Source organism: Perca fluviatilis, chromosome 14 (assembly GCF_010015445.1).
Source record: "Perca fluviatilis chromosome 14, GENO_Pfluv_1.0, whole genome shotgun sequence".
In the NCBI taxonomy this organism is placed as follows: Eukaryota; Metazoa; Chordata; class Actinopteri; order Perciformes; family Percidae; genus Perca; species Perca fluviatilis.
The window spans coordinates 30842450-30909327 of NC_053125.1; the positions used below are offsets into that span (position 1 = coordinate 30842450).

A 66878-nucleotide genomic window follows, 5' to 3' on the forward strand; every position below is an offset into this window, starting at 1 on the left:
TTGTTTCTGTTCATTTATGTTTTCTATATTGTTGTAAAATGTTGTTGTTTGTGACTTTAAAAAGGGGATTTGTGAATTCCTAAAAAGTATTTTTTTATTCATTCAGATGGTTCGAAGGCTCAAATGTTGAGCCCATCATGGAAATGGACTGTTTTAGTTTTTTACGGTTTTCTGACCTGACATGTTTTGTCGGATTGCTTATCATTGTTGTCTTATACTTTGGTAGTTTCCAGAGAAAGAAGCTTTTGGTTTCTGTTATACATGATTGTACTTAAGTACTGCTGAATGCTGCACATGTTTTGTCAAATAAATGAAGACATTTTCTTAATTTGCTAGTGTTTTGTCTATTTGCGTGTGTCTCATTGAGTTGCAGGGCGTTTGCCACTGTCTGCTACCGTAAATATCTTCAAAAAAACTTTGGTTATGAACCTCTTTGCACCGGTAAAATGTGCACTGTTAAATAAAACTGTAACAGTAGTTCTGGATGACAACAGTGGCATGTGTTACTTTTCCAGGGACGAAAGGATCCAAATGCAGAGAGACGCAGGCAGCAAGGAGAAGGTTGGCGTTAAGGATTTATTTCGTACAAAAAAACCCGGCAGCACAGAGACTGGAAAACACAGGGGAAAACTCACTGGGAAAAACTTACTGGAACAAAAGAACACAGGGAAGATTCCAAACAAGGCACATGGCTGAGACACACTGACAGGGAAAAAAAACACAACACAATCTGATACAAGACAAAGGATACACAGGGGCTAAGTAATGAGCAAACACGGGACAGGTGACACCAGGACTGGGGAACATGTGGAGCACATTTGACAAACAGGCGGGAAAATACAGGAAGTAAAATCAGATAAGACAAGACCGAAAACCAGACTATCAAAATAAAACAGGAAAAGCAGAAACACACAATGAATAGGGAAATAAGGAAACAGAAATATACACAACAGAGAACAGAAATATACAGAATAAATATACAAAACAGGAAACGGCAACAGAAATATACAAATAGGCAACAGAAACATCCAACAACCACAACAGCACAGGCTTCAATACATCTGTATTTATTAAGCAACAATTTAAATATGACAATGAACACAATTACAAAGAAATGCAAAAAAAACCTTCAAAGTAATAAAATACAATTCACAACTCAACAAATTATGAAAATGATTAAACAAATTTGTGTTTTATGACACGATGCTGTAAACACAATTTGAAAGTAGATCAGACGAGTCAGGACGGTTGTTGGTGATCTCTGGAGTGATTCACAGAAAAAAAACAGACGGGTTTTAGTAATAGACTATAAATATTAACGGACAGCGCATGTGTGACATCACCCATTGGTTTGTGGATTGTAGAGTCGTCCAGTTTGCCGTTATGGGCGCAGCCATCCTGGTTGCGGATGTGAGGATTTTAGAAGAGAGGGAGGAGGTGCTTACACTCTTTTACTTTGCTTTCACTGGCAATCACATCATAGCCACGCCCTAAAACACCCCCTGCTTTATTGCCGATTTTAAAATCAACCAGACCATAATTCAAAAATGCAACATCATTCTGTGTTGCAGAAGACTTAAAACTAGCGATTGAGACCATGAGCTCATTATGAAAATGTTTACTGAGGTAATAAATCAAGTGGGTCACTTTCTCATAGACTTCTCCAGAAACAGACCTCCTTTTGCAACAACACGTGTCGCCCCCTGCTGGAATTCAGACAGAATGCAGGTTTAAGGCACTTCCGCATTTGCAGCACTTCGCCGAACAGGATACGTTGTCGATTAATAACTACAGTCATTGGTTTTAGTTCAGTGGCTTCGACTCAAAAGTTATTCTGTAGAAAACTGACTATTAAGCAGATGAGGTAGGAAGAGTTCAGGTACAACAGGAGAGGAAGCCGCAGCCATCTTTACTGAGCAATTTGATTGTTCAAATTTAATTCCAGTACTTCTTTCCCCCTCTGCACCACTATTTGCATTCTTGCTAAGACACTTTGTTGTTGTTTTTTTACTTTTGATATAGGCCCATGCAGTTATTTTTGGGTTCATACTACTTAAATGTGTATGTAAATCTCTCTGTGCACAGCTTTATGTCTGGTTCTGTCTTCCTGTAGACTGTGTGTAACATATTGATTCTGACCGCTGATTAAAAATAATTATAACAATAGTAAAAGCATCCAGTCGTCTCCTTCATGACTTCGGATCTCTCTCTCTCTCTCTCTCTCTCTCTCTCTCTCTCTCTCTCTCTCTCTCTCTCTCTCTCTCTCTCTCTCTCTCTCTCTCTCTCTCTCTCTCTCTCTCTCTCTCTCTCTCTCTCTCTCTCTCTCTCTCTCTCTCTCTCTCTCTCTCTCTCTCTCTCTCTCTCTCTCATCATCTTTATTTCTTTATTATAACACTGGAGACTTCCTTTCAAGGATATGTATGTATGTATGTATGTATGTATGTATGTATGTATGTATGTATGTATGTATGTATGTATGTATGTGTGTGTGTGTGTGTGTTTGTGTGTGTGTGTGTGTGTGTGTGTGAGAGAGTGTGTATGTGTTTTACTTTTGCATAACCGTCTTGTGGGTGGAACTCCGTTTTAGCTTCATGGGCGTGTCTTTCCCAGAAGAACTGTGAACTAACATGTTTTGTGTTCAGATCAAATGACATGTTGGAACTAATCCCCTCTAACGTTTCATAATCTTGTTTACTTGCAGACAAACTGCTTAGGGCTGCACAACGAAGACAGCTATGTAGAGTCATGCCTGAGTATTCTGTCTCATGAAGGTGTCTCTCTTTATAACCTAATAATGTAATAATAAATTATATTTTCAGGACATAACACTGTAAAGATTAACATTGTGCAGATAGTTTAACGGGTAAAAGTTAGCTGTTTAATTGTGACATCTAAATGAACTTTAAAAAACAACTTACATACGCCTATATATTATCACGATTGATAATATTGCAGCAGTCAGTAGATAAAGTACAGGAAACTGCATGCAGAAGACTTTATCAAATACCATATGTTGTCTTGATATTTCAACGGCGTAGCAGCAATGGACTCATATAGACTTAATAGCCGCTTTCCGACTGTAGGGATTCTTGCAGTTCCTCTTACCGCAGTTCCTGTAACTCTTTCAGCTCCTACTTTAGGGCAGGGTCTTTTCACTCCTCCCTTTTCAGCATAGGGACTTAGGTCAACAAGGGTTGGGTTTCCGGTACAGACAGACCAACAATGGGACAATTTTAACAATTATCGCCATCTCATTCATCACAAAATTCACTTCTGACAACGTTTTAGGTGAGAAATGAACTGTTTAGATTTCTAATATAACCAGTCTTGCGAAAATTGATGCCAAATTTGCTTCATAGTTTTCGGAGTTGAGAAACTCCATGAAGTGACGAGGCAGCCAGCTATTGCCTGCCCCGGCCGCTAGCTCGTCACTCAGCCAGTCGTGCTCGGAGACCCCGCTGTAAGCTGGAGGTCTCTCAGACCGTTCTCGTAAATAAGAGGCATTTATTTCGCCGTTGACAGTTCCTTTCTTTAAATATCACAACACATGTCGTGTTATTTGATTAATAACAAGGATGATTCACTTTTATCTAGCGTAATCTCTTCGAGTAGCCGCATTCACCTCAGTCCGTTCCCCAAACATGTCCGCCCTCCTACAACTCCCATTAAAAGGTTCCTACCCATATAACATGCCACATTTCCCCTTTCTAAAGAACAAAGTGTAGACTGCCTTTGTCTCGCCAGACCTCAGAAGATTATTCTGCCTCTGCTTTGAAAGGTCTGTCCCTGCCTGCATCTTTCAGGGTGAACAGTGAAAATGTAGACATTAGAGTCATTTCTACAAGTATTGTGAACTTCTGAATTACTCTGTATTACGTGTTCAAAACTGAAATCTCATAAACAAGAACATAAGTCAACTCTTTTGTTTTCTACTCTTTGTTTTGTTTTATAGTTCACAGGTTGAGTCGTCCAGGTGGAACTATGGCTCTACCAGATCTAGTTCTGAGTGTGGGAGTTCCTGCAGGTGAAAGTTGAGGTGTCCCAGTAGGTGTCAAGGGGACCTGCTCAGGATTTGGCTCTGACACTCGTTGTGTTAGAGAACCTCTGTCACGTGTAGGTGTGTGTAAAGGTATCAGGTGATGGCGATTTAGATTGCGTCTCACCACTCACCACCTGATGTAGATCCACTAAGTAGGACCTTGGCGTTGAGTGTTTCTGAAGAACAGTTCCCGGTGTCTTTGTGTGAGTTACCCATACTCGTTCTCCAGGCACTGAGAGCTTTGCCACGATGACGCCTGTTGTAGTTTTCAGTATCTGACCTCCTCTCCTCTCTCTCACCCGAAGCGACAGCTTTGCCGTCAGGCAGCACAGGGTCCAGCTGAGAGGGAAGGATCGGCAGTTTGGTGCAAAGATGTCGCCCCATAAGAAGCTGAGCAGAGCTGTATCCACTCTGTAGGGGTCCTTCATGCAGTTTGGATAACACGTTGTTCTGCATTGCAGCAGGTATAACGAGCCGTGTGTATTTCAGAAGTAAGCCGTCTTTCACTGTAAGTGTAGCTCGCTCTGGCCAGTAGCTTTTTAGCACAGGTTCCGGTTTTGCATGTGCTGGCCATCCTTCCGTGCACAGCGTCATGACACGTGAACAGACACTGTCGTCTGTCGTCGGCTGTTGCCTGATCCACACCCCAGACCCAGCAGTTTTTTTTTTTTTTTTTTTTTTAGAAAGGAGATCACGGAGTGGCTTGTCTTTTTCTGCCAGCTGGGGAATGAACTTTCCCAGCTGATTGACCATGCCGAGAAAACTCCTCAACTTGCCGATGTTCCCGGGCTCCTTCATCTCCATGATGGCCTCAGTCTTCCTTGGGCCAGGGCAAATGTGATAATGTGAACCAAGAAGACCACCTCACTCGTGGAGAGTACACATTTGTCCACATTCAGGGTTATACTTGCTTTCTCCAGCCTCCGTAGCACAGCATGGGGTCGGGCATCATGCTTTTCCTGGTCCTGCCCCCACACCAGTATGTCATAGATGTGGCAGACCACTCCAGCCCTTCAGTAACCTCAGCCATCATGCGCTGGAAGTGTTCAGGCGATACCGAAAGGAAGGCGGTTTAAAAAGGAACCTTCCGAAGGGTGTAATGAATGTGGTGTATTTGGCTGATTCTTCCGTGAGCGTGATCTGCCAGAACCCAATGTTGGCATCCAGTTCGCTGAACTTTTTCACTCTGGCGAGCAAGGCTCTTTTCTACCGATGGCAGAATGTACTTTTCACGGCACACGTAGACATTCAAGCCAGCCAGGTCCACTCACAATTGTACAGACTCCCTGTTCTTCTTGGGCACGACCACCATGTCGGCACACCAATCAGTTGGCTCCTCGACACGGCTTATAACGCCCAGTCTTTCTATAAGCTCGAGCTCTTCTTTGACTTTCCCTACCAATGCTAGAGGAATCCTCCTGGGGGTTTTCACAGAAAATGGCACCGCCCCTGGTTTAAGCTTGATGGCATACAGTTGCTGTATCACACCCAGACCACTGTGAAGTTTAGGGTAGCATGCCTTTATGTTCTCCATCCCTATGTTGTCCACACGGATGAGTAAACCAAAGGCTACAATGGCTGGCTTCCCAAGCAAGGGAGTGCACAGATGTTTGACCACATAGACTTCCTCCATAGTCTGCTTGGCTTCTCTCCTTAGCTGCAGTTTGGCAAACCCTGACACATCCAGTGGATTCTGTCCTGGACCATACAGAGGTTTCTCTGCTTTCTGGATAACAGGCTGTTGTGCGTCAGAAAAAATGTCATTAAAAATCAGTCTGTGAAACAGTGACATCTGCACCGGAGTCAAGTTTGAATGTGATAATCTTGTTCATTATGCCTATATCAACCATCCATGGATCATTATGCGATGACACAGAACTGAGAAAGAAGCCTTCTTCCTCTTCAATACTATGCACAGTTTTACCTGCAAGGCACACACGCTGGTAGTGACCCATTTTCCCACAGGAACGGCACTTAGCATTGTTAGCAGGACACTCCTGCTTGGAGTGAGCAGTACCTCCACATTTGTAGCACTAACAGTGTTTTGGGGTTTTGCTGTGACCGTTGTGTGGCATTGCTCCAAAGCTTTTGGTTTTGAATTTAGCCATTTCCTTGTGCTGTCTGCCTTTAAACACTCCTTCCACAGAGCTGGCATCTGTCTGATTTACACCACTGACTTCACTCCTCAGTGTGTTTTGTTGCTTTTTGATCTCCTCGGATTGTCTTGCCATGCCAACGGCTTTTTCCAGGTCAAGGTCTTTTTCTATCTGCATATGTTCAGAGTGCCACATATCCGCTAACCTGACCACTATCCTAGCTCATCATACAGTATCCCATAATTGCAGTGCTCTGCTAAAGCATACAGGGCAGTAACAAATGCATTTACAGTCTAAAAATAGTCTACGAAACTAGCACGTTTCCTGACTATTAGAGACGGTCTGAAGACCGTTCCGGGTTTTGCAAGGTTTGCCGAAGAAAAGAACTAAGCCTCATTAACTTCCAAATTCATTAGCAAAGATTTAACATTTAACAGAATTATAATATTTTTAACTTTGTACTATACTCTTGTATCTTATCTTTTTACTTTCTCAAACTGAAACATTATTTTAGGACAAACACATTTACCACAGAATCAATTAAGTCAATGCTGTTCCTTAACCACTTTACATAGCAGTTAATCATACCTCAAACATATTAAGCAGCATTTTAAACACCCTGTAATAAAGTAAAACATTTCACTGACCATTGGTGCCTTTGGACTGAACATACCAGTGAACTTGGAGCATCTTCTCTCTGAAGTTTTTTTGTCTGAATGACCTGTTTTAACAGGTGATCCAAATCAGTGATAATGACTGATCAGGTGGCAAGCAGCAGGTTTGCTGCTGCTGGTGCACTCTGGGACGTGTAGTTCTTGAGGCTCATTTCTGGGATTCACCTCAACACCCCTCCTATAGTTCCTATGGCCACCTGGCCAGTGCGCATGCAAATGGAAAAAACGGTTTTGGGGAAGAGTAGTTAGTAGATCTGCTTAGAAGTGGACTTTTCCTAGAACTACATTCCTGTACCTACTTGGTCGGAAACATTACATTAGTTATGGCATTAAATATCTGCAACACGATGCGTTGTTTTTGTTTTTTGCCATGGGGAACGTTATAATATTGCCGAATGTCTGAGCAAGATTGTATAGTTTTTATTTCATTTGTAAGGATATTTTTTTTTGCTTAATCAACTACTGAATATTTATTTTTCTCTGGTGATTTACCCATGCCAGCTCTAAAAGAAGCTTCTATAAAACATAGCTTATATCACTATGTTATTAATCTGTTTGACATTTACTTGCTTAGAAAATGCGGTTTATTTCCTTCAAACCGTAACGTTACCACTTTAAATGATGTTTTATATACTAATAGAACAGCGATTAGAAAACTGTTAGAATTTATTTCACTCTGATGAAGCTCAGCGCAAAAAACAGGAAGACTTCTAATCACTGCAATCACCACTATCTCTCGCTACATCTTTTCAGCTGTTAAGAAGTGTTCGGTCTTCAGTAAACCAATCAGAATTGGCCAGAAATTCAGGATCCAATCACAGAATGACATCCTGTTTCAAATGTCTCTCTCCTTGCTATCAGCTTGCTTCTCAGGCAAATGTACAACCCTCCTCCTCCTTTTCCACCTCCGGCGTCATCATCCACCACAACCGGAGTCCCTTTCCGGGGGACGGGTCCTTCGTTCGGCCTCCTGGTTCCCCCTCCGCCATCACCAGTGTCTAGGCTCCATCCGGGGGAATATGTCTGTTTCTCTACCCCTTTCAATATTTTAATGATGGAGTCTAATCACCAAAGATTTTGTACAATTCATGTGCATTTCATATTATGCTTATCTACAATAAATATTTGCATATCTGCAACGAAGTCTCTCCTGATTGAAATGATTTCAACGTCTCATTTTGGGAGTGTCAGACTTAAATACATCTCTTGAGTTCAACATTTAAATCTGCTGCATCAGTTCAAAGTACGTTAGAGCTGTAGAATGAGCAGCTGTTACCTTAGAAAACCCTGTACAACACATTAACTCATGAAATTACAGAATAACAATTTTTTCCGGGATTCCTCTTGCCTTGTGTTCACGAACAGTGTTGCTTTTTGCTGTAATGTTTAAAAATAAAATATTCTCTATACACGGAAGTAGGCAGCCCACGATGCGCCCATTTTATGCGGTAGAAAAGTCAAAATACGCTGCTTTCAATAACGGAGAAGAGCTGCAGTGCCGTCTCGGTTCAGAGGTTAGGCGACATTTAAAACCCTCGGTTACACAAGTTAGGGCAAAGAAACACTGGTAATGTGCTACAGCCTTCTAATCTGAGAGGAAACTGATGCACTCAAACTTATAAATGAACTGTTTCCACGTCTTGATGATGAATATGTTGTTTGCTGGACCTAAGGGCTGTAGGCTATGAAGCAACAGGGTTTCTTTGTCATGTGCGTGTCTGTGAAAATCAAACACACCTGCTGCTTTGTCACCAACAGCTGCATGCTGGTTGTGGCTAACATGCTAAATGCTAACATGCTGATGGATGATCCTCAACATTCACACTGGTGAGTTCAACAGCACGCTCTCTGTGATGGAAGGTACTGTTCAGAGGAAGGTTGCTAGGAAACGTAGCATTGTGTGTGCCCATGTGCATTAAGAACAAAGGTGTATGTGTGTGTGTGTGTGTGTGTGTGTGTGTGTGTATGTGTGCTTTGTTGGTCATTTCAGTTTAACTGTCTGAGTTTTGTCTCTGTTGTGTTTTCTGCTGCTGAGTGTTTCTGAAATGTATTAACTGTTGGTTTGGACACTGGTGTGATATTATGTGTGTGTTGACATGTTAATGAACCTCATTTTCTCGGCACTGCACAACACAGCAAAGTTACTGTAACATAGTGACAGTTAAATTAAAAAATGCAGAGCCTAAATGAAAGAGCAAGCCAATACAGTGAACTCTGAGCTGAACTGAGCATGTGTAAAGAAAGAGAAGGTGCTGTGCTGCCACCTGCTGGCTGTCTGACTCAACTGATATGATGCTTTCATCCAAACACGTTTACAATGAGCATCTCATTCCCACTCACATCCCCACTTGTTTTTAAGGCCCTGGTGTATTTCGCTGAGATTTGAACAGGCTGTTGCTATCATCCAAGCAACTTCTTTTAGAAGTCCCAGCATAGAGGTAGAAACTGTGGGCTGATCTGCCCCGAGACTTAACAAACTGGAAGGAGTTACCCCTGAATATGCTGTTAATTAAAGACAAATCCTCTTTTAAAAAAAGTACATGCAGAGGCATCTATGAGGCATACAGATGAAAGATTGAATACTGCAAAGTAACTGTATAAGTATTGTATGATTCTTACACCGTTCAAAACGTTCCTATTGTGTTTTATGAATATTTGTATTATTTGTATTAGATTTATCTCTTGTTTAAGGGGTGTGTGTATATGTGTGTGTGTGTGTGTGTGTGTATACATGCATGTGTATATACATGGTGCCAGTGTATTGCATATTGATGTCATTTTACATATATTATCGTAATGTGATTTAATGGGTATATATTGTGTGGACCATAGGAAGAGGAGCTGACTGCTGTGGAATCAGCTAATGGGGATCCTTTTAATAAACAACAGACAATATACAAACAGGTTTCCACCTGACATTCACAATATTAAAGACATACTGTAGCTATTTTCAAATCTAACCTCAAAATGTCTTTATTTAGAATGGCTTTTAACACATAGCGCTGTGACATTGTTCTTTCTTTCCCTTTTATATCTTCTGATTTTACTGTATGTAATGTTTTATTCATGGTCCTTGATGTGAAGTACTTTGGATACCTGCTGGTTGCTGTAAAGGGCTATAAAAATACATGTTTGATCAATGATTTGATTTCAACAGTTCTGAAGCTAGAGGAGGTTATGTAGTTTGTCATGTTGTAAACACACCAAAGTTATATTTCTGTGTTTCCAGAAAGAAATGAAATAGTCTCTACGTAGTTCTTCTGGCTCATTAAGCAGAGCTTTGACGGTTTACTTAAATTTGTTAAGCTGTAAACACCTGTTGTGACAGGACGTTTCTAGACATACCTAAATTCTAATGGGTCATACATTTTGACTGCTTCTTATAAGATGCAATACATGTAGTATATATCTGAAGCTAACATGATGCATTCAGGGGTAAATAGATTAGCAGTTGTCTATCTGTGGTGACCCGTAGGATTTGGATTTGGACACTCTTTTGGACACTGTTCTCCAACAGTAAGTGAAGGAGGAAGTACTCGCATATTTTGTTGAGAGAGAAACATGTATTAATTCTCTGTATGAATCAGCCTTTTATTGGTCTTTGACCATTTAGACTCATGTCGACTGACAGTCATGTGAAAAATTAGTCTGTTGTTCTGCATTTGCAAAGCATTGTGGGAGCATGTTCAGTGTGGAGCTGTTGGAGACAAATCATCAACACCAGACTGGTAGAGAGAGAGTGATTAATTGTTGAGTGTTTGTAAGGTCAGTGATTCAGAGTGTTTCCTGTGAGGACAGTGGAGATGCAGTACTGACAGAACACCACCAGGTGGTAGACCAGACCAGTCTCAACACAAGGTGGAGGGGGTCTGAGGTTGGGGGGCGTAGAGGTTGTATATAAACCTCCATTTCCTCTGTGTAGGGTGGTGTAGCAGCCACGTGGTTTCTCCTCCTGCAGACCTTATAGATGTTAGCTTGTTTGTTTGAACATATGATGCAGGGAAAATGGTCAAGGTCAAGGTCAAGGAGTCTTTATTATCCCCGAGGGGCAATTCGTTTTGCAGCAAATAAAATGCAACATAAACAACACATAAGCCATACAGACAACAGACACTATCGATGCAGGACACAAATAAATACATACTACACAGAAGTCCACATCTCACATGAATTATTAACTAAACCTATAGCAGCAGGAACAAAGGACTTTTTGTGTCTGTTTGTCCTGCATTTAGGCAGACAGAATCTGCGGCCAGACGGCAACAACATGAAGTAGCTGCTGGAGGGGGGGGGTCTTATATCAGCCAGGACTGACTGGGCTTTCTTCAGGGTATTTGTCTCGTATAGAGATTTTAAGTCAGTCAGAGAGTTCTGGGAAATTTTTCCACACACTTTAGTAATGTATTGCAGCCTGTTTTTGTTTTTAAGAGTGAGGGACCCAAACCAGCTCACAAAGGCAAAGGAAAGAATAGTTTCAATAAAACAGCAATAAAAAAACATCCTCATAAAGGCCTTATCGACATTAAAATTGCAAAGTTTACGATAAAAAAAACATACGCTGGTGTGTTTTTTTACAGACAGCGTCAACCTGAGGCTCGAAGGTGAGTTTGTCATCTACGATAATACCGAGGTATTTTTATTGCCTCACTACTTCGATAGCTTGATCATTAATAAGGGTCGGAGCGAGGGTGGGGGGATTCTTCCTAAAGTCGATCAGCATTTCTTTAGTTTTTGCCACGTTAAAGTTCATAAAAGATGACTTGCACCACTCTTTAAAATCATTTAAGGTAGCGCCATACTCGGGGTCGTTGTGCGTCAGCAGTGACACTATTAACGAGTCGTCAGCGCACTTAATGATATGACGCCTGGCGTGCTGGCTTTGGCATGCATTTGTATATGAAATAAATAAGATCGCGGAGAGGACGCAGCCCTGGGGGGAACCAGTGGAGGAAAAGAGAACATCGGATAAGATGCTATTCACTCTCGCATTGTGACCTGTCGTCCATCAGCCAACAAATAAGACTATGATCAATATTAAAAGTATTCTTTAAGATCCCTGCCAAAATATGTGGTTGAATGCAATTAAAGGCTGAAGAAAAATTAATAAAAAGCAGCCGCACAAAGCTCTTTGCACCCTCAAGATGGGTATACATCAAGTTAAAAAGAGTACATGCTGCATCTTCCACTCCCCGTTTTGGTCTGTAGGCGAATTGAAGCGGGTCTAGTAGATCCTGTACAGAGTTCAATAGTTCATCTTTCACGATCTTCTCTAACGTCTTAATAACGAGGGATGTGAGTGCCACAGGCCTAAAGTCATTAAAAGACTCTGGAGTCTTATTTTTAGGCACCGGAACAATAATTGAGTCTTTCCAAACATTAGGAACGGTGTGGAGAAGTAAGGACATTTTGAAAATAAAACAAAAAATGTCTGCCAGCTGTTCAGCACAGTTCTTCAGTATGCGGCCTCCAATGGCGTCAGGTCCAGGACTTTTCCTTTCCTTAATACTTCTGAAGAGTGTCGTGAATCAACATAAAATGTTAATATAGTTGTTGAGGCTATCCTAAGCCTCGGTATGGATGGCATGGTGTTCTCATCGCGTAGCAAAAGATCTTGAGTCCAGCCATTGATTGTCTTTGGGTGGTGTTCCCGTTTATTATAGAAGTAGAAAAGGAGGTATTTCACATAAAATAGTACTTCACCCAGCGTGGTTAATTAATAAAGTGCGTGACTTGCTTTCAGTGGAGTGGGTCACGGCTACGGTAAGAACCGTGTGTTCCCCGCCATCCACACTTTCCCTGATTGCCACACCTGCAGATATATCCAATTCAGAGTGACATACCACACCCAATGCAATACTCCCCCAAGGGGCTAAAATAAATATAAACTAAATTAACCTAACCAAAAAAGGTGATTATAAATGGCTCCTACACACCGGCCCCAAAATTGTGAATATTTACTTTAACCACAATTACCCAAATTACCTCATTTAAATTAAAGGAGCCATTTGTGCAAAGTTAATCTGAATAAAATCATCTTCTTGAGCCTAGGAGATCTGTAATCAAGTCATCTAATCAGGTCATCTATAGCACTTCAGCTTCCATCAAAAGGCAGATCTTTGTTACAGGCCGGTCCAGCTGACCCGTTTTTGTCTTCAGCTGAACTGAGCGGACAAAGCCTTTCTTATCAGGGTACGTCTGTATAATTCTTCCCATCAGCCAAGACCCTCGTGGAGCAACAGGATCCATTACGACCACAATGTCTCCCATGGAAAAGTTTCTTTTTGGTCTCGTCCACTTCTGTCTCTCCTGTAGCAGTGGTAAGTATTCCCTCACCCAGCGCTTCCAAAAGAGATCAGATAAGAAGTGCACTTGCCTCCATCTTCTCTTCATGTACAGGTCATCCTTACAAAAGAGCCCAGGAGGAAGGTGTGGCTTTGACTATAAGAGCAGGATATGTTTGGGTGTAAGCGCTTCGAGGTCATTCACATCATCAGAGGCCTTTGTGATGGGACGACTATTGAGAATGGCTTCGACTTCACAAAGAATGATGTGAAAACCTTCTTCGTCCAGTGTTTGGAGTCTAAGCGTGGAAAAGAGAATCCTTTTCACAAGGCGAATAAGACGCTCCCAAACTCCCCCATGGTGAGACCCGGCTGGAGGGATAAAGGACCATGTTAGACCATTCTGCAGCAAAACATGTTGAATCTTCTGGTGGTCTAACTCAGCGAAGGCTTCCCTTAACTCCCTCTCAGCTCCTATGAAGTTGGTGCCATTGTCTGATGTCAGGTGTATCACCTGACCTCTACGACACATAAAACGGCGAATGGCATTTATGCATGAGTCAGTGTCTAAAGCATACGCAACTTCGAGATGAACTGCCCTACTCGCCATGCAGGTAAAGAGGACGCCGTAGCGCTTCACTCTGCCTCGACCTTTCTTCACCTCCACTGGCGTAAAGTAGTCAACGCCCAAATTTGTGAAGGCAGGTAAGTCAGGTGAGTTATCCAGTATTGCTTCCTGAGAGAAGAGAGCATGTGATTTCTACCTGCATGACCCAGCTGTTGGTGGATATGCTTCAAGAGGAGTTTTGACACATGTTGCTCTTTGGAAAGAATGACAGGCTGTTTTTCCACTTCAGGCATGGCGGCCCTACTAAGCCTTCCCCCCACCCGCAACAATCCGTCCTCCAACACTGGGTCCAGCTTGTAGAGGTCGCCGTTTCGTTTGACAGATCCTCCGTCTTTCAAAACAGCAATCTCATCAGAAAACCTCTCTTGTTGGGAAAAACAGATGATGGCACCTTCTGACCTCTCGTCGTTTCTTCGGCTTCCATTGTCATGGCCAATACTTTCAGAGACTTCAAGAACCTTTCTCCTTTGGAACAAGGTTAGAAGCACGTCTTTAAATCTAAGCATCCATGCCACAGACGTTCTCAGCTTCTTAAAATCTGAAAAGTGGCTTAAAAGCACCTTTGTAGCATTCACTGGACTGTGGGAGACAAAGGCATTCACCAGTAGATTTTTCTTAACCTCTGGGTCATCCAAAGGAATCAGAGATTGTTCAGTGATGGTCTTAGGCCATTCAACTTCCCCCCTCAGGAGAAATTCTGGTCCCTTCAGCCACTGCTTGCATGCAAGGAATTCTTCAGCACTTAGACCCTAGAGGCCTCATCTGCTGGATTCAGTCTTGTACCAATGTGTCTCCACTGTGCAACATCTGTTTCGTCTCTTATTACAGCCACCCTATTGGCCACAAATGTATGAAACCTCCTGGTCTCATTTCCAATATACTTTAAAACAGTTGTGCTGTCTGTCCAAAATATTGATGGGTGTAAATCCAGCTGCAATTCCCTCTTCAGCATCTTGTCCACCCGGACAGCCAGGACAGCAGCAGTTAGCTCAACAAGAGGAATTGGTGTTTGCTTTAAAGGTCCCATGACATGGTGCTCTTTGGATGCTTTTCTATAGACCTTAGTGGTCCCCTGATACTGTATCTGAAGTCTCTTTCCCGAAATTCAGCCTTGGAGCAGAATTACAGCCACTAGAGCCAGTCCCACAATGAGCTTTCCTTAGGATGTGCCATTTTTGTGTCTCTAGCTATTGAGGAGGAGAGAGGGCGGGGCAAGGTGGAGGGTGGGGGTGTGGCCTTGACCAACTGCCACTTTTCTCGTTTGAAAGCCATGATGTCTCTCTCCCATGGGTTGGCCAAATTCTCTGGGCGGGCAAAGCAGAGAAGGGGGGGTAACCTTGCTTGTTATGACCTCATAACAAGCAAGATTCCAGAATGGCTCATCTGAGCTTTCATTTTCTCAAAGGCAGAGTAGGATACCCAGGGCTCGGTTTACACCTATCACCATTTCAAGCCAATTGGGGACCATAGGCAGGCTGGGGAAATGCATATTAATGTTAAAAAACCTCATAAAGTGAAATTTTCATGCCATGGGACCTTTAAAGGAGCGACCCTGGCCTTGCCCAAGATAAAAGCAATACTGACATGGTTTCTCTCATTCTCCATCCTGAGGTATGATGCAGTTCCGTAGCCATATTCACTGGCATCAGAGAAGTGATCAAGTCGGACACAAATCTAACCGGCATGCATTGGGCGGCGATCGCAGGTGATCGATTCTGCACAGACCTGGCTCATCTCGAACGAGCCTAATATAACGATGAGAAGACAGGGCACTGGAGGCTGGCTTTAGACGGCCCGCCCAATCAGAAAAAAGAAATAGTACTGGTGTTTTCTGTGCTATTTTTTCTGAAAACATTTTCTTAACTTTTGATTCTTTCCAGTACTGTTCATTGTAAACTTGTTGATGCACCAAAGGCTCACTTTTTGATAATTTAAAAATCTAGATTAATAGTTTGTGGATGACATTCTGAAGATTCAGTGGAGCCGTATTGGGGTCATGTGAGCAGTTAGAATTATTTGATTTTACAGTTTCTGAGAAAAACAGTGACAGACTTCAAAATTCCTGTGAGCTCAAAGCATCTGAACATTACTGCTCAATTGGGCCTTCATTTTTGGTAAAAGTTGCAATGTGCAGCATCTAGGACTGCGTTGTTATGAATTTTCAAAGTAGACCGCTGCTGTAACACTACCATCAGAACCATTAGCCCACAAAACAGCTGATGAATTTGTGAATGTGCTTCCTTATTGCCTTCATATTATAAATTATATTATGAAAATAAACTGCCTACAATAAAATGTATTACTGACTTTTGCTTGCTACTTTTCTCAGACCCACAAGAGTTGATAGTGAAGCCTGGACAGGACGTCACTCTTCAGTGTCAGGCTCCCAGAGATGCTGACATCAGTAGGTTGACTTGGAGCAGACCTGACCTGGGGTCAGATTATGTCTTCTTCTTCAGAAATGGCCGCCCGAATGTAAACTACCAGCATCCATCATATCGTGGTCGAGTGCAGCTGAGTGTTCCCGTAGGGTGGGAAGGTTTTTTTTTTTTAACGAGTAGCCAAACGACATCTGGGACATACCAGTGTCGAATTTTAATCAGTGGGGGAAACGGACCTGAACTCATCAACACCAACACCCTGAATGTCACAGACTCAGGTCAGTTTGTAGAGTTGAGCCTGTGTGTTAATGTCAAGTTGGAGCTATTCTTCTCCTGACAGCTGATTCCTCACAACTCGTTCTGCTCTGCAGGTCACACAGATGGACGCACCGGGGTAGGAAGAGACACTGATGGAGGAGACAAGGATGGAGGAAGCAAGAATGGAGGAAGCAAGGATTTAAGACTTGCAAATGATCTGGAATTTTGTTTTTTTGCTGTTTTATTGTTGTTTCCTGCTCCCCCAGAGACCGGGAAGTAACGAATGCTCTTCAGATTTCTGTAATCCAGTGATGAATTAATTAAAAAGTTAAGATGAAAAACACATAATTTAAAGACTGAGCCAACTTAGAGTGAACTGTGAGCTGAACTGAGCATGTGTAAAGAAAGAGAAGGAGCTGTGCTGCCACCTGCTGGCTGTCTGACTGAACTGATATGATGCTTTCATCCAAACACATTTTTACAATGAGCGTCTCATTCCCACTCTCAGCAGAGATAGGGAGCTGACATTAAAGGCACTGACTGAACTGAAAAACATACACGCCTGTATTAGTTCTGAAGACATTTCTTACCTTCGTTCTGAGGATAGTTCAAAATGTCCTCGCATTCAAAATGTTGTTTTCCAAAATAACAACTACATCCCATATCTAAACACTAACATCACCAGAAACCAAGTTTTAATCCTGAAATGCTTAACATTGTTGGAACTCGACTCACATTTGGGTTTGAGTCCCAACAATGTGAGTGTGTGACATTTACCAATGAGAAATGTGAGAAACGTAAGGGCACAAGCTGAGTGAAGTTTCAAAGCTCAGTTTGATTGTGGTCAATTGTTTTCTGTAGAAATACTGAGTTTTGAGGCCCAGTATGATTGCGGTGACCTAGTTTTCTGTAGACACACACACATGACAAAGACCAGCAGAGGATGTCTCACTCTGTGAGCCACAACCTAACCACAACAAGCAGCACTACTTTTTATCTGACTAGAAAGACACAGACATCATCACAACATCAATCTGACTCCAGAACAGCAGAGACTACAGGAAAAACTACGGAAAAAAACTTTATTGAAAATATTCCGGAATACAGAGATGGCTGTGGCTGGCAGTAAAGGAGCAATTCAAACTTAAAGCAATGATTTCATATTGAATGTTAAAATCATAATCATATCAACATCCTGATGACGTAAAGTGTGTGTTCCTGTCGGAGATCCTGAATTCAACTCCAACTAGAACATGTGGAGGTCCACAGGGAAGTGTTCTGGGTCCTCCAATGTATCTGATCTACGTTGGACTCGAAACATTTGAGCTTATTTACAGATCAGTTCAGAAGTGATGCTCTGTGGTGACGGTGGTGATGACGTCATCATCCAGTCCCTCCTCAGCCTGCGTGGGCGGGGCCATCACCGCGGAGACGGGCAGGTCATTTCCTGCAGTCAGAGCAAGTTAGAAAAATGAGTCTCTCTAAATCTCTAAATTCTGTTAGCTACAACTGTCAATCATGAACACCAGATAGGTAGTGCAAGATTGTGATTGATTGATTGATTGAAAAGTCAGTGAAAGATTCAGGGTACAACGTATTCTTAGGAAAGGGTTTGTATGATATGCTACGGAATTAGGAGACAGGTGGCTGGACACGTGAGGTTGAAGTGATCTTTACAGTTAAAGTTAGCTGAGAAAAATTGACTGTCCTTTCAGAGGCCGTTACAATTGACAAAAAGTGAGCTTCTTGCTGCAAAGACATTTAAGTTTAGACACCAAAACGACAAGTTAAGATTATAAAAAAGACTGTGGTTTGGATTAAAACACTGGTAAAGTGTTATGTTTTCCCTGGGACACGAACTTCTCGAAGCCCTGTGTTTTATGATCAACCCATTCATCCAGACCTCCCCCCTACAGAGACCTGAGCAACACATCAGCAGTTACTGTGGTGCATGTACCTATAAATAGTCGAATACATACAGATTACTTTACTTTTCATAGCTATACTGTATGTATGAATAAATACAGTATATTTTAAATATAGACACAAACAAAAGATTTTTGAAAAGTATAAAGAAGAAGAAAGTATTTGCGATTAAGAGTATTTCTACCATGATCGGATATTGGCCCTTTTTAAATATAAACACAAACAAAAGATTTTTAAAAGGTATAAAGAAGAAGAAATGATTAGCCATTATGAGTATTTCCACCATGATTAGATATTGGAAGTGTATATAACCCATTTTTGTTCTGTTTTGTATTTGTTTTGATTGTTATATTGTTTGTTTGATGTTGTTTCATTGTGTTGTTTTGCACCATGTTTTTTTGTACTATTGTGAAATGAGAAATATTATTGTATTATTTTGTGGGGGGGCGCTTATAAGCTCTATTGCTACTGCCCACTCCCTTTTAGCAGAATGGTTACTGCTCAAATAAACAAATAAACTAAACTAAAACTAAACTAAAACTAAATGGTTCATGAGAACAGCCTGTGTTTTTAAATGAGTGTTACCTGTGGTCCTGTCTCTATATAGAGACACCATGATGAAAGTAGAGATACAGTACGGACAAAACACCACCAGGTGGACAACCACTCTGAATACAAGGTGGAGGTTGTCTGAGGCCGGTAGCGGGTCTGTGGTTGTGTCAGGGGGCGGAGCCGTGGTTGAGGCGGGGATCAGCGGCGGCGTTTTTGGTGGCGGGCTCGTCGTAGGTTTCTCTGTAGAGAGAATCAGCTGTCAGGTGAATATCTGGATGAATGAACTCCTGAAATCAAAGGTAACCTCCTCACCTGTGACAGAGACCCAGCTGGGTGGAGACTCTCCAACACTGCTGATGGTGCACTTGTAGAGGCCTTCATCAGACCTGGAAACATGGTGGATGGTCATGTGACCTGCAGGCTCAGTCCTGATGAAGGAGTCATCTTTATAGAAACCAGCTGGGAGGTTGGAGGACCTCTTTGTTTTACAGGTCAGAGTGAGGTCTTCTCCCTCCATCACAGGGAGGACAGGACTCTGCAGGATCACTGGTCCACCTCAACACAGAGACAAACTACAGCATGTCATCCATTCACACACAGCTTCATCAATACTGACTCCACAGTCTGATCTTACCAGTGACAGTGATGTTGATGCTTTTACTGGTTGCTCCCTCTCTGGACTCACACCAGTAAACTCCACTGTCCCATGGAACAGTCAGACCGATGATACAGGATGAACCGGCAGGATTTCCCCAGCCTGCTCCACACTGAGACATCTTTCGTCTAGTTGTGTTCCTCCTCAGAGTCCATTCAGCAGAGGTGTCGTCCTCCTCACAGCTCAGAGAGACAGATTTATCTTCAAACAGCTGAGAGCTGCTGGGACTCACAGTCAGAGAGGCTGGAGGGAGGAGGAAGTTAAAAAAAAATTATTTGAAATAAACCATTTTAAGTTTTGGAGGGGGGGCCATCTTCTTATCTGGATCAAGGCTTTGAGGACAGAGGGTGCTGTATTCTACAGAACTCTACAGGATCCAAAACCTTGTGTGGCAATTTTGTGCATATGGGAGTATGGAATAAAATAAACTTGACTTGGCGCCCTTCTACCCTTCCAGACTTTATGGTTACATGTCTGTAAAATATGCAAGGAAGATGTTTCTTAAAACCAACCGGCTGCTGTTTGCAGGAAGCTGCTCACAACACCTTAGACCATGAAAGTGTTAGACATAACACCCACACTTTAGTCTTTTGGTGTTTAGACTGGAAAGATGAATACAAACTACAAGTTGGAACAGAGGATGCTTTTGATTTGTTTTTGTTGTGCATGGTGAATAAAACAAACACGCTGGACCGGATGGAGGTGTTCGTGGCGACGCAGGAGGAGTCAGTCATGTTTCAGACTGTGATAGAAGGAGTGCACTAACCTGTGTTTGTTGTGCGGCTCAGCATTGCGGTCAGAACTGAAGAGAAATGAAACTCAGGGTTGGTTAGTGGTTTAGCATGCAACTAAACATCAGAGAAAAGCAACTATTTATCTTTACAAAATGGCAACATCCCATGAACAACGTAATCCCAGTTTATAGAAAACATTTTGTCATTTCCTACAAGTTCTCACAATGATCTACATGTAGAATACTTAGTGAGTAGTAATTGTGTCAAAAAACGCCCCTGCAGTAATCTTTCTGTTGGATACATTTTATTTGTGTTAGTGGGACATTATTTAGAGCCGAGGTTCACCAATGGCTTGTGACATCATTTTCTACTTGCAACTGGCTTCATATGTATGTATGTATATATATGTATGTATATATGTATGTTCTGACTGCAGTGTTATGTACTTAATGGTCTGATGCACAGATACCTGCTGTTGTTTAAGCAACATCTCTTATAAAGTTGTATTAAAACATTGTTATTTTGTAAAGAGCGTTAAGACAAGGGCCTGGAATTAACACACAAGCATGCAAATGCAAATGCAGGTGAATTTAGCTAATGGCGGGTGAAACTGTCAATCTACATGCCATGTAGATGGGAACTGAGAGTTGGGTTCTTTTGCCACATTTCAACCAAGTCTGCCATTTCCTTGGATTTGAGCTAAAAAATAATCCAAAGAACAGTAAAGGAATATGGTTTAATACCAAGTTACCTTTTGCAATCGGGACTACAAAAATAAAATTAGAACCAATTATACATTGATTTTGTTAATAACTTGGCCAAAAGATTTAAAGGGGTGATAGAATGATAATATAGGGTATTTCAGACTGTTCCTTATGGTCTCCTAATGGGGTATGTAACATTGGTTGGGCTGAAAATGGCCTGGTTGATATTTTATTGGCCCTTATGCATCCCTGTGTTTTGGCCCTATTTGTAACAAGAGCTTTTCTTCCAAATATGGTATGGTCATGAATATTTAGATGAGCTGCACGCTGCTTGGTTGAGCCTTAGCCCCGTACACACACGTAGAGACGCGCGCCGATTGGTTGAGCGAATCGCCAATACACACACATTAGAAACGCGACAGAATCAAATATGGGCCATTTTACGAAAATGGATGGCTAATAGCAAATTTGGTAAAACTGTGTGTCGGAGTTCAGCTGCTTGTGTTGCTGCCTCGCCGCCCGGCCTGACTTCCTCCACAGACCCCAGCCTGCTGTGAGCTCGATTGAGCTCCGGCACGGCTGGCAGCCGACAGCACCTCATACCCGCGCAAAGTCACCATTTGGGCTAATGTGTGTGAGAGTGAAAGCGCGGTCAGCGAGTTTGTTACACCAGCAATCTCTTACCACATGTTACACACATGTCACGCCACTTAGCTAGCTATACAACATATCTAAAGGTCTTATAAAGCTAACAACGGTGTCCGATTTCAAGTTAATTAATATTTGTGAGCTGTAAGGGTTGCGACTGTCCCTTCAATCCTATGTGTACAGATTGCGGCTAGTTAGCTTCATTTTGGTCGTAATTCAAGTATATTTACAGTTTGAATTTTGTCACGCCACTTATACAACATCTAACTAAATGTTTTATTAAGCTAACAACAGTGTCCGATTTCAAGTTAATGAATATTTGTGAACTGTAAGGGTTTCGTTAGCTGCGACTGTCCCTTCAATCCTAGCTGTATATAGCTACAAATCATGGATAGTTAGCTTCATTTTGGGTCGTAATTCGAGTATATTTACAGTTTGAATTTCGTCACGCCACTTATACAACATCTAACTAAATGTTTTATTAAGCTAACAACGGTGTCCAATTTCAAGTTAATGAATATTTTTGAGCTGTAAGGGTTTCGTTAGCTGCGACTGGCCCTTCAATCCTATGTGTACAGATTGCGGCTAGTTAGCTTCATTTTTGGTCGTAATTTGAGTATATTTACAGTTTGAATTTCGTCACGCCACGTATACATCTAACTAAATATCTTATAAAGCTAACAACGGTGTCCGATTTCAAGTTAATGATTTTTTTGTGAATTTCAGAGGAATTCTAAGAGGAGGCTAGCTAGCTCTCATTGATAGAGCTCCATCCAGCTGCAGGCTCTATCAATGAGACTCACGGAAAAGTGGCGTTTATTTCCCCAATCGTTTGTTTAAATAACTTGACACATTATAATTACACACATTAAAAGAGTAACTACAACCTGTGATAAGAGAATGCTGGCGTAACAATCTCGCTGACCACGCTTTCACTCACAGACATTTAGCTAGCAGGAAGAGGGGAGTTGCAGGCCCTGGAGCTCTGTCAGAGCAGCGGCGTTTTGTAGGTCATTAGCCCAAAATGGTGACTTTGCGCGGGTATGAAGTGCCGTGGGCTGCCAGCCGTAACAGCCTCCATTCGAGCTAAAGCAGGCTTTCGTAAGTGAAAGCGGCCCCAGCAGCAGCAACACAGGCACCGGCCGCTGAACTCTGACACACAGTCGGACAAAATTTGCAATTAGACATAAATTTTCATAAAAAACGGCCCATATTTCACCTCTACATAGTTGATTTCTCGCATAAAAAAGTCTCAGAAGTGAATTTAATGGTAAAATAGCTGTAAATGTATTACGAATTTCTGAGATCTGCACGACCTTGATTCAGAAGACTAACTGATCTCAGGTCAGTTGTGTAGCCTATGCAAATGTTGGGGCGTGACAAAGAGAAAGACTAGAGCCAAATGAGGAGGAGCCGCAATAGTTGACTTCAACTATGGGGCTCGTTGAGATTCGCCCATTTTCAGAGGCAGTTTCAAATAGTGAGATTTGCAGAGAAAAGAGGTGTCAATGGGATTTAGAGGTTCTATGTATGTCCTAGTTACCCACTAAACTGTCATTATTCAAACTAGTGCAGTGCCCGTGTGGAACGGGCGATTGCTTGGTCTGTGGTATTGCTGCTTGTAGCCTAGAATTCATAAAAACCATTGTACCCCAAATTGTACCCCAAAATGACTTACAGAAGGACCACAAACCACTTAATGTGTAACTCCACTGTATAGCCTACTGACTTACAGTGTAGGGTACTTCTACATCAGAGGAAGACATTGTACTACTACATTTACCTGAGAGAGAACGCTGCAGATTCAGAATGTAATCACAAAATATCCATAGACAGTATAAAAATATCAGACAGTAATCAGACATTAACATCATGGACTCATGGCAGTGCGCTATTCAGCACCTTTCTGCGTTAATCAACCACCACAACCAGACCGCAGGCAGAGAGAGAGAGAGAGAGAGAGAGAGAGAGAGAGAGAGAGAGAGAGAGAGAGAGAGAAACAGAGAGAGAGAGAGAGAGAGAGAGAGAGAGAGAGAGAGAGAGAGAGAGACAGAGAGAGAGAGAGAGAGAGAGAGAGAGAGAGAGAGAGAGAGAGAGAGAGAGAGAGAGAGAGAGAGACGGTGTTGTCTTGTGTTTCGGATCGTTAAGGAATTAAAAATTTCAGCAGTTCATTTCCATACAGGTTTAGTGGCTTGACGGTTAACGGTGAAGTAGGGGATTTGATTCGCTGAGTTATTTTGGCGACTTAATAAACCCGACTCAGGGTGAGTCCGATGAAAACGGATGTATCTGCCTGGTTCAGCTCTGAGATTTTCTCACATTGCACCGCTATGTGAAGGAATAATCTCCAAGATTAGGCTACGTTATGTTCTGCCAGCTCACAGCAATTTAATACAATAGCAGGAAAGAGTCCCCCAGCTGTTCTAAAGCGTTCTGAATGTGGCGTCTGCTGATGTGCAGATTACATTCCCCCCAAACACGGACATCTTGCTTTATAAAATAGAAAGCCTGCCTATAAGTGGGATCACGCTCTGTCTGCACTTGTTGTCTGGTTGTGCCTTGCATGTGTGGGATTCTGATACATCCTTAAATTCGGGAATTGTCGTTTGTTTATTTAAAGTCAAAGAAGTCCAAAGTAGTGCTACTTCGCACACATTTTAGCTCTGCTGCTCTCTTTCTCTCTCTGCTCCTGCTCACTCAGTGTGAGAGGGGGAGGGGCCAGCGGCTAGAGCGGCAAAAGCCAATGTGTGCTTCTTTTACCTATATATTTAACGATATCTTTTGCATTTCTAATCCAAACAACGTCAAACTTGGCACCTGTCAAGTTTGAAATCCATCGGACCAACGGTTCGAGAGATATGCGCTTAACACCCAGACAGACAGACAGACAGACAGACAAACAGACGTTCTGACAAGGTAAAATCAGTTTTGCATTTATATCACCCCTTTAACTTCAGGCCCTGGTTGGATTAGAAGAGTCACAGTTTTAAGAGGTGGAGACTTTTAGTCTTGAGCATGTGTCAAACTCCAAAAACACTGAATACTATATTTCCCATAATGCATTTTACAACTGTTTTCATAATTGTGAACGAACACATGGGACATAGCTTTTAAAAAAATGTTATAAAAAAAAATTGCTGCCAGTATCAGATCGTCATAAAGTACCATTCTCATTAATGCCATGTTGTGTTCAGGGAAGAATGTTCTGTGTTCAGAAACTGCAACACACAGGCATGAAAGTGATCTAAAAGTCAAACTGTACATTGAATAAGATGACAGTACCCTATATTGCGAAATTTCAGCCCAGACAGAAACCCACCCAGAGTTTACTCACAGAGCAGCCACAGTAGCGGTGTTTCCTCCATCCTAATAGTTGGTGAAATGATGTCTATAGTAGTTTGTTCACTTCATAGTCGCATCAAGTAAAACCCTCCCCTTTCCTCTGTGACTGGCAGTGGTTTAGTTGGGAGGAAGTGAATGGGGGGGGGGGATTTTGTACCTGCGTCTCTTACAGCTCGACTCTGTTTAACCACTGGCATGTGGTCAGAAAGAGACACCGTACGGCTGCACGCTATCAGTCCGCAGAGCAAGGTGTGATGTTTCCACTGGCTTCGTTAAAAGTGTGCAAGGTGGATGTTGATTAGATCCTGACTTTGACTGGATGTAAATGTTGTTTTAGGGTTCAGAGTGATTCAACTTTACCTCTGTGTAGCTGAACACCCTCCTGCTTATTACAAGAAGTCTCCGTCATACACAGTAGGACATTTTTTACACATTTTCACACATTGTCCATATTTGTCAAAGTCATTTCCTGTCATTTTGAACATGGTGAATTAACATGTAATGATGCTGACATTTCAGTTGTGTTTTTAATTTATTTTGCCTTCATTTTCATGCCCGGGCGATTCCAGGATTTTTTAAGTGGGGGTAGCACTGAGGGCAGTGATGGACTGGTAATCTGGCAGAAGCCAGAGGGGCCGCGGGCCATCATGGGCCGTTTGGGCCGCCCGGCCAATCAGAGAGCCGCATGAGTGTCACTTACTTAATTGTAAACAGCGGCCCATATAATTTCTCTCGGCCCCCTTTCAAGCATCAATAGTTAAAGTTATTTTGCCTAACGACAGCCAAATGCATCCAAATCCTTCACACCTATTAGACATGTAATCTGATTTGTATTTATATCACATATGAGTCTCTCGATATCATAGTCAGGGTTACCCTCTACAGTCACAAACTTTTACATCAGTCTGTATTGTTTGGTAGCAAAATTATTTATTCAGATCAGATGTTCAAAAACGTAAACATGCATGGTTTGAAATAAAACAAATCTACCTGCATTTTTTTTATTGGAATATTTGTTTGCAAAAGTTAAAATGAAGCAATGCCTTCTGGGAATTTCAAGACAGAATCAAGTACCGTAGACCCAAGTAGACCGTGTCTGCGTCTTTATGTGTCTATGGTCTGCGTCAGCGACAGCGTGGTGGTTGGAAGTTGAAAATTGAAAGTTGTAAGCTACGGTTGGAAGTTGTTGACAAAAGAATTAATCGAGGCATCAAGCGACACAAGTGGGGTGGGTGGGGGGGGGGAGAAAAAGAGAGAGAGACATATAAGAGAGCACTGTTGGCTGACGTTGAAAAATGCTGCAAACTGACTGATTTGTTTTTAAACTCAAGTGCAGCTTCAGCTAGCATTAGCGCTAACACAGCTAGCATGTTGGCGACACAGCAGAGCCAGCACACTAGGGAGAAAGATAGGACAGTGAGGAATATGAGGAAGAACAAAACGAGCAAGAGGAGGATGAAGAGATAACAAATCTATGGAACTAACCAACACAGAAAAACAAGCCTGCCGTGGGTCTGAATGTGGATTACCAGAAGCAACAGAGATGGAGACCAATGCTGCAGGAAGGAGGGTAGGTACCGATGCCGATTCGCACGGGACTAATATTATCACAGGACCTCCGTTTTCGGCGAAATATGGTAGGTCATTTGCGGGGGAATTATGACTTTACAAATTACAGACATGACTGATTCGCACGGGATTAAGATCACAGACAACCTCCGCAATTATTACAAATGACTTGAGGTCACCAGGTAATACTTATCCCGTGCGAATAGGGCTATAGTTTTTAATCTATTAATTTGTGAACACGGACACGTTTATCAATTTTTTTCCATGGTGGTCAGCATGTAATGGGAAGCATCTTTCATGATCACAGATTACTTGTCAGTTGGGCGTGAAATGAACACGATCGGCAAAAATTCCGTGATGGTCCCACGGAGGTTGGGTTTAGGATAAGAAGAACGAGGAAAGGAAACGTGACACACTAAATACTGTCTGTTTAAGGGTGTTTATTTTGTAAATATGTTTGTTTTATTGATTATAATTATAACTAGTTATATTTTTTTCTATTTCTTATACTTGTTTTGTGTCTACTTAAATGTTTATTTGTGTTATTCTGATGTGTGTAATTTTTTTTCTTCTTTTGAGCTGCAGTAGCACAGGAATTTCCCCAGTGTGGGATTAATAAAGTCTATAAAGTATAAAGCAATGCAAAATAAGCTACGTTTAGCATTCAGCTCTGAGCCTAAAATTGATGACTCACTCGACGCCAAAAAACAAACGACATTCATTTCTCAATCACGTCACAACAAACAGACAGTCCCATTAAACATTGTGTGGTGGGCTTTAATACCTTTTGGCTAATAATATATCTGCACTGTTGCAACCACTACCCAGAATTAGTTACTTTTAGCACTGTGGCGCAATGTGACAGTTACGCCAGCAGTCGGCGCATTTACAACCAGTTACACACGCGTGTGTGTGTGAATGTATCCACTGTTTTCCATTTAGTATCCGTTTTCCCAGGCGACCTGAACTAATCGCGGCAGCCAGGTGACTGTCAGTACCCGATCCGTTCCACCTGCACAATCCGTTCTGCGCATGTGCAAGATGACACGTATGCCATGACGTAGGCGCAGATGATAATGCTGCGTTCATGCCACCTCGAAATAACAGGCACCGCCCCACTGGTTACGTTGTTTCTGCAGCTAGATTCAGTCTAAAATAACGTTAAGTTAAACTTAATGGGAAAAGCAAGCTACAGCTAAATTAAGACTTTACAGTAATAACAATAAAGACAAGTATTGAGTGATTGTATTTTAAATGAGCACAAGTAAAGTAGAACTGACGTAACAGCTGTTATATATGTTAACGTTTATTTTCAAGTTTTATTTTGAGGGTCTTTTAAAGTTTACATGCTGTCTCAGCTAGCGGTTAGCCGAATTAGCTGTTAGCTAAACTAACGTTAGCTTAACTGCGGAGGCTAACGGCAGACCGCTGCAATCAGCTAGCGGTTAGCCAAATTAACCGTTAGCTAAACTAACGTTAGCTTCCCGGTGGAGGCTAACGGCAGACCGCTATAATCACCTAGCGGTCCGCCGAATTAGCTATTAGCTAACTAACGTTAGCTGGAGGCTAGCGTGTGAACATGTTGCGCATGCGCAGAACGGATCGTGCAGGTGGAAGCGGTGCCGTTATTCCAAGGTGGTGGTGGTGGAATGAACGCAGCATTATCATCTGCGCCTACGTCATGGCATACGTGTCATCTTGCACATGCGCAGAACGGATTGTGCAGGTGGAACGGATCGGGTACTGACAGTGGTGGTGGAATGAACGCAGCATTATCATCTGCGCCTACGTCATGGCATACGTGTCATCTTGCACATGCGCAGAACGGATTGTGCAGGTGGAACGGATCGGGTACTGACAGTGACACGGAAAACTTCTACATTCACGCCCACACACGTTTATTGAAAACTCACTAAACAACATGAATTCTGTCCTGCGCTTCGTCGGACTGCTGTTGATAATTCCCTTCACGGGTTTCGGTGAGTTTTTTTACATTTTTTTTTTTTATGGGAAACTATTCAGGTGTGTGCTTGTTGACAGTGGTCGGCTCTCAGATCTGTTAACATCTCGGGACACACTTTCCCATGCGGAAGCTTGTCCACAATTTTGACTGTCATTAAAAACATCTGCTGCTGAGCCGGCGAACCATTCCTTCACCACAGTGTATATAGACATTGACACTAGCATTATCCCTAGTTCAGTGTGTACACATCACATGGACATTTACCGTAGCCATCCCAAGCTGATGTTAGACGAAACTAATGCAGTGATTGCCGTCTACAGGAGCACCCTGTCTGGTGCCTGTCTTGACTTCATTAATTAGCCTTATATATAACATATACTATCCCACCCGGATAGTATGTCATCACTTTTTACCCGTTGAAATTCCTTTTTAAAGAGACATTTCAACTCAGAAAATGCACTTTTCCACTTGCCAAAAAGTGATCGCAGCTTCTAGCGTGTGTTTGAAAGGGTTGTTTCTCCCTCAAAACGACTTGATTTAATTCACGAGGCTTAAACCTGATAGATTATAGCCCCACCCAGAACGTTTTACCTGTTGAAATACCTTTTTTAAAGGAGCAATGCGACCCATGAAATGTAGGCCTACGGCACTTGCCAAAAAGTGATTGCAGCTACCAACCTGCACAACACGGAGCTACGCCCCACCCCGGAGAATTTTGATTTCCTTGATCTAAATACCATTATAATAATGATGTTAAATAATTTCTTAACAGGGCTTTAAGCAACATTGCATAACGTTGGATTGTTTTTGAAAAAATCATTTCGAACTGACCCCCACAGTTTGTTTAAAGACCTTTTTACTTCTACATCAACAGCGAGAAGGAAGATATTAAAATGAAAGTTTTGGCAGAGCCTTGACATCATATGTGGGGAGATAATGTCAGAAAATTCCCGTAAAGACAGACTTGAATGTGCCACATGAAACACCGATGTACAGGGTTCATTTTCTTAATCACATGAAGTCCTCTGGTAATCATTAACATCCCAAGTTGTAGGTTAAGGACTGTTGTTAACAAAGATTACCTGAGGAATTGTCAGAACACTTTAAAAATGAAAATAATTAACAGCCTGTCATGCTGTTGCTCTGTGAACAGTGACGCTATGTGGAGTGACTGCGTCGGACTTCGTTAAAAAATAAATAAAAAAATGGTCATACAGTAACTTTTTGACCAAATTGGTCTTGTGTGCTCTGATTAATTTGGCATGCAGTTAACACACCAGTCTCACTCCTGGAAATTCCTCCTGATGTTCGTCAACACTTGTTTTGGAAGAAGAAAATAACGAGAGTAACAGGGGGACTAGGTTTGAAAGAGTTTTTCTTTAAATGCTGTGTAGCGGATAGAAACTTTGAAAGTTTTAAATTTGAGAATGGATTTTGGTGTGGTGTTACAGGATCGGTACTCCGTATCGGACGATGCCTAAAGCCCAGGTATCAGGACTGAAAAAGTCAGATTGCTGCATCCCTACTGGAGACATCTATCCTCAACATGTATTGTTGTACTTGGACAGTTGTAACTTTTCTCTTCTGTTTATTTTATTTTATCTTTGTGTTTCAGTCCAGATGTTGGAACCTCAGCTTGGACAGAATATCACTCTGCTTTGTCAAGTTCCCAGCAATGCCAATATCATAGCTGTTAATTGGACCAAAACTGACCTGGGATCACAAAATGTCATCTTTTACCGGGATGGGCAGCCTGACACAGACAACCAGCATCCATCCTTTGAGAACCGCGTGCAGCTGGACAATGAGCCGAGGGGCGGTAACCTATCTTTGGTTCTGAAGAATGTGAGCAGCAGCGACTATGGGAGATATGAGTGTAGCTTTAAAGAGAGCAAAGGGGAAGATATTATTACGTCCCCACCCATCTGCATCGTCATCCTAAAGGAACCAGGGTGGCCGGTGTTAGTTATCTGTGCGGTTGTTGTTGGTGTTGTTGCTGTTGTTGTTGTTGTTGGTTTCTTTGGTTATACATTCTTCAAGATGCATAAAAGGTGTAAAGAGAAGAATTCAGACCTGCCTGTTTCTTACACAGCAGTTAAACAGCAGCTTCTTCAGTGGTTACCCTCGATATCTGACCGGGACTAGCTTCCGTCTAGGGTTTAATATTTTTCCCGAAAATAAGTTGAATCAGATCCTGGGAAAAGACGACCCATTTCCCGGGAAAAGTAATGTATCGATATCATTCAAATATGCGTTCCCAAATCCCGAACTGACATATTTTGACATTATTTGTATCATTATTAGGGCAAAAGAACACAGTTTATGTCCATCATCAACACAGCAATCTGCTAAAGTAAACCATTGAATGATTTCTAAACCATTCTGTAAAACGAAATCCATTCTGTGGCTGTTGTGATTTGTAAGCGGCTGCAAACGGGAATAATTACTGAAAAAAAAAAAAAGCCTTAACCCTCATATACACTCCTAATATCAGCATTGCATTGAACTCGTGACAACTTAGACTACATATTTCTTTTAGTTTACAATGCATTTTCACCCTACCTTCTTTCTTTTTCTTCTGGAGGTGTTCTTTCAAGAAGCAGAGAGCGTCGATAGACTCTGCACTCAGGCGGTTTGGGATTTTCTTGACAAATTGGCCGCAGATAGAAATCGCTTTCTCCGCCTTCACTGAATAGTACTAAGAGCTTCAAGCAACTGTTGCAGGTGAATGGATTTAGTGAGCCTGTATTACCGTAGCTATACGGTACGGCACCGTCTCCTGCATCAGCGTTACAGTATGACAACAATAGCACTCCTTGCGTTTTTCATTTTATTTTATTTCCCGTTTCCCATCATAACCTTTCCCGGGAATCGGGAAATAGTCTTGATCAGATTTCCCGGGAATCCCGTCTCTCCAGGAATTAAACCCTACTTCCGTCCCATCAGCAGCAGAGCTGCAAGCACCTTCCGCCACTGTCACTGGCAGATTCAGCATGGGCGGATATTTTAGGTATATTGATTTACCTTTGGGGCAGACGACCTGTGTCCATCTTTGGTTTCTGGAAACTTGCTTTTATTGTGCATTACATAATGAGTAGTCGTCAACTGGAGTAACATTTCCTCCACCGGTCTCTCCTGTGATTCACTCCAAGTGTATGTGGATGGACGAAATGTGTGTATATGAATTATGTTTAAATTGTTTAACTTGTATTGTTTCCTGTGTAAAATCCAGCACTGAGTTACACATTTCAGATCTGTGATCAGTGTTCTTAAAATTTTAACTTAAAAGATGATTTCATGGAATTACAGATTCTGTTGGTGGTGTGCATGCGTGTAGACTATTGGGCATGGGTGCATGGGTACAGGGCATGGATGCATGGGTACAGGGCATGGATGCATGGGTACAGGGCATGGATGCATGGGTACAGGGCATGGATGCATGGGTACAGGGCATGGATGCATGGGTACAGGGCATGGATGCATGGGTACAGGGATGGATGTATGGGGCCAGGGCATGGATGCATGGGTACAGGGGGTGGATGTATGGGGCCAGGGCATGGATGCATGGGTACAGGGGGTGGATGTATGGGGCCAGGGCATGGATGCATGGGTACAGGGGGTGGATGTATGGGGCCAGGGCATGGATGCATGGGTACAGGGGGTGGATGTATGGGGCCAGGGCATGGATGCATGGGTACAGGGGGTGGATGTATGGGGCCAGGGCATGGATGCATGGGTACAGGGGGTGGATGTATGGGGCCAGGGCCAGGCAGCATGACAGAGACAACAGCAGGACAGAGAACAAGGCGGGCTTTCACTGGCGACGCGATAGCTGCTGGTTAGTAAATACTCTGGAACACCAAAAGCGTGAGGAAGCGTGGGTTAATATGTGGATTGATACTGGGAGGTCTACACAACTGTGGGAGTCGATTGACTTCAAACAGTTCGCCACTTTACTCGAACCAAAGTTCAAAACACCTGTTCATGTATGTCTTCTTTAGTCTGTTGGCTATTTAGGTTTTTTCCTGGCTCACATCACTTACACATGTTGCACTTACTGCTGCGTCTTGTGTAGACTGTTTACATATTTTGTGCTCATCATCATGTCATCCTATGTACATTTTATGTACTGGTGTTATTGTTGAATACATTGTGAATACATATTTCTAAAATTGTATGATGTTTTTGTTCAGTTATTATTACACAATACTTTTTCTGACCTTTTTGAATGTTGGTCCTGACAAATAACCCATATTACAAAAACAGACTAAAACTAAAAAGAACGAAACAAAATAAAATAAAAACTAATGAAAAATGCTAAACTATAATACCTTGCTTTTGAATACACTAAAGTTTTGGTTTCATCTTTGAAATAGTGTTAGAATGTGTTAAACGTGTCTAAACTTTTGAAGAAAGTTCAAACACGTCTAGTTTCTATCTACTTTAGATCGTGCTTGCACCCGCCACGGTGTCTGCGTGTTGTCAGTCATTTTAGTTAAACTGTTGGTTTGGACTGTTTGACGTTGTGTGTGTGTTGACAGGTTAATGATCTTTATTTTGTCACAAACACAAAGTTACTGTAATATAGTGACAGTTGAATGAACAAAAATACATGAACAAAAATACATGAACAAAAATACATGAAGTTCAGGGATAAAACACCAACACAAACTCTGAGCTGTTCCCTGCTGAACTGAGCATGTGTAAAGAAAGAGAAGGTGCTGTGCTGCCACCTGCTGGCTGTCTGACTCAACTGATATGATGCTTTCATCCAAAGACCTTTTTTTGAAAAATATAACCAATGGATTAGTTGTTTGGTCTCTAAAAATGTCAGAAAAAGGTGTTTCCCAAAAAGCCCAAGATGACATTCTCAAATGTCTTGTTTTGTCCACAACTCAAAGATATTCAGTTTACAGTCACAGAGGAGAGAAGAAACTAATATAATCACATTTAACAAGCTGACATCACACAAGTTTTACTGTTTTCATAAAAATGACTTAAACTGATTAATTGTCAAATTAGTTGACAATTAATGTAACAGTTACAGCTAATCGATTAATCTTTTTAGCTCCATTTACATGATCCAGCTGTCCCAGGTTATCAGTGTAGCTGTAAAACAGAACCTGATGGTTTCTGTGACGTTTGAACTTTTAAAAAACATTTACAGACTGAGGCCCTCATGTACGTACATTAACGAAAGTAACGTTATCAGCGCCATGGCCAACCCGCAGAATGCACGCTCTGTGATATATTTCAGCTTACGTCATATTTACCAAACTTGCAGTTTGAATGCATCTGCATGTGTGCCCGGTAGTAATTTTGCTGTGCTGCTGTTCTTGGGTTGTGGTTGTTATTTCGGCATTTAGTGGTGGGGAAATGTATGTATAATTGCATAATTAGGTGCACTTTACGCTTCCCCTCCAATCTCTTTATGGGAAACTCCGACTGTCCCCTTCATCCTCCCATGAGTGCATATGCATGACACGGAAAAGCGCAATTTGCCATTTTCAGTCCCCGCGACAGGCAGTGTTTGTACATACTTCGCCATGTTTTTTGCGAAACAAAATACACCTGAAATGGGAGCAAAAGCGTTACTACATGAGGCCCTCAATCTTCACCGACTACAGAATCAAACCTCAGACGCTCTCTGAAGCTGTTTGTGATTGGTGTAAAAGTTTCCATCCGCTGGCTGATGTTGCAGCTGTTTATAGTCTGCGGTGTGTTTGTTCTCTGTTCTCTGCGCTGAAGAGAAATGTTGATCGGTTAGCCACTACCAGAACAAATGCTCCTTCTGTCAGAAATGTGAAACCCACAGAACCACACGAGGAAAACCACCGGTGACACCAGAGTTTATTAATCCTGCACAGAAACAAGCTCATAAATACAATATAAATATCAGTAAATAGTTATTATAGACTCTGTTCAGTAGATATTTGTTGATGTTATCCACTGTTAGGAGGAACAAATGACTTAAAAAATTAGTATATATTTGAATGAAAAACATCTAGAGAATGTAAATATGCACAAAATTTGAGTTTTTTGTCTCTTTATAGCAGGGATGCACTGGATTCAGCTTCAGATTCGCCTAAATATTGGGCTTTTTGATGGGGTTCGGTTTCTGCCGAACCTTAGAATTTTTTTCCACCGAACCCTACAAAACATCCAAAAGAATGAGTTGTGAATGAAGGAATCTACAGACAGCAGCCAAAATGCAGCAACTTCAGGCACGGCAAAGGAAAGACGGTCACTAAAAACTTGTGTTAACCAGACAACGGATTCTGTATTCGGTTTTGGATTTGGCAGAATCTTAATCAGTGGATTTGGTATTCGGCCGAACCCCAAAAATATGGATTCAGTGCATCCCTACTTTATAAATGTATGAGTCTCATTTAGCTTTATTAAGAAATCTAACAGATAAATTTACCAAGGTGTGATTGTCTCTGGGGACCAGTATTGGGCCGGCTGGACTGGTGTGATGGTGTTCAGGTCTTCCTCAGTGAGGAGTAGAGGACCTCTGGCTCTGCTGGAGACTCTGAACACAAACAGTTAAGACAATATGCGAAACTGTCAAAGACAACCTCCATCAGCCAAGCCAAGTTTTAACCCAAAACTATAATATAGACTATCGTCTCCCAGAAAATTACACTCCCATAACAAAAAAGCATTTTCAATTACATCTTGAGGGAAACGTATTTTGACCAGCACCCCTTTTGAAACCGCTGTTTTAAACATGTGGTTAACATTGTGAATTGAAACAAAACTACTAACAAGTTTAGAAAAAGATGATGGTTAGGATAAAAATCATGTTTGTTACATCAACGTTGACATTTGGTTTCACACGTCACGAACAGCGGTCTCCTGTGTGAAAGTCCAGTGTTTGTTTGACCCCTAGCTAACTATGCAGACTTTTTTAGTACGCCAAAAAGAAATATGTTTCCATTCTGAATGCAAATGTCATTGTATGGGAACCCAGGTGAGGGTTAAATTCAAGAGTAACTGGACTTGGTTAAAGTTTCTATAAGGGCGCTGACACATCAGGCCGATTATCGGCCGTGGGACAGTCTGGCGAGGTCAGTGACTCAAATCTGTTCGTTGTGTCCCGTGCCGTCGTCCGTCTGAGGGGCTGTTGGCATTCATTTTGGCCGACCTGACATGTTCGGTCGGCGGCAGGACCGTCGAGACTCACCCGGAAATGGGGAGCGGAATGAGGTGACTACAGTCTCTCAAAATCTGACGAAATTTTTTTAAACTGACATTTGTTGAGCTCAAATGAAGACAGATTCGGCAACTGCATGGCCTATTTCTTGCTTAAAATGTTTTCAGAAACATGTTTCAGTGAACAATTTTAGTACAATATGAGATCGTATTCTGAACGGCCGCCATGACAATCTGGCTTTGAATTTCCGGAGAAAACAAACCCATGTGATGCGTTCGTCCAATCAGCTGCCGGTTTTCATTTCTTGAGCAACATGACAGTTTAGCGCCGCCTGCTGTTATAGAGATGTATTACGTCTCGTCTCCTCTCGTCTTTTTGGTCTGTTCTGTGGCAGTTTTTTGGACCTCGGGGACGCGACTGATCATATCGACGGGGTTTTCTGTCAACGGTCGGCCGTCGGCTATATGTGTCTACACCTTAAGACATTTCTTCTCTCATTAGAGAGACTTCTTAGTTCTGACTAAACAGTACTGAAACCAAGTAACTTTAGCAGGGTCACTGTAAGATGATAAATACCACTTTGTTTGTTAGTGCTCCTGGCTGTTGTGATGGCAATGTTGGAGACACGTGAGGACAGAGAAGATGTGTGACTGGTGGTCCCCAATAGTGTCCTTTATCCTTTTAGATGTAAGTAAACTGTTAAGTCTTGACCTGAGGTGTTGGTCCTTCTGTATTGGGCCATGCATTTGTGTAATGGTTGTTTCATTTCCCTAATATACATATACATGTCTGTGCATTCCTTACTGCATTGGACAGCATATACTAACTTGCTTTGCTTGTGTTTGGGTGTGCAGTCTTTAGGGTGGATTGTTAAGACACATGGTTTGACAGAGGTGTAGTATGTGCAAAGGAAGCCATTTACTCCTGGTGTCATGTGAGAAGGCCAACAATGGTCTTTCAAACTTGGCCTCAGGCAGTGCTGTAGTCAAGACCACCTTTGTTGAGTCCAAGACCAGGACTAGTGGAGACCTATGAAGGTAAATATGGTGCAAAACGTGAGAGCTTGTAGAATACAATGTGAGAACTTGCAGAACAAAAAAATTGAACTTGTATGTTAAAATTTGCACTTGTAAAATAAAAATTTGCACTTGTAAAATAAAAATTTGCATTTGTAAAATAAAAATTTGCACTTGTAAAATAAAAATGTGCACTTGTAAAATAAAATTTGCACTTGTAAAATAAAAATTTGCACTTGTAAAAATTATTCACATTTGAAGTCACAAAAGAAAAAAACATGAGAGCTTGTAAAAAAATCTGAACTTGTAAATTGAAATTTGCACTTGTGAAAAAATATTCACAAATGTGTAGATTGATATTTGCATGAACACAATGACAGCTGCAAACTTGTAATGCAACATTTACTCATGTACTTTTTTTTTACTCAGGTTGATTTTCCATCACAACCACAACTCCGTGATTACAACCTCTCGAATCTGTCACTGTATGCGCTCTCGCATCACAAAGAGGATCTGCCTCGACTTTGCAACACTTGTTGCGATACATTTGGTGCAAAACTAATTTGTACCTGTGGACTTAGGCTGTGGAGCTCTGATCCAACAGAACGGGAAAGCAGGGTTTCTATCGCCAGATGAGGGACAACTCTGTCCGGCTTATTTAGCTATGTGCATGGAAGCCTGGTTGAATAGCAAGCTAGCGTTAGCTAACTAACCAACCAGCCTGATTCTAAATAAATACCTTTTAATTATCTTAACACTTTTTAACAGTCAAACTGAAACACTGGCGGTGAGCTCCAGGTCCTGCAGCCGCAGACGGACCGTCACCAGCGGGTATCGCCAGCCGAGCAACATCGCTATTATTGCCAGAAAGCTTCGCTGCCGACCTCGACCTGCAGTCGGAGCTCCAGCGGGACACAGAGAGCCCCGCCGCCGGTCATCGGCACATCCCCGGCCATGACCACAGCTTGCTTTGCTGATGTTGTGCCTCACTGCCAATCATTGCGCCCGCGGGCAGCAACAATAGCTTCTGCAGAATTACATCCACCTCGCGGGCAGCAGCAATTATTTTTGCCGAATATTGCGTCATCTCTTAACCCTCGTTGCTGCGAGATTTGCACCCAGGTAGCAAGGAAATGATAGTCTGATAAAACATTGATGTCTCTAAACGTTGTAAAATTATAATCATCATTGATGAACATGACAAAGGAATGTATATAGCCTACATTTTAATTAAACAGTAGCTACTTTGCCTTATAAAATCATTATTTCCCCTTATGGATGGAAGTCTTGGCAGGGATGCAGAACTTGGCACGTGTTACCGCCGATGACGGTCCGTCTGCGGCTGCAGGACCTGGAGCTCACCGCCAGTGTTTCAGTTTGACTGTTAAAGTGTTTAGATAACTAAAAGGTATTTATTTAGAAGCTGGTTAGTTAGCTAACGCTTAGCTTGCTATTCCACCAACACTAGCGGTGAGCTGCTACCGGGCGCGGGGCTCTCTGTGTCCCGCTGGAGCTCCGACTGCAGAGTCGAGGTCGGCAGCGGGCTTTCTGGCAATAATAGCGATGTTGCTCGCGGGCCGATACCCGCTGGTGACGGTCCGTCTGCAGGACCTGGAGCTCACCGCCAGTGTTTCAGTTTGACTGTTAAAAAGTGTTAAGATAATTAAAAGGTATTTATTTAGAATCAGGCTGGTTGGTTAGTTAGCTAACGCTAGCTTGCTATTAACCAGGCTTCCATGCGACATAGCTAAATAAGCCGGACAGAGTTGTCCCTCATCTGGCGATAGAAACCCTGCTTTCCCCGTTCTGTTGGATCAGAGCTCCACAGCCTAAGTCCACAGGTACAAATTAGTTTTGCACCAAATGTATCGCAACAAGTGTTGCAAAAGTCGAGCGCAGATTCGCCTCTTTGTGATGCGAGAGCGCATACAGTGACAGATTCGAGAGGTTGTAATCACTGAGTTGTGGTTGTGATGGAAAATCAACCTGAGTAAAAAAAAAGTACATGAGTAAATGTTGCATTACAAGTTTGCAGCTGTCATTGTGTTCATGCAAATATCAATCTACACATTTGTGAATATTTTTTCTACAAGTGCAAATTTCAATTTACAAGTTCAGATTTTTTTACAAGCTCTCATGTTTTTTTTCTTTTGTGACTTCAAATGTGAATAATTTTTACAAGTGCACATTTTTATTTTACAAGTGCACATTTTTATTTTACAAGTGCACATTTTTATTTTACAAGTGCACATTTGTATTTTACAAGTGCAAATTTTTATTTTACAAGTGCACATTTTTATTTTACAAGTGCACATTTTAATTTTACAAGTGCATATTTTTATTTTACAAGTGCAAATTTTTATTTTACAAGTGCAAATTTTTATTTTACAAGTGCAAATTTTAACATACAAGTTCAATTTTTTTGTTCTGCAAGTTCTCACATTGTATTCTACAAGCTCTCACGTTTTGCACCATATTTACCTTCATAGAGACCTAGTCAAGACCGAGTCCAATTGAGAGACAGAGAATCTCCTTCAAGACCCTTACTTACCAATGTAAATCCCTGGTCTACAAGGATTTTGAATTCAACCAATCCCTGTTTTCTGAACAAGTACGCTTCATCAACAGTTTGGTTTTTGAAGTAAAAAGTTACTTAAAAAAAAAAGGATATATTGCTGGACTCTGTCGAGACCAACTAGAATATTTGGCAAGACCAATGGCCATGTCCGAGACAATAGATAAACATCTCAAGTCTGAGACCGGGCTTGAGTTCTACAGCACTGGCCTAAGGTGCACTAAAGAATGTATTGATCACCTTGACAATGACCCCACAGAGGTTAAATAGCTGGGTTTCCCTACGGTTCAGTCAGAACTGAGAAGTCTCTCAGATGAGAAAAGAAACATCTTTGAATCACCTTAACCAAATCCAGTTATGTGTGATTTTAACCCTTCCCTGGATAACTATGACCTGGATGACTGAGAACCTTTACAGACATGTTGTATGAGAACATTAGTTTTAGGAGACAGGGCTGCACATAACCCACATCCCTTTTAGGAATAGTTCATCACTTTGGTGATATATGTATTCAGTACCGAGCTGGATGTGGTTAGCTTAGCATAAAGAATGGAAACTGGCTCAGTTCAAAGTTGAGAAATAAATAGCAGCTGTACCTATGGTCCTGTTAAATTTGATCACTATTTGTCCGTAACTGACGTCTTCCGCTTGTCTCACTGCTGAGTAGACTGCAGCTGGATCTCTTTCTGAAAAATAAAATAAATTCCGTAGAGATTACATTACTGCAGGGACTGAGAAACAGTTTTTCAACCTGCTGAACAAAGAGAGCATTTTCTGACAGGAAACTGCACGACCACAAAGCTGCTTGCTTCGATTTAAAAGAAAAGCTTGTACTTTTCACCACAAGGTAAACAACAGACAAACCCCTCACTGCCAGCTAGAGCAGAGACTGTAGAAAGAAACCTCACCAACGTCACATCACAGTTCACTGTAATCAACAGGAGGAAGTTGCTGCTGTGGTTTTACATTTCCAACATACACCGTCCTGCTGCCACAATAACTCACTAGAGCTTCAATCATGAAAATAGTCCCCAAACTAAGTCTCTATTTTCTCCTGTTGAGCAGCTGAACTCTTCTGAGTTCGCTTCTAACAGACGTTTCAGTGATTAAGACATAAAAGAGCAGCTGTACCTCTCGTCCTGTTTGATTTGATGTCTTTGATCACGATTTGTCCGTAATTGACGTCTTCTGTTTTTACTGCTGAGTAGATTGCAGCAGGATCACTCTCTGTAATATAAAAATAAAATACAGATTATTTTACTCCACTGACGACTGCTGCTGTATTGCTACTGCAACATGTGTAATATAAATAATAAATAATATTTATACTACTGCTCTGGGACTATTGTTCTGGAAAATAAAATCCATACACATGACATTAGTGCAGGTATTCCAACTGATAACCCTAACATCACGAGAGTAACTATTTTAACCCAAACCACAATTGACTAAACTTAACCAAGTACCATTGGTTTTGAACGGGACTAGCATAGCGTTAAAACATGACTCCAATGAGCCCGGACCAAGCTTCTTAGTGAACATTAAGCCCAGTTCAGACCAAAGATTAGCAACGAGAGGAGTTGAAACTTGCAACTACTTGCAACCCATCTGCAGCGTTCTAAATCCTGTCAGTTCACACCCATGAGACGACACAGTGTATCATCACCATAGCAACAACTCTAACTTCCGACTTCAAGGCCTTTGGTAGCTACATAAATCATTTGTTGAGTCTAAATATGAATAACCTTATTGACAGTGAGATGCTTGCTACAGTTACATTTCTAGTGATAAATCGGTGACAATCGGTTCTACTGTACGTGCTCCGTAATAGAAATAAAATGGATTATGGATCATTTTATTGTACCTAACTTTACAAGATTACTTCTATATTGGCTGTTAAAACAAGAGACGTCTCTTACGTTCTAAAACCAGCCTCTGGAGACTCGACCAGCTGAGTCACAGCGACACCATCAGCTGGTTTGCGTCAAGCTGAGATGGGCCAGTTCAAACCGCTGAAACATTTCTTTGTGACATTCTAAAATGGTTTTGTCTCTCTCTTTCATCTTTGGTCTGAACTGGGCTTTATGGAAACCCAGGTATTTAAACTCTGTTGGGTTATTGTTAAGATGATGAAAAATCCGATATAATTTTAATACTTTCACCCAGGAAAAACATGCTTTTTTTCCCCTCAGGAGTGTTTTAATCCAACCCCCCTTTTATTTTTTAAACTTAACTAGTCATTTGGTGACTAAATGTAACGGTCATCAACGTAGCTGTATCCCTTCTAGCCTTAAAGGTGCACTATGAGTTCCTGCATGACGTCACTTCTGTTGACGTTCCAAGTAAATTTCAAACAAAATACAGCAAGCTCGCCCCTCCTCCATGTTTCTGTAACTGTCATGACTAACTGACTAACTGTCACTAACCCCCACCCCTCCCCCAACCATCTTGTCGGTGATTGGCTGTAGTGGTTTGTTTTATTTTGGTGCACAGCCTGTGCCTCTAGTGTTTGTTTGATATTTACGACCCCTGTGTTGTCTCCCCAGACCGGGCTGTTTCACAGTGTATTCAGGGGGCAGGCAGGTATTGGATCAAGGACAGATGCCTACGATTTCAGACAAAAATGAAATTGCGCTGTAACCATGCAGGAACTCATAGTGCACCTTTAACCCTGTTAAGTGACGGTTTCTCTACCTGGGTTTAAATGGATTCATAATATCTCTTTCAAACCTTCCATCCTCTCTGTCTAAATATGCAGCGGTATAGCAGTCATGTTGGATTTTGAGGTTGGGGTACTGTGAGGTTCTTCTACTTTCCGAGCCAGATATCCAACTTCATTTGAAATTTCCAACTCGGAAATTGGAAATTCCGACTTTCTGTGTTGGGCCATGTAAACACAGAAGGGCCAATGCCTCAGACCAAGAGGTGTCAAGGAAGCCAATTACACCTGGATAGGGAAGCCATCGTTAAACAGGGAAGGAGGTCTGCGACACCACTTATCCCTACCTTACAATGCTGTCCTTTAAAGGAACACGCCGACTTATTGGGAATTTAAGTTGTTCACCGTAACCCCCAGAGTTAGATAAGTCCATACATACCCTTCTCATCTCCGTGAGTGCTGTAACACTGCCTGACGCACCCACCGGTAGCTTAACCTAGCACAGAACAAGCAGGTGAATGGTTCCAGTAATCATACAGCTCCGAATTGTGACGTTAGACAGCGTTACTGCACGCACGGCGATGAGAAGGGTATGTATCGACTTGTCTAACTCTGAGGGTTACGGTGAATAAGCTAAATTCCCAATAAGTCGGCATGTTCCTTTAAACTCTTCAAAGGAGCCAAACAAATGCTCACATTTTTACTTCGTCATAATGATCACATTTCTAGATATATGTGATCAGAATGTACAGATATGTAATTCTGCATATTTATAATGTACTCATTTCTTCTTTGTTTTATTAACAGTCCTGCAATGAAAGGTGTGCAGAACCACACTCAGCTGAAGTGTTTGTATCAGAAACAGGAAACTGGACGACCACAGAGCAGTTAGCTTCTATTAACCACATGGTACAAATCACCCATCCACTAAAATAGACCCCACTGACTGAAAGTTGTGGATTAAAACATTAATTTACTTTCTAAAATATCCTTATTTTATATAAAAAAAGCTCCCTTTCCTAAATGTCCTATTAAGAACTTAAACACATATCAGTCCTCATGACAATATAAAAAAACAGAACACACACACACACACACACACACACACACACACACACACACACACACACACACACACACACACACACACAGACACACACACACTTTTACCTCTGCTCCGTCTGATTGGCTGTTGCAGGTGGTGTGATATTTGAACATCACTGTATGTAATGTCGTCTGTGACATCCTCATCCCTAACTTTTACTTGCGCTTCTGAAATGAACAAAAAAATCAATACATTTAAAGCTGTGGTAAGCAGTTTATATTTTCCATTACAATCTTTCACTATATTTTTTCTTGTGTTCTGAGAGAAAAAATAGACTTCTTTATTGCCTCTTGGCTCTGTTTTGAAACTTTTGTAAATGTATCCTGTGACTAAATGAGAGTCTGACATCAAAAGACATAAAACACGTGTCAGTATCGCCGATGGGTTTCAGAGATGGAGAGAAAATGTCACTAATAGTTTAGCCTTCTGCTAACCATAGCCAAAAGATCACAGCTAGGTCTAGTTCATGTTTATGTAGCTAGTTACCTTGCGCGGCAGTTGGATTATTGCAATATCATGCCAGCATTGTAGGATCACACCTATGAAAACCTTATCTTGTTTATTCAAGAAATGCGCTTGCGTCCAAACCGCCAGTGGTCCAATCCAACCATCTGTGATATGATCAAAAGCTTTTTAGATTTGAACTGCAGCATTAGGCTATTCGTTTTTTTGTCTGTCTTACCTTTAGGTTTCCTACGGATGCATCGTCTCACCAGTAGAACCAGCACAACCAGTAGAACCAGCACAATCAGAACACCGACTGAAATGGCCCACAACACGGAGGGAGGAAGAGGAGAGGAACCAGAAGAAAAAGAGCGTAAGGAAGGTAGAGAGGTAGAGGCAGATGTAGGAGGTTTTGTAGTCGTGGATTTATCTAAAACCAACAAAAATATATAATTAAAAACACAGAAAAAATAGATGTTCAGTCATTTCCATGTTTCAGTTTTGCAGTTTATTACACTTGAAACCAAACCATTGTTGCAGTACTCAAGATCGGTCTTGGTCTCTTACTTACTAAAAATGTTATTTGCAAAAGACCAGCTAAATGTAAACACATAGCAGTGTGTCGTTTCACCGATATAACGCTGACTAAGACGATAACATCTTTGTCGGCATATAGAAAGGAAGCTTTAAGCGAAAGGAACACTAAGTGCAAGTGATGCTAGTTAAGCTATCTAGCTAGCTAACTAACAACTGCCTCTGTACCAAAACTCTTTAGAAATCTTTTCACCCCTCACCCAAAGTGATATAGCGAATATTAGCTATGGATGTTTCAGATCAATTTGAGGAGTCCCTTTGATTAGCATTTTTAACATTTTATCGTGTCATGCAGTGTGCAATTCGCTCTGGTCTTGTCTCAGTCTCGATACACTCTGAGTGGTCTGGGTGATGACTTTGTCTCGGTTAAGTTGGTCTTCACTACAACACTGATTAAAACTTCTATTTATTATTATTTCTTTCTTATTCCTTAATAATATGTATAGTTAAACACAGAAATATCCACAGAAGTGATTTGCTAACATCTGTACAGCCTGGTTTAGAGGTGAAAACATCAAATATGAGATGTGTGTTATTTGAAGAATGACCTTTAACCTCCTCACCTGTGACAGAGACCCAGCTGGGTGGAGACTCTCCAACACTGCTGATGGTGCACTTGTAGAGGCCTTCATCAGACCTGGAAACATGGTGGATGGTCATGTGACCTGCAGACTCAGTCCTGATGAAGGAGCCATCTTTATAGAAACCAGCTGGGAGGTTGGAGGAGTTCTTTGTTTTACAGGTCAGAGTGAAGTCTTCTCCCTCCATCACAGGGAGGACAGGACTCTGCAGGATCACTGGTCCACCTCAACACAGAGACAAACTACAGCATGTCATCCATTCACACACAGCTTCATCAATACTGACTCCACAGTCTGATCTTACCAGTGACAGTGATGTTGATGCTGTTACTGGTCGCTCCCTCTCTGGACTCACACCAGTAAACTCCACTGTCCAAAGGGACCACGGAGCTGATGTTACAGGAAGAACCAGCAGGTTTTCCCCAGCCATCTTCATGCTGAGTCCCGGTTTTATCACTTGTGTTCCTCCTCAGAGTCCATCCAGCAGAGCTGTCGTCCTCACAGCTCAGATAGACAGACGACCAGCTAAAGAACTGAGAGTTGCTGGGACTCACAGTCAGAGAGGCTGTAAGGATTCAATGGAGGTGAGCAAAACTAAATTACACCGTTTAGTGACAAAAAATAACCCAAAAACATCCCAGCATAAAGTTTAGCATCACCCTGGAGACGTCCTTTTGCAGACGTGGTATGGTAATGCAACTGAAAAGATTGGCTCCTTAAACATACTGTGCTCTGTTTTATGTCAGCTATGGCATTATGAGCCTCTTTACAGTTAAACTTTGCCTTAGTTGTGACCTTAGCAAGTTACTGCCTTAATCAATCACACAGTGTTGCCTACACAAACTCTAGTGTTCTGTTTTTATATTTTCTATTGTTTTCAACACTTCTTTAATGTTTCATGTAAAACACTTTGAATTGCCCTGTTGCTGAAATGAGCTATACAAATAAAGCCGTCTTGCCTTGCCTTGCCTATCTTGGCACTAAGAAAGCTACGAACACGAAAGACCTGAATAAGACATTGGCCAGGAAGCTAATGTGCGTTGTTGTTTAAATTCGGTCTTGTCTCAGGCTGCTGTCTGACCAGCCAATCATTAAGTATTTTTTATATGTCTTCATGAAGGAAATCTTTAATTAAGGAAACATTCTAAGTATATCTGTGATGTGTTTGTCTATGAGAAAATATTTATAATTCCTGATCTTCACAGTTTTAGAGATCTATAAAATAATTTTACTAACCTGGATTAGTTCTGCAGCAAAAAAAAAAAAAAAAAAAAAAAAAAAAAGTGGGGTTTTTTTATTTTTAAAAAAAAGAGTCCCCCCCCCTCCCTCTTTCTAAAAAAAAAAAATAACATAAAAAAAAAAAAAAAAACCCCCCCCTTCTTTTCTCCCCCCCCCCCAAAAAACAATATCAACACAAGGAATTAATATTGGCGTGAGTGACAGTATTTAATGTAATTGACTTGTGTAAGAGTCACAGGATCATATTTAACTGTTATTTTAGCAGTCTTCCCAAACTTGTGACGCTTTCTAGCAGTGCAGCAGAACCACGCGCCCCTCCCCCCACCACCACCCAAGGATGTGTGTCCTGTAGTTTGGGAACCACTGCAGCTGGAGGGCACTAGGACGCCTCCACTCCTGCTCTACATCAAACACACACCTGCACAGGGAGGAGTTTCATCCTAAATCCTTGATCTTTGTGACGAGCCTGAAGCCAATAAGTAAATCCTCCATTCTGTTGTTCTGCTCCACTATTTAAAGTATGCCTACAGTACTGACTGTGATCAAAGAGGCACTGTGTGACAAAAAGAAATTGATGAAAAAGTTATTTAATACTAGATGTTAGCTTATTTGTTCGAGCATATCATGCAGGGAACATTTCTGTATTTAACCTGCACAAATGTGACATCCTTATGCACAATCTTCCTATGAATGAAAATAATGACACCTGGGATTAGCCAGGTGATCCAAGTTGCATTTATAATCTCCAGCCATGGCCTAGCAAGACATCACAGAACCACACCCACATAGGGTTGGGTACCGAAACCAGGTCCCACTATGGTACCAGTTCCTACGCAAACGGTAGTATTCGGACCGGATTAGAATGCAAATTTCGGTTCCTCACGTCTGTTCCGACTGACATATTTTCCCTCTGTTGCTCCGGACAGCGGCAGCCTCTTTTTTCTTTCTCCCTTTTCTGCCGAGTGGCGCACGTGCCCGCACACTGTGTGAAGCGCGTGGCCGCGCTTTTCTCGGACATTCTCTACAAACCCTGCTGATTGACGGCTTTTTGTACACACTCCAAAACGGATTTAAAAATATCACAATTCTTCTGTAGTCTACCGTTAGCTAGCTACCGTAAATGGAGGCCACTTTTAAAATGGCATATTTTCCCTCTGGGCTCACCAAAACGGACGTAAAAGCATATTAACCATTCACTGACTGCACGTGATCGCTAGTAAACATTACACTTGCTCTGCTAGTCTATCGTTCAGAACAAGACCCTGTAGCCTGGTGGTGGGGGAGGCAGGATAGCCTCCCCAAATTGTCTGCCCTTTCAAACTCCTACCTGTGTGTGTACAGACCTCTTGGACACTATCTGAGAGAGTTTTCTCCTGTGCAGGACATGCCATAAGTCAGGAGAGGTGTAGTAGCTTGCCAGAGAAGGGAAATATAATAATGTTTCTGTAAAAGAACTGCTAAAATTTGAAGCTTGTTGGCATATCAACTCAACATCTATTTTGTTGTTGTTTGTTAATACTGTAACTGTTATTTGTTAAATTATTGTGTTAGGTGACTTAGGTTTACTTATTATATATTTAAGTACTTTAAAACATTAATATATTCTTAAATTTAAATCATTTTCAATTTAAAAAAAAACTCCATAAAAAAGCCTTTCTTTTATGACATTTTTCAGTTTTTCAAGAATCGGTTCAGGAATCGTTTAGGAATTAGAATCGTTGTAAAAGTACCGGTTCGGCATCAGAATCGTAAAAATCCAAACGGTACCCAACCCTATACCCACACAGCCCTGCTTACTGCAGAGGACTGTCATGCAAAATGGGTTAACGTTGCGTTAACTCTAAAGACCACTGGGTGGGGCTTGCAGACCAATTTTCCAACAAGACGTCATTGCCTCCTCCTCCATTTCCCTGCAGATCTCTTTTGTAAGATGCTGAGCTGTCCGGGCCAGTTCATTTTCAATGGTAGTATTTCCATTATCACTGCTTTTACTCTCAGCAGCATCTCTGCTGTCGTGGCTGGACTCAGATCTGTTTTATTCACATCATTATGGATATTTTCTCTGGCTGGAGAAGGTGAGCTGTTTGTGTCACTGGGATTACTACTTCTAAATGATGGCATTACAGAAATAAAAACATCAGACATTTTGCTGTTTGAATAATTTAATACATGTTTCTTGTGTAGTTCTTTCTTGTTATTATATAGATTATATGTTGTAATATAGATTCATTTTCATAATCAATTGTATTTTTTTATGAAACTATATGTCGTCAATCCCTCTGGATGACCACACCTTTATCTACCCTTATCATGTAATTCAAAATGAATAAACTTTTAACAGCTGAACAGTAATGCAGTGAGCTGGCTGTGAATAATGTTCTCTATATACGTATATAATGTCTTAAAGAGATTAAAATGAATTCATTTCAAGCAAATGTGCAGAGATGGTAAGATATAGGGGTGCACGATTAAGAAAATGTCACGATTTGATTCAAAATCGATTTTCGATTTAAAAACAATTCACAGTATGTAAATGTAGTAACTTTTCCCATGTGTGTGTATATATATATATATATATATATATATATATATATATATATATATATATATATATATATCGTATAGATCCCTTAGTATATTCATGTGAATTTTTTATTTAGTATCTTTTATTGACAATATTATTCATGTGGATTTGTTTGTTGTTTGTTATTTTTTCACCCTGTTTATGATGTGTGTGTATGTTGTGTGTGATGTCTTTAAGCTACTGGGACCTTCAATAGCAATTGTGGATCAATAATGTATATATCTTTCTATCACAAATTATTATTAACTTATTTTATAGAAAAAGCTCTTTTTCCTAAATGTCCCATTAATATTTTAAAGCGCCCATATTATGGTCATTTTCAGGTAGGTTTATATTTTCCATAACAATCTTTCATTATATTGTACTTTTAAGTGTTCTGAGAGAAAACATTGAATGATGTCTCCCCTCTTGGCCCTGTTTTGAAGCTTGTGTAAATGTATCCTGTGACTAAATGAGAGTCTGACATGAAAAGACATAAAACACGTGTCAATATCACTGAAGGGTTTCAGAGATGAGAGAAGATGTCACTAATAGTTTAGCCTTCTGCTAACCATAGCCAAAAGCTCACGGCTAGGTCTAGTTCATGGTTGTGGTTTGCTGGATTATCACAATATCATGCCAGAATTGTGGGATCACACATATGAAAAATCTTGTTTATTCAAGAAATACATTTGCGTCCATACTTTTTTTCTGTAAAAGAACTGCTAAAGTTTGAAGCTTGTTGGCATATCAACTCAACATTTATTTTGTTGTTGCTTGTTAATACTGTAACTGTTATTTGTTAAATTATTGTGTTAGGTGACTTAGGTGTACTTATTATATATTTAAGTACTTTAAAACGTTAATATATTCTTAAATTTAAATCATTTTCAATTTTAAAAAAACTCCATAAAAAAGCCTTTCTTTTATGTCATTTTTCAGTTTTTCAAGAATCGGTTCAGGAATCGTTTAGGAATTGGAATCGTTATAAAAGTACCGGTTCGGCATCAGAATCGTAAAAATCCAAACGGTACCCAACCCTACACCCACACAGCCCTGCTTACTGCAGAGGACTGTCATGCAAAATGGGTTAACGTTGCGTTAACTCTAAAGACCACTGGGTGGGGCTTGCAGATCAATTTTCAAACAAGACGTCATTGCCTCCTCCTCCATTTCCCTGCAGATCTCTTTTGTAAGATGCTGAGCTGTCCGGGCCAGTTCATTTTCAATGGTAGTATTTCCATTATCACTGCTTTTACTCTCAGCAGCATCTCTGCTCTCATGGCTGGACTCAGATCTGTTTTATTCACATCATTATGGATATTTTCTCTGGCTGGAGAAGGTGAGCTGTTTGTGTTACTGGGATTACTACTTCTAAATGATGGCATGGAAGTAATAAAAACATCAGACATTTTGCTGTTTGAATAATTTAATACATGTTTCTTTTGTAGTTCTTTCTTGTTATTATATAGATTATATGTCTGAAAATGAACTGCTCACAATAAAGATGCATTACTGACTTTTGCTTCCCGCATTTCTTTGGATTCCTCAATATTTCTGTTCAGACACAAAGATTATCACCGCAAAGTCTGGACAGGACGTGCCTCTTCACTGTCAGGGTCCCAGAGATGCTGACATCCCAGGGATATTGTGGAGCCGACCTGACCTGGGGTCAGAGAAATATGTCTTCTTCTTTAGAGGTAACCGTCCATATGAGAACTACCAGCTCCCCTCATATCATGGTCGAGTAAACCTGACTAATCCGGAGATGAAGGACGGAGACGTTTCTGTTGTTCTAAAGAACGTCAGCGTCAACGACACCGGAACATACCAGTGTCGAGTTATAATCAGGGGGGGAGAAGAACCTAAACTCTACAGCACCATCCAGCTAAATGTGTCAGTCTCAGGTGAGTTTGTAGAGTTGAGTCTCAGGGCCCTAGGTGCATTTAGGGCGTGTCCAAATCCACTTTTGCTCTTTTGACGGTGGAAAAAAGGGTCTGTGCACCAGGCGCATGGTTCTAAAGGGTTGTACTTAGTGTCTTCATTAATCAGAGGTGTGTTTTGGGCGTAACATGCAATCAACCAATCAGAGATCATCTCCCATTCCCTTTAAAAGCCAGGCGCGTTTGGACCTTGCAGCATTGCTGTTATGATGGAGGATTTGCACCGTAATATTTTTATTTGTAATCTTCTGCATGTGTGTTTGCTGCTGTACGTCCCTGTGTGTGTAACAAGCATAGTGTGCGCACTGTGCACGAATGCACCTGAACACACCTCCCTGTAAGACCAGCATGCTCATGGGCGCAAAGATAGGCGCAGGTGCATTTGCTATTTAAGCGACGTGGGCGCTGGACGGTCTTACACTAGCAAACTGTTTTCCGAAGATTACTTTGTAGAGAACAGCTGCTGTGAGTCAGCAGATAATGTCTGACGTGAGACTGAATAGGAAACTGAATTCTGTTGGGTTCTTCAGTCTTCTCCTGACAGCTGATTCCTCACAACTCTTTCTGCTCTGCAGGTCACACAGTTGGACACACTGGGAGAGGACAAGACACTGGTGGAAATCTTTGGGTAGTTGGTTGTTGCTGGGCTTGCTGGTTTTGTTGGTTGTATGATATTTAAATTGTCATCTCGATACAGAGAACATAAAAGCAGGCATATGGGTGTTTAGGTTAGGGGGTTTCAAGTGAGATCTAAAGTCTAGTTTAAGTTCTTGTTGTGTATCAGCTAGAAACAGAATAACCCCTAAATTTCACCAGTTGCGTTTACAGTCTATGGTAGAGCCCTGCACGGGACTGTTTTCTTCATCCCGCTCCCGCCGAATTTCTGACCATTACCGCCTGCACCCGGAAGCATCGTGAGGGTAAACAGTAGTGCTCTGGTGTCACGTTACAGTGAAGATGGATAGAATAGACATTGAACGTTCCGAAATTGAAGCTGCAGAACTAGTAGAACATAATGACACAGCAGAACGTGTGCCAAAAAGTAGGTTTTTTGGTTTTACAAAGTCGTGCTGACTGTACTCGTCGAGCTAACGTTACTCGGCCGTGCTAACATTAAGACATGTCACTTCAAGCATGCAACATAATAACAATCCACCTCCGGTCCCGCTACAGACCGTTGAGAAAGACGGGTTCAGAGCAATGATTAAAACGCCGGATTTAAGATTCTTACCTCGCCGAAATACTTCCGCCAAACTACTAACGTTATTCAAACACCTAAGCAGCTGACAGCGGAGCTCCGCCCACTTTTCTACAACAACCTAATGTTAACTGTGGTCAAGGTAGTGTTTAAACAGCAATCTTATTAAACTATTTTGTTTTGAAAAGGAAGCATGTTGGTATGTGTATTTATTTAAGTTCATTTTACTACTTTGTATTTTGCACAATAAAAAAGATAGTTTAGATTCTGTAACTGTTTCATGCATTCTCCTTCATATAACATTATTGTATAATAATATGAATAGTTTAGATTCTGTAACTGTTTCATGCATTCTCCTTCATATAACATTATTGTATAATAATATGAATAGTTTAGATTCTGTAACTGTTTCATGCATTCTCCTTCATATAATGTTAAAGAATGTTGTGGAGCCAAGCAAACCCTTTAGTAATCAAAGCTTTTAATAAAGATGATGACATTGAAATGTTTCTTTTTATATTCTGACCGTACTGAATACTCTTCTCCCGTACCGCATGAGAAAAACTGCTTGCAAACTGCTTGCTGCCCCCTCACAGCGAGGGAGAACTAATCACTCAACGAAATCCAGACTGTTCACTGTCCTGGCTCCCAAATGGTGGAACGAGCTCCCCATCGACATCAGGATGGCCGACAGCCTACACATCTTCCTCCGAAGGCTAAAAACACATCTCTTCCGACTACACCTCGGATAAAAAACAAACAAAAAACTCTTAAACCTGCACTTTCATGTCTCTTTGTAGCTTTGCTTATTTAAAGCTAATGTACTTGCACTTACTACTTGTTGTCTGGAGTTTGTACCTTCAAAGTTGAAAGCACTTAATTGTAAGTCGCTTTGGATAAAAGCATCAGCTAAATGACATGTAATGTAATGTAAAGAAAACACGTCATTTTATAGGCTAATAGGGAGAAGATGCAGGCAAAGAAGTTACGTGCTTGCTGCTGTGAGAAGGGGAGGAAGGAGCACAGGATGAGGGAGGGGGCGGATGGTGAATCATTCAATTATTTATTATTGTTATTATTCTAGTTCTCATGTCTGTGCAGTGTTGTTTATTTATTTTGCTTGACTGTTCCTCCTTTTCATTTTCCCTCAGTTGTTTTCTTATATCAGCTGTTTATTGCTGTTGTTCAGCTGGCTGTCTCTTTGTTGTTGTTTGTTTGTCTTTCTCCGCCCAGAGTCCCCCTCCCCGTTCTCTTGCAGGTTTCGTTGCTTTGTGAAATTGTTTTTTCCTCTGTTGTTTTCTGTTGTCCCCACCCCCCATCCACGTTCTCTTCCAGGTTAATTTCTTATATCTGTTGAAGTTTCAAACAACAAAATGAGACTTATGGTAAATACCTGTCTGATTCTGTCAGACTGATCTGAATTCAACACTAAATATGATCCACAAAAAGCCTGTTATAGTCATGACTGCCTCCTTTGTGGCTGTGGTTGTTGGTTTAATGACAAAGTCTCCTAGTCTCGACTAGATAAGTCATTTTCCCAGCAGTAGCCTCAGAGTTATGATTCTAAAGAATGACAACATCCTTCTGAATTATTAATGTCTTGATCATAGACTGTATAATATTAATGGACAACGCATCCGGCGAAGTGCTGCAAATACGGAAGTGCCTTTAACCTGCATTCTATCTGAATTCAAGCAGGGGGCGACACATGCGGTTGCAAAAGGAGGTCGGTTTCTACATAAGTCTATGAGAAAGTGACCCACTTCTCACTTGATTTATTACCTCAGTAAACATTTTCATAATGAGTTTATGGTCTCAATCGCTAGTTTTAAGTCTTCTGCAACACAGGATTATGTTAATTTTATTATTTATAATTATGGGCTTGTTGATTTAAAAATTGACAAAAAGCAGGGGGTGTTTTAGGGCTTTGACTCCAAACTTCGTTATTCAAATATTATTGGAATATTTAAAACTATGATGTTCAAACGAATATTTTGCAGTCCTTAAAGGAGCATTGTGTAAGTTCTGAAATTTCGAACTGTTACTGACACCAGTGGCCGTTAGAGGAACTGCAGCCAGTCTCATGCTCGTTCTCGGTGCGCACGCTCGTACGAGAACAAACAACACAGGACTTTCACGCCGGAGACCGGGGATCGCGCCCCGCGTGTGGCAGTACCTTTGTCGGCGTGTCCCACGTTTGACGGTTCCTTACCCCGTTCTTTTTTTTACCTAACCCCAACCGTCTCGTTATTGTGGCGTTTCATTTCCCGTGTCCTGCGAGTAGCGGCCCGTGCCGTTGTTTTGGCCGGCGTGTGGCCCCTCATTTCCCCGATCGCAAGTGGCGGCCCATGCCGTTGTTTTGGCCGGCCTTTTCGGCCGCCTCCCGGCGTCCTTTCCCGGGCGCCTCCCGGCCGGCGTCCTTTCCCCGAGAAATTTTTTTTCTTTTAAACTTACGAGGAGTTCCTGTGGGTGTGTGGATTGTGCTGGAGGCTGGTCGCTTCTTTCTGTCCGTAGAGTCCATTTGAAACACTAGCTACTGCTAGCGATTGCCGCTGTTTACTAATGGCTGCCGTCGCGGATGTAAGCCTAAGCGGCCCAAGTAGGCCGAACGCGCGCATGACGTCACATTTTGTGAATTTTCGCCAATTCGGACCCGACTCCTCCACACACAATTGAGCCTACAGGCTGATAGAGGCAACCGTGGTGGACAGTCAAGGTGTCATTCTTTCTATTACATTATGGTTGGCTCATAAATGTACAAATGAAAACTCTATCTTAAAGATTTTTTTAAGTAAAAACCTACATATAGCCCCTTTAATATTGAAACCTGTTGTGGGCATTATTTTTTGTAAATGTGTTTGCTTGTTAAACGTTTTCAATTCAGATTCCGAGGCTTTTTCACGCAATTCAAAATGTAACTACACGTCGTGGCGACACACGTCTCTCGGCCGTGGCTTGGTTGCGTTGAATTCCCCCCCCCGACTCATTTCCTGGTTCTCCTTCTCCATAAACAACATGAGATCAAGGAGAGGGTTAACTTGTCCCACCGTGGTCAGAAAGAACAGGGGAGACACTTTGTTTCTCTCACTATGACTCTAGAGTCACTAATCACTCCGATGAGGTAATCACCATCACTCTCTCACTTCTCGCTCTACCACACACTCCCCCCACACACACACGCCAGCTCGACACACACACACACACACACACACACACACACACACACACACACACACACACACACACACACACACACACACACACACACACACAGTGGAGTATAAACATCAGACCACTTACGTAGACTACGGTGATAGCTCCGAACTTCCTATCGAAAGCATACTGCTTGTGTTTAATCCAGGGTCTGACTTTTAATTTAAAAGAAAATTGTCAAAATATTATTAATAAATATTTGCATACATTTGAATATTAAAATTAATGAACAAACGAACTTCGAACATGATTTTTGGGCAAAGCTCAAAGCCCTAGTATGTTTTAGGGCGTGGCTATGATGTGATTGACAGTTTGCGGCCTGTCTTATATATAATATAACTATAGGACAAAGATATATTTAAAACCTAGCAAAGCTATTAAAACTTTTTTTTACCTTGAATTATGTAGGCTAGGTTTCAGCAGCAGTTCCATCCAGATTGCCAGTGAAAGTGTGTAACGTAACGTAGAGTGTAAGGGCTCGTCCCTCACTCTTCCCTCTCATCTAAAATCGTCGCATCCGCAACCAAGGTGGCTGCAGATGTGACGACAAAATCAACGACTCATAGCAAATCACACATTCTCTGTCCATTAATATCAACAGTCAATGGTATTTGATACATTTTTCAGGAGATCAAATTCATGTGTTGTATTTATTCATTTTTATTTGCACTCTTTCTGCACATTGTACATAGAAGCCTAAATAAGTTACTGTTGATACAATGTTTGTCAGAGATCAGTCACTACTAGGCAGCTGCTTGGAAACTTCTCGTTAACAGTAAACTGCTCATTTTCATTTTCTATCTTTTTTCGGTCTTATCTTGATCTTGTTTCATGATAATATGCAAAAACAGTAACTTCTGTATCAGGATGTACTGATCAAACTGATCGGGCTTCTGTGTTTGAGTTTGTGAACCCAGTCTTTTCATTCAAGCATGCAAATCTGATTACATAATCACATTTTTATTATGTTACAGCTTATTATTTGAAGGTGACCTGTTGCGTTGACTTTCATGTACATCTTGTTTGTTGTATAAATAAGAGTCTGTGTGACAAATCACTTTGTTTATCTTGTTCTGTGCTGATCTTCAGACATGTTTTTTTTATTTATTTGTTATATTTTTCATTAACCATTTTGACCTGTTTAAGCATCTGGATAACAGGAGAAAACCAAATTTATGACTCTTGGATTATGGCTGGACATTACACTTCTTACTCATATCTTTAAAGCTTTTTTTTTCTATATTGTTGTAAGAAAAATATTTTTGTGACCGTAAAATGGCAAGGAGATTTGTGAATTCCAAAAAAGTTTTTTTTTATTTATTCAGATGGTTCGAAGATTTGAATGTCGAGCACATCAAATCATGGACTGTTGTAGTTTTTTACTGTTTTCTGACCCGACAGGTTTTGTTGGATTGCTTATCTTATATTAGTGATAACTACCACCACATTGATATCTGATACTTTGGTAGTTTCCAGAGAACAAAGCTTTCTGTTTCTGTTGTAAATGATTGTAGTGAAGTACTGCTGAATGCTGCGCATGTGTTGTTAAATTAATGAAGATGTTTTCTTAATTTGATCGTCTTTTGTCTATTTGCATGTGTTTCATTAAGTTGCAGGGCGTTTACCCCTGTCAGCCACTGTAAATATCTTCAAATAAACTTTGGTTAAGAACCTCTTTGCACCATTAAAATGCGCACTGTTAAATGAAATTGTAAAAGTAAACTTGTTGAGCCGTAACGTTACATTAGTTATGGCACTAAACACAGTTACAAGAGGCTTACTATCTGCATCACGATGCAATGTTGTTTTCTGCCATGGGAAAGCTTATTAAAATGCCTAATGTCTGATCAAGATTTAACGGTTTTTATTTCATTTGTAAGGTTATTTTTTTGCTTTATCAACTACTGATTATGTTGTATTTTTCTGTGAACATTTACCCACGCTGGCCCTGAAAGAAGCTTCTATACAACATAGCTTACATTAATAGGTCACTATGTTATTAATCTGTTTAGTTTATTTCCTTCAAACTGTAACATTACCACTTTAAATTATGTTTTATATAATAATAGAACATAGTGATTAGAAAACTGTTAGAATTTATTTCACTCTGATGATTTCAATGTTGTCTCATTTTGGGAGTGTCAGATCAAAATAATAAAATACATCTCTTGAGTTTAACGTTTAAATCTGCTGCATCACTTCAAAGTACCTTAGAGCTGTAGAATGAGCAGCTGTCACGTTAGAAAAACCCGTCAAATACATTAACTCGTGAATTTACACAACAAGCATTTTCTGCCAACATTCTCTTCGCCTTGTGTGCAGCAACAGTGTTGCTTTTTGCTGTAATGTTTCATCATCACATCATTGCTACTTAAAGATACAACAGTTTAATAATAAAATATGCTCTATCCACAGAAGTAGACAGCCCGCGATGCGCCCATTGTATGCGGTAGAAAAGTCAAAATACACTTTTATGGTGTGCGAGAGAAGTTGTGTCATAGAGCTTTTATTGTGAATGGTAAAGTGCAGTGCTTAATTTGAGCCGGAACATGTTCCGGCACCTCCGACATTGGATCCGGAACCTTTTTTATTGGATCCGGCACCTCCTGTGTCACTATTAATTGCCTAAATGAAAAAATTTAATTACTGTTTGTGTAGTGTTGAATGTTGTTATCTGTCTTGTTAGTCTTTATTCCCCATTGAAGATCCACAAAAATCTTGTGTTTGCATTTTCGTTTTGAGATGAATTTTCAGGGTAAGACGGAGGGGGGAGAGGGACGGAGGGAGGGGAGACACTTCAACAGCGCGGCGCTGCACTTCTTGTGACATAAGGCTTGTTATGGTTGAGATTGCTGTTATAACCTCATTTAACTCAGGGGAAAAATGTCAAAAAGACAACAAAGTTTGCTTACCTTGTTCACATACGCTGGCCAGTCGGATCCCAAACAAGCAAAAAACGTTTCTGCCGATCAAGAATGTGGAGACCACGGTGGGTTTTTTGGTTAATTTAATAGTCCGATGGATAATTGCTGCTTTTTTTACATTTCGCACCGATGCAGTGCATGTTCTGAAATAAAAAGAAACATTGCCCTGATTTACACACAGCGTTGTTTAGGTTTTTTTAGTCAGAGAAGCTACGTAGGCAGTGTCATTTTTTTGAGTCGCCGGATCCACCCCCCCCTCTGCGCTCCGGGACCTCCCACTTTACAAATTAAGCACTGGTAAAGTGGAAGTGGGGGATTCTGACATTAGTTTCCATTGACTGTTTTCAATAACTGAGAAGAGTTGCAGTGCCGTCTTGGTTCATAATTTAAAACATTTAACAACATTTAAAACCCTTGGTTACACAAGTTAGGGCAAAGAAACCCTGGTGATGTGCTACAGCCCTCTAATCTGAGAGGAAACTGATGCACTCACAGAGGAAGGTTGCTAGGAAACGTAGCATTGTGTGTGTGCCCATGTGCACTAAGAACAAACATTGCTGTGTGTGTGTGTGTGTGTGTGTGTGTGGTGTAGCTTTCTACCTCCCCCACTATTTCCGTCTGAGTCAGGATGTCTGGTTTGAGTGCTTGCTGCGTCGGCAGGTAGAAAAAGACTAAGGGTGCTGACGCATAGAGACCACTTGGTTACGGTTACGTCATCATACATTGTCGCTAACTGGCTGCTACATCACCAGAGGCGACAAGTATTGATCACAAACTTTCAAGATGCCATCTGCAAGTGTGTGTATTGTGGGGTTTGACAACAGTGTCATATGCATGTGTATATATATTATAGTTCTTTTATGTTCACTTTGGTGGTGGTGGTGGTGCAGATGTTCTTATCTGTGTACTACTTAGGTCTGTTTGCAATAAATATTTGTATACACACTGCATGGTGTGTTGTATATCCATTTCAGTTATCACTGTTTTGAATGTCATTGATATTCAGAAACACTTTCTTTGTTAACAAAAATCATGTCTTTATTGCCCAATAAATTAAACAACATAATAATATATAATATATTATATCACAGAACCATTATCAACTATTAGAACCATAACTTACATGTCACACACATAAAAAAGGCACTCAAATGTATAAAACTCAAAAAAGCACAAACAAACAAAAAATTACAGCTATTCTGAAATTCCAGATTACAGTCTTTGATGCCTGTTGGCCAGTAACCTTTCCCTCCAAACCCAATTATTTCATTAGTGTCCTGTATCATAACCAGCAACAATGTGCAGGTGCTTGAACAGGAATGAATAACAAATGATTACAATAATACAGTACCAATACAATAACGAATGGCTACAACATGAACGCATGACTCACTCCCACAGTTGCTTTGCACCATATTTTGATTTAAGAAGCTTCTTTTCGTTTTCTACCCGAAAGTGGATCAGCTGCCGTGTTTCCTCATGCGTCCCTGTGTGATACATGACGGTTTATGTAAAGCATGCATCAAAAGGAAGCAGTCTTATGCACTGATATCAAACGAAATTTGCTGCTAATGGACTTTAATTAAAAGTGTAGACATGCATGGAGTCTATTCAAGGCAGAAAAATGCAGGACTGTTGTGAATATAAGCAATGTAACGTTTGCGTAGCGAACTAGCAATTTTTAAAAATGTTTCAATTAAGAACATGGTTGCCAATATATATGTACAGGACTGTCTAGAGCACAAAACAAGACTGTGGTGATTTTTAAATCAATTATTTAAGCTGAAAATGCTTACATTCATGGGACTCTCTTTGATCTGGCCGCCATTGTTGCCGGTTGCGCAGTGTATTCTGGGTACCCCTCGGTTTCAAGTAAGCTAAGGACTTTGCTTGGTTTTAAGGGCTATCTACACCATCCCCTTAGCCCTACCCCTCGATCAAAACGAGAATTGGGATAGCCCTTACTCTCATGTGAACGAACAAAACTAAGGGGAAGGGGAAGGGGTAAGACAGAGAAATGAGATTCAGCCTTTTATGTTCTCTCACGCATAATGTACGTGGTAGTTAGCCGCCAACTGTAGTCTTTGCGGTGTGTTCAAGTGCAACTTTTTGGCCAAGACAAAGGCGACACGAGGCAACGTTGTGTGACATTCTTTGACGTCTGCTTGTTGTGTCAGCACCTTAATACGTGAACAGACTGCAGGTCTTTATACCCCTTTCACACCGAGGCCTCGACCAGGGCGGAATTTAGGTTTGAATGGGTTAACCCACGTTGACTGACTCGGCTTCTCGACTCAGGTCAAGAGATGGGTTGAACAAGGTTTGATTTCAATGTGAATGCAAAAGACCAGGATCGTTTAACCTGAAGGCTGCGGCGCCGTTCATCTGCATGAATCCTTAACGTTAAGGGCCAGTTGATAATCTGCAGACATACTTTTAAGTTGCAAGCTAACATTTACAGTAGCCAGCTAGCTTGTTGATCAAGACATTTCTAGATGACCAAAATGTTCAAATTTGCTAAAGTGAAAACACACAGGGAGAGGGTCAAAGTTTAAGATGAAAACACGGACAACAGCCAAAAACAAGTTGAGGTCTATTTTAATGTCCACAGTATTAGCATGGTTAGCATTGCTAAGCCTCTATCCTGATTGACAGGTCCTAAAGCGTCCCCTGCTTTATTGTCTGTTTTCAAATAAATGGGAGCATCCTTTACTAAAGGAACATCATGCTGTGTTGAAGAAGACTTGAAACTAGCGACTGAGACGTAAACTCATTATGAAAAAGTTTACTGGGTAATAAGAAGTAGGCTCATATACTCTCATAGACTTCTATAGAAACAGAATTCTATTTGGAGCCAGTTGAGTCTCCCCCTGCTGGAAGTTAGAGAGAATGCAGCTTTAAGGAGCTTCAGCTTTCGCTTCACTTTTAAGACCTGCTAGCTTAGTCCATTATTTGTATTGATTGTGACCCGGGATGACTGGCTTTGTTTTTAATTGACAAAAGAAGGATTGACCCTGAGTCAGATAACCCTGGTCCGACCCTAGTCATTTGTGTGAAATAGGTATTAATAGTATATGTTATTATATCTGTAGAAGATTCAAACAACAAATTGAGAGTTCAGGTTTATATCTGGCTGTTTCTGTCAGACTGAGCTGAACTCATCGCTAAATATGATCTACAAAAAGCCTTTTATATTCATGACTGCCTCCTTTGTGACTGTGGTTGTGGGCAAAATGACAAGGTCTCACATGACTAGGGAAGTCCCGGGAATAATTTTCCAAGCAGTGGCCCGAGAGTTATGATTTTAAAGAATGAAACATCCTTCTGAATTGTTAATGTATTATTAATATTTCAGGAGATCAACTTCATGTATTGTCCATCAACATAAACGCAGCTGCCCTGTTTACAGGCAGTCTTCGATACCACTAATCTATGTTTTAAAAAAACCAAGGGTAAGGACAAATTAAAGAATAGATGTATATCTGTCAGATGGGTTAACTTGAAGAATTCAAACCATTACAACAACCAGGTATAATTATTATTGTGTATAAATCATATGGAACTCTGTTTTTGTAAAGTAGTTAAGGCTTTGCCTATTACAATGTATGTTTTGTATTTTTTTTTTTTATTCATATTTTTTGTTTATCCTTTTTCTCTCAGTTACTTATTGTTATTTATTTATTTTCCACCACTCAGCAGCTGCATGGAAACTTCTGGATCACAGTAAACTGCTCATATTAAAATTCTACGTTTTTCCATCTTCATTCAGAGATTTAAAAAAAATACTTTATGTTTCCGTTGTTTAGTCTGAACTTGATCGAGTTCTCCAATAATTAATACCTTCTGTATGAGTGAGTTCATCTTATGTTTATTATGTAAACAGCTCATTCTAAAGGTGGCCTGTTCCGCTGACTGGTTATGTTTCAGTTATATATTTGTTGTATGAATAGGACTCTGTGTGATGATCACAGCTGTATTTATCTTGTGACCTGTGCTGCTGTTTAAAAAAAACATTTTTGAAATTATCATCATTAACCATTTTGTCCTGTTCCTAATCAACCCCCCAAAAAATATAGGCTATAAGCTGCAATTTTGGAAAAAACATCAACCAATGCTATGACTCTTGCATGGTATATCTTTGATACAAGATTTAACTTACTTACTGTATAAATCTCTCTCTTTCTCTCTGTCCCTCTCTCTCTCAATTCAATTCATTTCAATTCAATTCATTTCCTTTTCATTTTCATTTTCAATTTTATTTATAGTATCAAATCATAACAAGAGTTATCTCTAGACACTTTACAGATAGAGTAGGTCTAGACCACACTCTATAATTTACAGAGACCCAACAATTCCAGTAATTCCCCCAAGAGCAAGCATTTAGTACGACAGTGTGAGGAAAAACTTCCTTTAAGGGAGAAACCTTAGACAGACCCAGGCTCTTGGTATCGGTGTCTGACGGTGCCCGGTTGGGGGAGGGGCGTAGCAGGGCCTAGCAGGACATAGGAGGGTGTAGCAGGATGTAGCAGGGTGTAACAGGGCATAGCAGGTCGTGGAGCAGGACCACGGCGACAGCTGTAACCATGATTTGGGTGCCACCTTAATCCAAGGGAAAGCTTCTGGGTGAAAAAAAAACCACAAGAACTCCAGGGAAAAAGCACCCCAGAGCTAAGTTAGTGACAAGGAATTTTTGGGACATGGATGCACACAGATGGAAAGAGAGAGGAGAGAGGAGCTCAGTGTGTCAAAGGAAGTCCACCGGCAGTCTAAAACTATAACAGCATAATTAAGAGCTGGTGCAAAGCAAACCTGAGCCAGTTCAAGGGTTGGTGGATGAATCTGACAAATCTCTCTTTCTCATCTCTCTCTCTCTCTCTCTCTGGAATGGAGCCCCTGCAGTATGTTTAACGTAGACTAACGAAACTTGGTAAACATATGTAGCGTGTCAAGACATACAAAAAAGCTCATTGGAGCCCTACCCTAAACCCAAACAGGAAGTGCGATTTTGGCCATTTCCACGTCGTACGTTAACAAACTCCTCCTAGAGATTTCATCCGATCAACTTCAATTTCGGTCTGTGCCATCTTAAGACGTTTACAGATGAACATTTGTGAAAAGAAAATGTTTTCGTCATAGAGCATGGGCCGTGCGGGTGGCCATTTTGTGCGTTTCGCCATCAAAACAGGAAGTGGGTGTAACTCAAGTGTACATTGTCCAATTGGCTCCAAACTTTAGACTCTGACTCTGAGGACATTTACCTTATAGCGCCCCCTAGTGGCAACAGGAAGTAGGCCTAAAAGTCCACACAACAGCTAATGAACTGTATGACGTAGAGTCTTGTGTGAGGTATCATTGAACTCAGCAGGGAGTTCCCCTTTTCATTCTGGTCTGAAAGGGTTTTATGTTGAAATGTTAACTTTATGTTAACATCCTACAACAACTCCCTTGAAATGAATAGGTGCCATTTTGGGATCCCTTATCCAGTTAATATTATTATACATCCTTGATTCAAATATAGTCTAATCTGCTTTAACACATGGTCCTAGTCCTAATTCCTGTTTTATGGCTTCCCGCTGACTGCAAGCCAAATTACACAACACTGAACAAAGAAGCTAAACCATTTCAAAAGTGAAAGTTTACATTTAGGCCATATTTCATCAGAATCTGCAATACTGACTATTTCTCATCCTCTACATTTTGGAAATAATAAACAACAGCCTATCACCAGTTTAAAGCCTAACTATAAGTAAAGTTTGAATGTCTTTGCACGGAAAAATGCTCACTGTAAAATCAAAGCGTAGAAGTAGTTCTGGAAGACAGTTATTTCATCTTAACTGTTTCCACTTATGTACATAAAAACCCTATTTGACTTGAATTGAATTACAATAAAACACAAAAAACATAGTAATTGTATTGTCTCTCTTTCATCCTACAAGTAAACAAGTGATCATCATCATTAAACAAATTTGTGTTTTTGACACTATTATCAGGGCCTTTGCAATATCCTCTCAACTAGCGGATGATCTGTGTTCACTTTGTTGCTTGTATGTATTGCTGTTGTGTTGTATGTTGTCCTGTTCTGTGCTGTCTATTGATGGCCAGTTTATCTTTGTGTGCAGCTGTTGTCTGCACTCCTTGCCCAAGACTAATGTCCTGCGGGACAATAAAGTTTATCTTGTCTTATCTCACGATGCTGTACTTTTTATATATTTTTACATAGGCCTATGCAGATATTTTGTGGGTCATACTACTTGTTAATGTGTTTGTTGATCTCTCTTTGTTCAGCTTCATGTCTGTTTCTGTCTGCCATTAGGCTCTGTGTAACATATTGAGAGTCAGATTCTGACCACTGATTAAACATAATTATAATAATAGTAAAAGCATCCAGTCGTCTCCTTCATGACTTCAGTCTCCTCTTCTGTCTCTCTCTGTGGAACATTTGGACTGAACACAGATGGAATCAGGTCTCAGATCATCTTTATTTCTTTATTGCCACTTGAGACTTTATTATGTAGGATGTAGGTATTAGGATGTAGGTGTTAACTGCTCTTTTATGTTTTATGTAAAGCACTTTGAATTGCACTGTTGCTGAAATGTGCTATACAAATAAAGCTGCCTTGTCCTTGGTGTGTCTGACTGTGTGTGGGTGTGTTTTAGTTTTAGCTTCATGGGTGTGTCTTTCTTAGAAGAACTGTGAAATAACATGTTTTGTGTTAAGATAAAATGACATGCTGATGCCCTCTAACGTTTACTTGCAAACAAACTCGGCACCAGATATTATTATTACTGGCAATTATATTATTGGGTTAGCCAGCTATGTAGAGTCATGCCAGAGTCTTCATGGTGTCTCTCTTTATAACCTAATAATGTGAAAATAAATGATATTTTCAGGACATATCAACAGTTTAAAGATGCATATTGTGCAGAGAGTTTAATGGGTATAGGTTAGCTGTTAAATTGTGAAAAACGACCTACAGTAGCCTATATAATTGGGGGAAAATTATCACGTTTGACAACATTGCAGCAGTCAGTAGATAAAGTACAGGACACTGCATGCAGAAGACGTTGAACAGACTTTATAAAATACCATAGAATACATGTTGTCTTGTGATATTTCAACAGTGTAGCAGCAACGTACTCATAAAGACTTAATGCTGCAGGGCAAACCCGGGACAGTTTGTTCTCAAATATCAAATTAAAAAGCTCCTTTCACTAATCAAATCCTTTGGGCGAAAACAGCGCCACTCTTTCATCAATATTTAATTTCTGGGCGATACATGTCTGTGTGTGTGTGTCTGTGTGTGTGTTTGTGTGTATGTGTGTTTGGGTGTCGTGTGTGTGTGTGTGTGTGTGTGTGTGTGTGTGTGTGTGTGTGTGTGTGTGTGTGTGTGTTAAGGTTGTATTGTTTATGTTTGTTCGTGAACTGAACATGTGTAAAAGAGAAGAAGATGCTGTGCTGCCACCTGCTGGCTGTCTGACTCAACTGATATGATGCCTTCATCCCAAAGAGAGTTTTACAATATGCATATCATTCCCACTCTCGGCAGTGATAGGGAGACATTCACACTTATTTAAAATAAAGATAATTCATCTTTTTAAAAAGTACATGCAGAGGCATCTATGTGGCGTATAAATGAAAGATTCAATACTGGAAAGTAGCTGTATAAGTATTTTATGATTCTAACACTGTTTAAAATGTTCCTCTTTTCTATTTAAATGTTCTGTGCGAACAGGTTTTAGATTGTGAGTTATTTATAATGTGATGGTTACTGAGTGTGACTGTTAGCTTGATCTCTTGTTTAAGGGATGTGTGTGTGTGTGTGTGTGTGTGTGTGTGGGTGTATACATGCATGTGTATGTACATGGCGCCAGTGTATTGCATATTGATGTGATTTTACATATATTATTGTAATGGGTATGTATTGTGTGGACCCCTAGGAAGAGTAGCTGTCTGCTATGGTATCAGCTAATGGGGATGCTTTTAATGAACAATAATAGACAATAAACAAACAGGTTTCCACCTGACATTCCCAATATTAAAGACATACTGTAGCTATTTTCAAATCTAACCTCAAAACGTATTTATTTAGAATGACTTTTAACACATAATAGCCGCGGTTCTTTCTTTCCCTTTGCATCTTCCGATTTGACTGTATGTAACGTTTTAGATAGACAGATAGATAGATAGATAGATAGATAGATAGATAGATAGATAGATAGATAGATAGATAGATAGATAGATCTTTATTGTTACTGTATGCGATACAACGGAATTCTGTTGGAGCAATCCTCTCCAAATAGCAGCATAGAGTAAAAAAAAAGATATACACGTATACAATACACATACACACATGCACAACATACATACATACATACATACATGCCGCATGCATTACATACATCATACAGAGTAAAGAAGATAAATATATATATACATATATATATATATATATATATATATATATATATATATTTATATATATATATATATATATACATATATGCACACACACACACATATATATATATATATACATGCATATGCACACGCATACACATATGCACATACACTAACACATTCTGTGTTCATGGTCCTTGATGTAAAGCACTTTGGATACCTGCTGGCTGCTGTTAAGGGCTATAAAAATACATGTTTGAATAGTTATTTGATTTAAACAGTTCTGATGCTAGAGGAGGTTTAAGTTGGAGGGTTATGTAGTTTGTCTTTTACTTGAGGAGAGGGGAAGGTCTTTTCATATTCCAGTAGCTCTTCTGGCTCATTAAGATGAGCTTTGAGGGTTCATCTTGAATGTGTTAAGCTGTAAACACATGTGAAAGGATTTTTCTAGATGAACCTAAATTCTAATGGGTCATACCTTTGACTGCTACTTATAAGGTCAAGCGTTTCTTCATTTTATGTTATTCTGAAAAAGAAGAGGTGCAATACATGTACTGTAGTATATATCTGAAGCTAACATGATGCATTTAGGGGTAAATAGATTAGCAGTTGTGTATCTGTGGTGACCAGTAGGAGTTGTTGCAGCGACACTGTTCTCCAACAGTAAGTGAAGGAGGAAGTACTCGCATCTTTTGTTGAGTAAAGAACGTGATTAATTCTCTGTATGAATCTGCCTTTTTTCATTGAGCATTTAGACTCATGTCGACTGACAGTAATGTGGGAATGTTTTAAAGCCTAAAAAATCAGTCCGTGTTCTGCA

General features: G+C 40.8%; 2 protein-coding genes and 2 long non-coding RNA genes across 7 annotated transcripts; 1 reads left to right on the top strand and 3 right to left on the bottom strand.

Moving 5' to 3' along the window:
- Positions 1-19068: 19068 nt before the first annotated feature.
- On the bottom strand, positions 19069-24941 carry LOC120572909 (low affinity immunoglobulin gamma Fc region receptor II-like). The gene is made up of 4 exons (XM_039822429.1): positions 24911-24941; positions 20257-20292; positions 19470-19733; positions 19069-19390 (listed from the first exon to the last, which is right to left on the bottom strand). Exons 1-4 carry the CDS (start codon positions 24939-24941, stop codon positions 19095-19097), a joined length of 627 nt encoding a protein of 208 aa, XP_039678363.1. The 3' UTR covers positions 19069-19094.
- An 8459-nt stretch (positions 24942-33400) lies between these two features.
- On the bottom strand, positions 33401-44604 carry LOC120572960. Of its 3 annotated transcripts, XR_005641525.1 has the most exons (7): positions 44563-44604; positions 43644-43835; positions 43027-43128; positions 40329-40424; positions 39794-39883; positions 34875-34982; positions 33401-34192 (listed from the first exon to the last, which is right to left on the bottom strand). It is a non-coding gene; the product is annotated as an uncharacterized LOC120572960 (long non-coding RNA). The 3 variants fall into 3 exon arrangements; XR_005641526.1 differs by lacking the exon at positions 33401-34192 and having other exon boundaries at positions 34213-34982; positions 43644-43721; positions 44563-44591; XR_005641524.1 differs by lacking the exon at positions 33401-34192 and having other exon boundaries at positions 34214-34982.
- Positions 44605-44755: 151 nt separating this feature from the next.
- LOC120573034 lies at positions 44756-45835 on the bottom strand. Its single transcript, XR_005641608.1, has 3 exons — positions 45817-45835; positions 44885-45145; positions 44756-44805 (listed from the first exon to the last, which is right to left on the bottom strand). It is a non-coding gene; the product is annotated as an uncharacterized LOC120573034 (long non-coding RNA).
- Positions 45836-47577: 1742 nt separating this feature from the next.
- On the top strand, positions 47578-52157 carry LOC120572907 (butyrophilin subfamily 2 member A2-like). 2 transcript variants are annotated; one of them, XM_039822427.1, is made up of 3 exons: positions 47578-47894; positions 49948-50289; positions 50901-52157. In XM_039822427.1, exons 1-3 carry the CDS (start codon positions 47750-47752, stop codon positions 51002-51004), a joined length of 591 nt encoding a protein of 196 aa, XP_039678361.1. In that variant the 5' UTR covers positions 47578-47749; the 3' UTR covers positions 51005-52157. The 2 variants fall into 2 exon arrangements, with proteins under 2 accessions (XP_039678361.1, XP_039678360.1); XM_039822426.1 differs by lacking the exon at positions 47578-47894 and adding an exon at positions 49288-49724.
- Positions 52158-66878: the final 14721 nt, after the last annotated feature.

What these genes read in the sequence shown, in the direction of transcription:
- LOC120572909 (XM_039822429.1), bottom strand. Translation starts at nt 24,941, where the DNA reads ATGGAGGAAACACCGCTACTGTGGCTGCTCT. An exon ending in ACCGCTACTGTGGCTGCTCT is followed by an intron (nt 20,293 to 24,910) that starts GTGAGTAAACTC and finishes ATTTCTCTTCAG; the next exon opens with TTCTGACCGCAATGCTGAGC. An exon ending in CATCAACATCACTGTCACTG is followed by an intron (nt 19,391 to 19,469) that starts GTAAGATCAGAC and finishes CTCTGTGTTGAG; the next exon opens with GTGGACCAGTGATCCTGCAG.
- LOC120572907 (XM_039822427.1), top strand. Translation starts at nt 47,750, where the DNA reads ATGCTGAGCTGTCCGGGCCAGTTCATTTTCAATGGTAGTATTTCCATT. An exon ending in ATTTTCTCTGGCTGGAGAAG is followed by an intron (nt 47,895 to 49,947) that starts GTGAGCTGTTTG and finishes ATTTCTGTTCAG; the next exon opens with ACACAAAGATTATCACCGCA. An exon ending in GCTAAATGTGTCAGTCTCAG is followed by an intron (nt 50,290 to 50,900) that starts GTGAGTTTGTAG and finishes TCTGCTCTGCAG; the next exon opens with GTCACACAGTTGGACACACT.